The following is a 72089-nucleotide window of genomic DNA, read 5'->3' as shown; positions in this document are numbered from 1 at the left end:
ATTTTTGATGAAAAACAATCCATTTATTCTACAATTTCATCACCTGAAATTCTCCATGTTGTTGCTGAAGATATAGTAGCACAACAGTTCATTCATAAAAATCTATCCACTACAGAGTCACCACAGCACTCCACAAGTACGGAGCACTCCACATGTACTGAGGTTCTGGAAGTAAATCCTGAAGCTCTAGTTCATTTATCTACAATTCTTGAATATGTGGAACTAAATGTTGATATTATAGAAGCTTCTGAAGCTGTTGGATCACATACAGCACCAATTTCTGATTCTATCTTACATGCTGAAGCTGGAGATGAAGTTCAACAGGTACTTCAAGATCCAGTTGCAAATGAAGAATCTAATGATGGTGAAGCAGCTGATATTTTAAATGCTCTTATAGATCCTGAAGATGATCCATTCTTCCCTGAAGATATGTCTAAACATGTGAGGCAACGGAAGCTGAAGGAGTTAGATGCTTAAAAGAAGCAGGATTATTTTGATGATATCTGGAATGCTAAATGGAAAGATGTTGCAGATCCTATTTCCAGAACAAATATTGTTGAACATCTGGAGATAGCTGAATAGAGAATTCAAAATCCTGACATTATGAATCATCTAAAAGCATCTACTCTGGTGGTAAGGTCCTTGCATACAGCTCAAGAAGCAACTACTTCTCAAATAAATCAGATCAAAGAATCTTTGATTGCTTCAAGGCTGACTACTCATCAGGAAATTCAGAAGCAGATTGCACCAATTATTTCCAGATAGACTACAATTGAAGCCAGTCAAGCTAGATCAGAAGTTAAGCAAGTTTAAATGTCTGAACAACTTACAGAGGTACAGAACTCAATGTAGTTGATTCTTTCTCTACTTCTTGGTGATGATGCCAAAAAGGGGGAGAAGATTGTTAAGTCTAAATGCAAGAAGATGACATTGACAAATACTGATGATGAAAATCCTGATGGAGGTAATAAGGGGGGACATGAGGATAGTGTAAGGAGAAGAGGTGAAAAGCTAGTTAGGATTAGTGGCTCATCAAAAGCTGTCACTAGGTCTCAATCTAGAAAAGGTGGAGAAAGTAAGACAAGTGGAAAAAGAGTTAAATATAAAGAACTGACTGTGACTACAACAACTCAACAGACTTTAAAAGTCACAACTACTGATGAAGACCAAGGTATTCTGGAGATAGAAGCAAGTCAGTATCTTCAAACTCTGAGAGTAAAAGGTAGAAAGACAAATATATTCTACAAGGATCCAAAGATTCAAGCATTTGACTCTGAGGTGAGTAAAAGAATTTTTGAGAAAAAAAATCCTGGAGTTGATCTAGAACAGCTAAGGCAAATGGAGGAAGATTTTAAGAATTCCATAAAGACAGCAAATACTAATATTGTTGTTATCTCTCAAGATCCATATGAAGATGATCCTTCTAACAGACCAACCAAAGGGTCATATGGGAGGTGAGTCAGGAAGATGCTGAAAGACCTCTTAGGTCTCAAGCTATCTTAAATACTGACAGGAGTCAGAAAGGGAAAGAGATGATAGGAGAGAAGTCCAAGCTTCAAAGCCTAAAACCAAAGCTGTTTCTAAGAAGAAATCAGTATCTAAGGCAACTAAATCTCAAACAGTGATAGATCCAGTCTATATAGTAGCTCAAGCATTTGATACTGAAGAATTTGTTGAAAATGAAGAAGTCAGTCAAGCTCATCAAAGAAGAAAGATACATGGAGCTGACTGGGATGAAAAACTGAAGTTAACCTCTGACATTGTTCAAGTTAATGAACAAGCAAATGCTATTATTCAACCAATCATAACCTCTGATACTACTCATGTTATTGATTCTTCAAACCCAATTCAAGCTGAGTTATTAAATCTTGATTCTGAAAACATAGTCTCTGATAAGCTAGAACTTACTCTTGAAGAGAAGAAGATGCTGCAATGGGGAAGCAAGAAACCTACCCCTAGAAGAGATTCCTTTGAAATATTAAAGAAGATTTATAGTGAAAGTTCTCATGCTAGAAAACCTGGAATCACAAGCGGTTTGGGAAGATTAAATGATGATCCATCTGTAGAAGATGCTTTGATTTTAAGGAAGCATGTTAATCCGACAGAAATTGGAGACAATGTGATGTTTGAAGACTTACAAAAGATCATATCAGCACAAATTGTTATTGATCTTGTTGGAGAGAAAATGATTTATTTTCTGGAGTCTGGGAGAAAACTAAGGTTGACTCAAGAACAGTTGAGAGAAAAAGCATGGCAGGAATTGGAACTTGTTGCTACAATTCTCAAGGTAATCAATCATGTAACTGTCAGATGGTCTGCATTTATAAATAACCTGATACAGTTAAAGCAGAGAAGAATGCCTTAAAAATCCAACTACATCCCAAAGTACATTGATCAAACTAAATATGTTATTGATATGACTATTGGAGGAGCTAAGATAGAAATGAGTCTAGGAAGACAAGTCTTAACTTTTAAACCTAATGGAAAGAAAATTGGGTTTCTGGAATTGGATGATCTATCTCTTGGAAATTCAAAGTTACATGACCTCAGGGCTGCCATCTATCAAAATGATGAATCAACATATGAACTGAAAGAACACAAACAGAGGATGCAATGGTATTTGGATGTAATGGAAGAAAATCTGTTGAGGAAGTTTCTTGAAGATTTTTTAGATTATGTTAGAGTTCAGAATGAAGAGTAAAGTATGTTATTCACCTAAGTAAGAATGAATATGTTTACTTGATTTCCACATTTAGATAGTTTTGACATCATCAATTGGAACTTGTACATATTTTATAATGCACAAGTTAGGGGAGATTGTTAGATATATTTGATGATATCAGGATATACACTATCAGGAGTTCTTATCAGGACTTAATATCAGTATTTATTGAAGAGTAATGTCATCAGTACTTATATCAGTACTTGATGATCAGCAGATGATGTCATCAAGATTTGTCACTTTAGTAGATATTCGAGGAGGAAAGGAAAGCATAAATTCAAGGCGGTGAAGGACTTTATCTCAGAAGCAATCTTATATGGATATGTAATAGGTTTCCTTATTATAATAGAATAAGATTCCTTATTGATTGTGTAACTGTGCTCTATATAAAGCACAGATTAGGTTTATGTTATACGAGTTGTTTGCATTGATATATCATTCGCATAACCTAGCAGCTCTCAAGGATTATTGTTCATCCTTTGAGAGAGTATATCATTTTTTATCTTTTAGTATAAAAACTGTTTATTTTATTAAAGCTTTATCGATTTATTTGCATAAACGGTATCCACCCCCTCTACAGTTGATTGCGGACCTAACATGACGTACCAATTATCAGCTAACACATACTTATGCTTTGACTCTATCTTAAAGTCAAACTATTTTAAACACAATATTCTATAAACCAATGCTTGTATAATTCATATCGAATATCTGACATTATCTCGTCTAGTTATTAGACTATCCCCTTGTTATTCTATTTGGATCCATAATCAATCAATCTGTACACTACATTATGTTACTCAATTCACTTATCTTGTTCTTAACACAAGAAATAAATATTTACTTCACATAATCATCCATTAATACATCATTAGATCATATATAATCACATTATGCATATCCAATGACATGTACTCACATTTCCAAATCAATCATTTTATTACAAAATATTAAAATAGACAATATAAGCTTCTAATCACTTTTTGTTTTGTCTGAATCTGAATTACAAATCAGAAGATACGATTAAACCACTATTCTGACACTCAAATTAGCACATAAATCATAACACATGTAAACACTTATTCCACATATCACATAATTCATATAACATATAACTCAGTTTATCAAAACATTCGACTCGGTACGTTTAAAACTGAAATCGAGTCGAAATACAACTTTTTGATATTTATGCGACTCAGAAATGTTTACAAAATCAAGCGACCTTTCGAAACAAAAGATTTTATGTCTCAAAAGTATTTTTCATAGAAATAGAATATTTTTCTGAGTCTAAACGCGTTTGTTTCGTATTAAACGGATGAGCTGTGACGGCCTCAATGCCGGGGTCAAGAGTTGACGTCACTAAAAATGACTAATATAAATATAAACAACAAGATTATTATTATTATATACTAACACGAACCCATACCAAGATCCGATCCAGGTTCAAGTATGATTTAAGTTAAGCAGTACCAATATATGAATATCAAGATAAAAACAGTAATGTAAACAGTTTAGGAACAGAACTATAAATCAACATGAAATCCATAATATGTAAATCATTTCGAACAACAGTAAATAAAGAAACTGGGTATCTCTAACTCGCATGCTTTTAATAAAACATATGTAGTTGTGTGTTGTGTAAGTACCATAGTCTAATTTTAGCATGTTATTCATATTTATTAATCAACTCTATCAATCACTTATTACCTTACGAAAATCACAAAGCCAAATCAGATACATAACGGATATATGAAGACAGTTGATCATGCTATCAACACCAGACGGCTCCAACTGCCATCCCATACACTTGTTCTGCAACTCAGACACTAGCTAGGTCTCTGACCTGCTTGACTAATCGGTTATGAATTGCGTGTAACCGAATTAGCCTCTTACGCCAACTCAATAGTCCTACTCTGGCCCCTATGTATCCCATATCTGATCGTTTTATCCAGTTTTTAAAACACTTGTACCTATCTCATTTCAAAACCATTCATTTTAATAGCACACGTAAAATTGGTTCACAAATCATTTTCATTCGAGATAGGTACCTTTCGAAGTTACTTTTCCCTAAAATAGGTTTAAAACAGTGATTTATAACTACAGGGGATACGTAACTTAAAACGTTTATGTTCCTTTACGAGAATAAAATAACAGTCGATTCATACGCACTGAACCATAAAAGAATGGTCGGGGTATTTGCCTTGCAACGCTTTACAAAACCCTAGGTAGCTTTCACGCTGACTTTAGTCCTTCTGAAACTTTATCGGGATCTGCAATAACAGAATACCCTAATCAGTTATATCGACATGCTTGATATCCTCGAATCCTAATAACCCAATTCGATAACCCGACTTCTATAATAATTATACACATAATCACGTAATTCATATTAACATAAGGGTAAAAAAATTTGTAATATAAAGTACGTTTCTCGTATTCAAAATAAATTTTTAGAAAATTTTGACAGCAACTTTTTTGTTTATAAGCCTACCCGTCGATCATAATCGACGTCCAAATTTCACAACAATTCACAATCCACCACTTGCAACAAAATTTCCATAATTCCAAAATCATTTACGTACGAACCTGATTATACGAATAATTTTATTTATTTATAAAATTTAGGAATCAGATAACGATCATCGCGGTCCACCGTTGACTCACCGAAGTTCATCGTCATGGCGGTACAATTTATTGGTGCCCGATTAAATACGAATTTCCAATTAAATTACCCTGATTAATAACATTTCCCGCATAACAATTCTTTTATTTCACAAAGTTTACTCACATAATTAATCTGTAGAAAATTAATTAATAATAATCGAACCAAAATCACATAATCAGGCAACCAAGGAACAACAACAAAACACAGCTACACACGCGCTGCCACAAGCACACACAATCACAGTCGCACACCCAAACACACACACACACACTAGTACACACACACACTGATACACACACACAATCGAACACATACACGAACACATACATAATCATATGCATATATATATATCAGCAATATAGAAATCGAACCAGCCAAGTTACAAATAAGCGGCGGCTCACCGTAGAAATAGCCGGAAAATGAGTGGAAGATGATCGGAGTTCAGGGAAGCAAAAATGAAAGGAAGAAATAAGAGAGCCGAGAGAGAAAATGAGAGATTGTGAGGGAGAGACGCGCGAGAGAGATGAAGAGAGGAGGGAGAGAGGCGAGTGCAGGGGGTGGGGGTATTGTTTGTTTATTTTTTTGCAATTCTTAAGCATCTAACACCTATCAACAAATGAACGAGAAGTGTTCACGTGTCCTGTAATAATAGTTCTTCCCAACAATTTACGATTTATGGACCCAAGCCACGGTGAAAATAAACACGAAAAAATATAAACATAGTTTTAAAGTGTTATAAATATCGCGAAGTTAATAAAAACGTAAATTTCATAATTTTTAAACAAATTTTGGAGCACAATAAATACCGCTTTTAACAATTAAACGAATCAATGCACGGGTGAAATTAATCCCAAAAATTTCCAAAATAATTTTAAAATTCTCAGAATATTATAAACTTCTTAAAATATGAGCTTCATAATTTTTGAAGAATTCTGGAATTAAATACCGATTTTATAAATAAATAGAATCAGAAAATCATTTAAAGATAAATAATTACTGAAATAGTGATTTCTCAATTTTATAAAAACCCAAAAATAATTATTGAAATTATAAAATCATAAAAATTTTAAAAACAACCCAATTATTTATGAAAATAAAAATGCAATAAAATTACTTTTAAAAGTGAGACAATATAATACAACTCCATAATTAATTACGCAATTCAACCCTAAACACCAATAAATCACACATATATAATAGAGAACAAAACACAGCTGTCAAAACCAATACACGTATTTTATTTAATTATTTATTCAATAATTACACCTTTAAAATAATATAAAATACACGAGTCGTTATATGAACGTTCTATTTATTACAAATGAAATAAGAATAATTCAATTAATAATTATATTAATGGAATTTTAAATACCATTATAAATTTTTTAAAAGCTCAAAATGATTTTTAAATCATTATTTGGCTTAATTATAAATAATTACATTTTATTTAACTATTTATAGATAAAATTAATTGATTAAATTAATTAATTAATTAATTAAATCAATAAATATTTAATTAAAATAAATTATAAATAATTAATTCAAATTTTGAATTTTGAAAATAATAAAGAAAATAATTTTCTGGAATTAAAACAATTCAGTTAACTATTAAAATAATTAACTAAATTAATTTAAGAATTAAATATGAATTTTAGAATTTAAAATAAGAAATTTGAATTATTTTTAAAAAGAAATCCGAGAAATAGTTTTTGAAAAAAGGTCATCGTCCCCAGCAGATTAGGAATCACATTTCTCTATAACGATAAACACTCAACTTAAAATACTATTGATCCAATTTGATCCACTAACTAGATACTGGAATATCTAGAAACAGGAATCACACTCTCTATAGTGATAGACACTCAACTTAAGCGCCTAACATTCACAATTTCATTATCTAACATTCGCAACTTAATCTTCTCACATTCTCAGTTTGACCATCTAACTTCTTAACTTAATCGTCTAACACTCTCAACTTAATCATTTAACATTTTTAACTTAACTGTCCAACTTGATTTTATTACTCTCACAACTATAGACTATCCCCAAATAGTCTTATTATACCTCTATGTGAGGTTACACAATATTATTCTTTTCTATTAAGCTTATTACTATAACTTATATTCTAATTTCAATAACTTATAACCCGTAGCTCTGATACCAACTGTGACGTCCCTCAAATTCGGGAGTCTGGATTTCACATCATCACCTGAAAAACATTTTTTAAAACACTTTTGAAAACCTGTATTTATGCAAGGATAATAAAAATCAAAGAATTTAAAAAAAAACTGAACATTTAAAACGAATTTAAAAGGAAATGGTTTAACCCCCTGAAAAAAGGATCGCATACAGGTTACAGTATTGAAATTAGAATCAACCACTATTATTAATAAACATCTTTTATCATAACCAGCCATTTTCGATAAGCAAAATCAATACTACTTTATTTACAAACCTGATTTACAACTGAATCTCAATAAATATTTCTAACGCGAACCTTCTTTATCAATTTCCCTGGATACCTTTTTTGACCTCTGGATAACTTAACCACTCATACTGTTTGCACGGGCTTAGCCTTAAATACTATCAAACTCGAGCAACTCAACTTTAAGCCTTTCTGAAATGGTTATAAGAAAAGCAAGGGTGAGCAACAAGGCTCAGCAAGTACCATTATAATAACAACAATTTGAAATAGTTTATCAAGAGTTCAAAAACTCAGGGTATTAAACCAAAGATTCATCGACCTTTGAATCAATTGAAAACTAAGAGAATTCAATCTTTTGAAAAAATTATAGAACTGGACTTATCTCATTTTAACTAAAAGGAAAGGTTAGGCTGCTGATTAATCACGTACTAACCCCAAAAATGGCACACAGTCGTGTACTCTATACTGGATCCAAGGAACATTTTGGCCTACAATTGACCACGAATCTGGTCCAAATATTTTATAAAAACAATCCAGTTTTAATAATTCAGTTTAAATAAAACATTCATATTCCTAAACTGAATCATTATCAAAAGTTGTAAAAATATTTAAATAAAATAACATTACATTTGGTAATCAAATCATATACGGCAAGAGTTTCGACCTTGTAATAACAAAGGTTTGGTATTCATAAAACGGAATCAGGTATACAAGGGTGTGTATTGTTGAATGAAAGGTATCTGATGATTTTGAAGTGGTATCATATCGTAGGGTATGTGTTCATAGGATATGATAAGATGTTTGGCTTTTCAGAATTTGAAGGTAGAAAGGAATCATGGGTTTCATTCTCAGAAGTAAAGGTTTACCAAATGTATTTCATAATATAAACATGTACCATAATTTTGAAAGAAATATCATAATTTATGAAACATTTATGAGAAAGGAATTTAAGAAACTTGCCTTATATTCAATTCTCAACTCACATCTCATACTTCATACTTCACAATCTATGCATATCAATTCCCCGATAACATCTGACTATCATCTATTTATAGCACATCATTGCTTTCTCGACTTGTTCCTTATTCACTTTGCGACATCATTTAACCTTATGTACGTCATCGATATTGCACTTCTCATCCATATCTTTAGGAGAATAAGACAATACTATAATCATTAAACAACCTACCGACTATAACCTATAACTATCATCTATACCCCCTTCGCATATACATATCATGTATCTCGATAAACACTTAACACGTAATCAAACCTCAACTCATATAATTTTTTTGACATACCAATTATCAGCTAACACATACTCATGCTTTGACTCTATCTTATAGTCAAACCATTTTAAACACAATATTCTATAAACCAACGCTTGTATAATTCATATCGAAAATCTGACATTATCTCGTCTAGTTATTAGACTATCCCCTTATTATTCTATTTCAATCTACAATCAATCAATATGGACACTACATTATGTTACTCAATTCACTTATCATGTTCTTAACACAAGAAATAAATATCTACTTCATATAATCATCAATTAATACATCATTAGATCATATATAATCACATTATGTATATCGAATGACATGTACTCACATTTTCAACTCAATCATTTTATAATAAAAAATTAAAATACATAATATTAGCTTCTAATCACTTTTTGTTTCATTTGAATCTGAATTACGGATTAGAAAATATGATTAAACCAGTTTTCTGGCACTCTTATCAGCACATAATTCATACCACATGTAAACACATATTCCACATATCACATAATTCATATAACATATAACTCAGTTTATTACAACATTCGACTCGGTACATTTAAAACTGAAATCGAGTCGAAATACAACTTTTTAATATTTATGTGACTCAGCATTGTTTACAAAATCAAGCGACCTTTTGAAACGAAATATTTTATGTCTCGAAAGTATTTTTAATAGAAGTAAAATATTTTTCTGAGTCTAGACGCGTTCGTTTCATATTAAACGGATGAACGGTCTATTTATTACAAATAAAATAAGAATAATTTAATTAATAATAATATTTATTGAATTTTAAATACCTTTGTAAACAATTTAAAAGCTCAAAATAATTTTAAATCATTATTTGGCTTAATTATAAATAATTACATTTTATTTAACTATTTACAGAAAAAAATAATTGATTAAATGAATTAGTCAATTAATTAAATCAAAATAAATTTTAAATAATTAAATCAAATTTGAAAATTTGAAAATAATAAAGAAAATATTTTTTTGGAATTAAAACAATTCAGTTAATTATTAAAATAATTAACCAAATTAATTTAAGAATTAAATATGAATTTTAGAATTTAAAATAAGAATTTTGAATTATGTTTAAAAAGAAATCCGACAAACAGTTCTTGAAAGGAGTCATCGTCCCCTGCAGATCAAACGGTGGCAAGCTGAAGAACAAGGTCGGAAAATCAAGAACACGGCCGCCGGAATCTGGAAATTCCAGAAATCGGTGCCAGATTCAGGTTAACTCCGGCCAGCCCTTGATCAAGCAAAACGGAACCGTTTTGTACAGTTCTTAACACCAAAACACCCCAAATTCTTCCTGGAATGCGATTCCACCATTATCAACATCATTTAAACCCGGGAATTCCTTTCCCGACCAAAATCAAACCAACTCCGGTCGAACTTCATTTTTCTTCGTTTCCTAACCAAATCAGATGTTTTATATATTAAATTAAAGCTTAGAATACGTACAATCTATTCATTTAATCAAACACAATGACAAAATAATCCTAAAAATCGATTTGAAACTTTTACAAAAACTAAGAACTCGACTTTAATAAAATTTTAACCAAAATTAAGAAATTTATACATGAATTTGATCCTTATGAACACAGGAATCGTAATCAACCATCAAAACATTCAAACAGTTCCTCATGTTCAAAAACGAATCATAAAGAAAAATATGAAAAATACAAAATCGAAAAATAATTAACCTTATTCGAAGATTTTGATACGCATATGATCGTATCGTCGAGAGCGTCGATTTGACTATTCATACGCCTCCATCGGATTCCAATAACGTCTTCAAATCCTCGTTCGATTGCGAAGAACACGAAGAACAATGTTCGTTTATCTGGATAATTATAAAATTTTACTATATAATTATGTTTATCTGTATAAAATAAGACCCGATGAAGGCTATTTATATTTACGAGAAATAAGGACTCTATTGGATCATGTCGGATATAAAAATCCAATACTTAATAGCTAAGAATAAATAAAAACTTATCTAAACGGTCCCCGTTCTAGGATAAACATCAAAACCGGACTTTTAAATACAGCTTTGGGGCTCCGCGCTTTTGGTTGCACGTACTACAAGAAAATAATATAGTATTTTAATCAAATTTTCTCGGATAACGATACTATCCACATTGCACTTATATCGAGATGATAAAATAATATTTTAATACCAGCAAAACTGATCCAGAATCTTTGCAAATAAAACCGTGCTCCGGATCGAAAAAGTTCAAACATGAAAAGTGCTCAGAATTACCAAATTAGTCTAGAAATAATTTTTTGAAAATATTTTCGGTTTGTAATTCCCCACACCGTTAAAGTTGCGGGTTTCCGAATAATTAATAATTAATAATTAATTAGAATTATTAATTAGAAAAATCATTAAATAATTCGCCAAATCATTTATCATATCATATAACAATCAATATTTTACTTGTAAAATATCTAAATAATATATGACCCATTTTGAGAATATTAATAATTAAAACTCACTATTTTGGCAGATATAAACCGCAAATACAAAAAATCATTAACATATAATTTCACAAAAAAATCGCATATACTTACATAATATTTATAAATTATCCCAACTAGTCATTCGATCGAAACCACGCGTACCACTTAATCACTTAACACTTATACTCGCATAACCAACAAATCCAGATTTTAGAAATAATATATGAACTTTAGTTTAGAAAGAAATTTGCACATCAGCAATACAACAACCTGGAATTTAATATAAAATTTTGAAAATTATTTAAACTGGAATAAAATATTAAATTTTATTTTTTTCCTTTTAAGAAAAATACTTTTATAATAATAAATAAATTTTGAAAAGTCCGGGTCATTATATTAGGTATGAAATGTAACACAGATGGGGTGTGAATGTGTTTTCTTGATCTTTATTTGACTGTGAAAATTTGTGGTTTTTGGAAGTAAACAGTTGAATGAATCTGTAGTGATAAAATGGTCAATGCAAACACACAAACAATTTATCAAAAATCACTTGATTAGTATTAAATCAAATTTTTCTTGCTACAAATCTGTGTTCTTAAAAATAAGAACTCAGCTACTTCTCTTAAGAGAATTACAAGATTTTCTAGATCTGTTTGTTACTTTTAAAACAAAGGACCCGTGACATGTTTTATAGATCAACATGCACGGTTTACAAAACTTACACTATAATGGACCAACACACTTTCTAAAGCTTTTGTGTCTATTTCCATTTCTAGTGTGGAATCTATTAGGTCTGTGACCCTTCTTTGTCCAGTTCATCTTGGCCCGTGATCTTGTATTCTTCAAACTGCATTTGGAGGTTTTTCAATTCAATGATAAAATCATTTGTTGACTGATAATCTTGGATCTTCAAGTTGTCTATATTATGAGTTCTGAAGTTATTTGTCGAGATCTCTTTGTTGTGTAGAGATGTCACATATCTAGAAGTAAATATGACTTATCGATATCTCCAGTTCTCTACATAGGCTTTTAACTTGTCGAGATCTCTAATTCTCTACATGAGTATTTGACTTGTCGATATCTTTAGTTCTCTACATGAAGATTTGACTTGTCGATATCTCCAGTTCACTACATGAGGATTTGATTTGTCGAAATCTCAAGTTCTTTACATGAGGATTTAACTTGTCGATATCTCCAATTCTGAACTTTTTGACTTGTCGATATTTTTAGTTCTCTACATGCAGATTGACTTGTCGATATCTCTTGGGACTTCTTTACAAGTCATTTTAGACTTCTCGGCATACTTTTCTATATTCCTTGATCTGTGACTTGTCGATATCTGATTTGGAACATTTTTTTCTAGAACAACATTATTCAACTCCAAACTTCTACACTTTTCTATGAGGCATGATCATGATTGATCTTTTCTAGAGTTTATTTCTTAACTTGATGATTGTTCATAGAAAAATCCCCCGATCTAATCTACTTAGTATTTTTATAAAATCAAGAAATATAATTAAAGAATACAATTAAATTATCATACAATTTATCCTTAGGATTGTTAAGATAACTTAATCTTGTTATATACATGTCTTGCACAACAACTATGTGAAGTGATCCGGAAACAAAACAGCTAATTATTTACCTCATTTTTTCAACATGATTGCATAGTCAGGGTGTGGACTGAATTTTTTGAAGTTAATAAAAATTGTTTTAATCTTGTCAAAACAAAATTGTGAGGCTATAAATGATACATAGTCATAGAGAAGGTTTCAAAAACTTTTAGATGAACTAAAATAGTATAACAGGGTTTACTCTGCTGATGTCCAATAATATAAACTTAAATTATTAAGGTGTCTATCTTCTTGAATGTGTTAGATTAATTTAAGTTGCTCATCAAAATAAAAAAACAGAGAGAAGTATATTCTGGGATTTTCTAGATAGATTGAGAGACGATGAGATTCATGTACTCACCTTGAGAATACAGGAGCTCAGTTTAATTTGGTCTAAGATAATTATTGTAAACATTGTATGTGGGTAGAAGATTTGGCTATAAATTGTTACTACTTTCACTTGTAATTTGTAAATGATCAAGGAAAATTATCAATATAAAAACTTTCATAATCTTTTTCTTCTTCCATTTAATATTTAAACAGAAAGACTGTAACAATGTCTTGAAATATATTATGAGTCCAAAGACCCTTTGTTGACGGAGGAATCTGGTAACAAAAAAGATTGAGGTTTCTCGCCGGAACTAAGATCTGTGACGTTGGTTCTTTGCCGGAAACTTAAGCGGTGTGTAATTGATTGTGGTTGTATTAGGCTGAGATTGATTAGAGTAAGTGGTGGCTCTCTTATCAGCTCTCAACTTCTTATCCTCTCAATGTGCCTACGTACCCTTTATATAGGGATCAAGCCTGACGTAGTTCTCGTAGAACAAGAAGCCTGATGAGTTTAGACTTCTTATTCCTAAGTCCAGTAGAAGCCCATCCAATATCCGTCTTCCGCTAGCTTTAGGAATGTCCAACTATGAGGCCCAACCGCGAAGGCCCAAGGCTCGTCCGTAATCGCAGGACTTCACGGATAGTGCATCTCCCTGCGCAAGGATAACACTCCGCTACAGCTATCTCCCTTGATTTACGAACGCAGGTATAGCCACGGTTCACCCCAAGTGCCAGACGCGTCCCTGTCCCCCGAATGAGGATAACCCACCAGATAACAGGACAGGTGATCCCAAGCTCTTGGGTGCAAAGTGCAGGATGACTCCAAAGTTCTCCAACGAGGACACCCGTTGAATACAAGAACAGAGCTCCCAAAGCACACACCAAAGTAAACCCCGCATCCCCAACAAGGACACCCGTTGAATACCGGAGGAGGCCTTCAATCATCATGCATACCCCTGGAGGCCTTCAAGCTTTTCACGGACATCCCCCTCCTTGACCGTCTCAAGGAGGGAATTCTTCAAAGAGTACCTGCAACAAATACATTAGTAAAAATAACCTCCATTACTCCTCTCCATGCAAGCTTTGTCCTGAACTCAACATCAAAAGTATATAGACCAAACACAGGACGCGTCCTAAACCTTTGGGCGCGTCCTAACCTTTATAAATCCAAACATGTTTCCTTATCAATCGTTCCTTATAGCATTCAAAACCACAGGATACGTCCTAGAATCTAGGGCGCGTCCTTAACCTCATTAGACTTGCACCATCTCCTCTAAACCATCACGCAGAGCATCTCACTCCTTATGACACGTCATCGTTAAAGTTGACGCGCCCTACAGCTTCCATCGCTATAAGATTTCATCTGCTACGCATTTTCAAAGATATCGACGCGTCCATATTTCACGGGTGCGTCCTTTCTTGACCATGCACTCATCTTGCCTCGTAATATATTCTTCCCAAAACAGGCGCGTCCTCTTCAATGTGACACCGATTTTGACTTATAACCAGCCCGCATTTGACCCAAGTCAATCCAGTGCCAAATTTTGGGTATAACAACTACCCCCCAAATTCCATTTGCAGTTAAAAAAAATTGGAATTTCTTTCCAAAAAAAAATGAAATATGGCTCACAAGACGCGTCAATGACAGAGGACGCGCCTTGCCTTCACACCATATCCGTGGTGTACAGCTGTCGCCCACATAAGCCGACTATCCTCTATAAATATCTTCCTCCAACCCACAATTGCACCTTACTCTTTTTCTCTCCGAAAACCGCCATTACCGCCGCTCTCAAGCTTTTGGCTCAAAATACCGACGATTTAACCTCCCATTACTTGATTTCTCTTGCTCAATCAACTCTCCAACTCAAAAGGTACACAAATCTCCTCTTATTTCTTTATTTAGCCAAGTACATTAGTTTTAATGGGCAAGAAACCGTTCATATACTTTGAGTTTCCATGTACTGTTCTTCATGCTCTTTTGTATGTATATATGTATGTATAGGCAAATATCACATACTTAGCTTCCCTGACCTCCCAGCTACATGTTTCTGGGATTTTATTATATTTCCCCAAAATTGCTAACAGTCGATTAACATTCCACCATTGTAACCATGTAGGACGCGTTTTCCCGTCAAGGCGCGTCTTATCTCCTTCGTTTTAGGCATATGTTTAAACTGTTTTAACTAAAGGTCATATTAGGGCAACACCTTACTAGGACGCGTGTCGATGATGATTTTCACACGATAAATTCTTAAGACGCGTCTTCAAATATTTATGGCATCTTCCTTGTGATTCGTTCATTCAACATCTTCTTTTTTCCATTTTTTTTTTGGACGCGTCCTCAAATATTTATTCCTTATTTTGCAGCTGGAGGACGCATCTTCTTCTTCACCATTTCACCCGTTTAAGACCCTCAACAAACGTATTGGAATCTATTCCCCGCACCTGATCTCTTTTAAACCCGACTTTCCCGAGATCCACAGGACGAATTCATTCCTTAGAGCAGAAAGACGCGTCTTTGGTTCCCTTAAATCAAGAAGCTCTATAATGTCTGATTCCAGCTCCGATTCCATGGACCATATTCCCATAGGCTCAAGAATGAAGAAGAAGAAGGGAGTCAAAAGGCAAAGAACTCCAGTTCTCCATACTAGGGCCGTCATTGAAGATTGGACGGACGATGAAATTGTTCCTACCACAAGCCAAAAACCCCGAGGAATGGCTGTTTCAGACGAGGACGCGTCCCTTTCCCAGGACGCGTCAGTTTCCCAAGGCGCAGCTTCTTCTCAGGACGCGTCCCCTCTTAGTGTAAGCGAATTTGAAAAGAGGGTTCCTGATCCCGAGGCATATCCTGTTTCCCCTCAGAAATCTGACTCTCCCCTGGAACATTGGGAACCTTCAGACGTTGAAGTGGATTGTGACTGGGCCAGGCTTGGCGCCCTAACTGAGATAGAGAAAAATGCCAGAAGGAAGAAAGAAGGTAAGCTAGCATGTGTTTCCCTTGACTCGACTGCGACTGACTGGGAAATCCAATGGCATATGAAATACTATGACATGGAGGGCATCTGGGCGCGCCCTCTTCGAACCATGAGGCCGCACATCTTCAACGTTGGGAACCAAAGGATCCCAAGAATGGTGCTTACTCCAAAGTTAATTTCCCTGGGTGTGGGCGCGCCCTTGCATCCATACATTAAAAGAATTTTGAAATGGTACGACGTGGCTCCAGTCCAACTATCACCAAATTCATACAAGCTAGCCTGGGCTTTGTACATTATGTACCATAACTTGAGGTTGGGCGCGCCCTCAATGAAAGAATTCAGCTTCTTTTACAGCATTAGGAAATCAATTCTCGGGTACCATTTTCTGGTTGTCAACAAATGGTTGAACAACAAGGGATTTAATGAAGGTAAAATCATCCATGAGAGAGACTGGAAGGAGCCATTTTCTACATTTATGACGTCAAAAGGACACGCATTCGCTTCAACTTGGAACCAAGTGAGTTCACCGTTTTGGACGCGTCCTCTCTGTCAGGGCGCGCCTTTTCTTTTATAACCTTTTCTTTTTCCCTTGTTGTAACCTATTCTCCCTTCTCTAGACAAAAGAACTCAGAAAGAGCTAACAGGAAAGAAGAAGAAGAGAGCAGAGAAGGTTTTACAGTATGCTGAGAAACATTTCAACCTCAAGGACATGATTATCGAAGAGAATTTGAAGAAAATAGGAGTTTTGTCCCCACGGGTGGGCTCTCTCTGCAAATTTCGAGATTTCCATAATGGGAAACCCATCCTCACCGCTTCCGAAAAATCCAAAGGGCTCCAAGCCACAGAAATTATTCAGCCAGACGTTAACAAAAAGGTGGATTTAGAGCAAGGTAAGAAATTACTATACTTAAGACGCGTCAATGCTTTAGGACGCGTCATATTTATGCTCACCTATGTCCTTTAATTTTAGCCTGATTTATAAACGTTATTTTACATATACGCTATCACCTTGGACGCGCCCTACCCCTCGGGCGTGTCTCTTTATAAAACTCTCTGATGACTGTTATTTATGCCTTCACAAAAAGCGTCTTAGGTAAGACGCGTCACTTCTTTAGGACGTGTCATTCTCACACACACTTATACATCTTTGCATTCGTCTATATATGTCATGCATATAGAATCTTATATCATGGTATGGGTGCGTCTTGTTACCAGGACGCGTCTTCTTGTACTTAACTAATACCTTTTCATTTTTATATCGCATATATGGCCTCTCTTCCCAAAGGGTTCGCAATTGGGGCCTCCAAAAAGCTAAGGGCCAAAAAACAGGCCCCTACCAAGGTTGATCTAAAGGCAAAACCCCCCCCCCCCTCCTGTTGCAACTCCTTCTCCTCCACCCAAGATAATCGACACCACTGAGCTAGACATTCCCGAAAGGGTGGAGGACGCGCCCTCAAAGCGTCAAAAGACTGTTCCTGATGACCAGTCTTTCATTCTCAGATACCTGGGCGCGTCTTCGGTTGGTGACTTTTTCGAGGATGAAGTGAGAGGTTGGACCTTCAGGACTGAGCAACAAACAGAGGAGGCTATGGTCAGGGCTGCAGCCAAGCTTCACCTGCATGCCAGGCAGAGTGCTAAAATGGCTGCCAGGCTTAGGGCGCGTCTTGCTGTTACAGACACTGTAAAGAGCCAGGCCGAAGACAAAGTTAAATCCCTGGAGAAATACATTACCCTGCTTGTCCAAGAGAAAGATGCTGAAATCAAACGCCTGAAGGGGGAGAGGACGCGTCTTGAGGCAGACAAAGCTGTGCTAGAAGGGAATTTCTCCTCAATGGAGAAGCAAATGGACAGTGTCATTGCCCTGAATTCCACCATGCAACTGGAGCTTGACACCCTGAATGATGATAGGCTGCATGGATGGATGGAGGAGAAAAAGCTAGTTTACCAGCACGGCTTCCAGGCTGGGTTTGAAGAATGGTGCTCTGGGTTCATTGCCAACGACCCAGAATATACATTTTCAAAGTTTGATGTAGATACCCAGATATGGGTAAATGATTTCAGGGTCAGGGCCGCAAACTCCATCAAGAACAAAAGGATTTTTCTAGGCTTAGAGGAAGAGGACGCGTCCCCTGATCCTGCTCCACTTCAGACTCAGCCTCCCCCTGCGGAAGACCAAGACAAGCTACAGGACGCGCCTCCTGCTTAGGACGCATCCTTTATCTTTTATGTACTTGAACTATTTAAAGGGTGCGGGCCCCTCGAAGCCTTACAAGTTGTAGTATCTATGTTTGAACTTCATTTGCCTGCACTTTTTATAAAAACCTCTTTACCTTATCCATGCATATTTTTACTTAGCATCCTATTTTGCCATTCACATGGACGCGTCCTAGTCTTAGGACACGTCAATTTTAACTATCATCAGTTAAGCAAATAATCATCCTGGGCGCGTCCTCCTTGACTGGATGCGTCTTTATTTATTTAACGAATATTTTTGTTTGCAAAAACATATGAGCATAGCACAATGTTATACCTGCGTATTTAATCAAGGCACAAGGCCCAATTGGGCGCGTTTTATGGTTTTGACGTGCCTCACCTTCGATCCAAAAACACACCATCCTTCAAGCAGGACGCGTCCTTAGCGAGGACTTTTTTTTTTATTCAATTATGTTGTCAAAATTACAGTAACATTCAATCTAAAGGAGCATCAACCAAGATAACTTGGGTGCATCCTTAAAAATAGTACACTCCCTAGTTCCATTTTACTTGAGTTTCATTGTTCCTTTTGACAACCACTACTTCAGTTATCATTCATATAAAGCTCTTACTTAGGGCGCGCCCTATGCTCAGGACGCGTCATGAAACCAAGCAAACCAAGCAAATATCCTTTTGGAAAGTTTCAAAATTTTATTTATAATGCGCTCTGGTGTCAAAAGTGCACCAGTCCCACGGCTACTATACTCTGTAGGGAAATTATTTCTAAAAAATGACCATTCAACTAGTTCCAAGATAAGTAGTACATGCACTACCCCCTTAGGCTAGGAGGAATTTTTTTAATTCTAGCCTATAATCCGGGCATAACCCAAAATAACAAAAGAAATACGTAAGGGGCCAAAGTCGCGCCTTACTGGTAATACTTTCGGAGATGTTCCGCATTCCAAGCTCGCGGAACCAGCTTCCCTTCCATATCTTTAAGGTGATAAGTCCCCTTCCACAGGATGGACTTTATTCTGTATGGTCCTTCCCAATTAGCTCCAAATACTCCATGTTGGGGGTTCTTTGTATTGGGCATCACTTTCCTAAGTACCAAATCTCCCACCTTCAGCAATTGTCCTTTTACCTTCTTGTTATAATACCTTGCGACGCGTTGCTGATACGCCGCTAGCCTTAGCTGAGAATTTTCCCTCGTCTCCTCTAAGAGATCTAAATGAAGCCTTTGATTAACCTCAGCATCTTCTTTCCTGTATCAATCTCTGCGAAGTGAACCCGATCCAACTTCCACGGGGACCATAGCTTCGTAGCCGTAAGTCAGCATAAACGGCGTTTCTCCCGTAGTAGATCGTGGTGTAGTGTTGTATGACCACATCACCTTCGGGAGTTCTTCAGGCCAATTCCCTTTGCGTTCCTCCAGTTTGGTTTTGAGGGTATGCTTTATTATTTTGTTAACAGCTTCTGTCTGTCCATTGCTTTGAGGATGATAGACCGCTGCAAACTCCTTCTTGATTTTCAACTCCTCACATAGTTGTCGCAACTCCTTGCTATCAAACTACTTTCCATTGTCGGAGACAAGCTTGTAAGGGATTCCAAACCTACATACGATGGAGTTGAAAACAAAATCTCTGATTTTCTTTGCGGTGATAGTTGCAAGTGGCATAGCTTCCGCCCATTTAGTAAAGTAATCGACCGCAACCACTGCATACTTGACGTCTCCTTTAGCTTTCGGCAATTCTCCGATAAGATCAATTCCTCACATGGCGAACGGCCACGGGCTTGCCATAGGCGTCAAGAGTGTCGCTGGCATAGACGAGTAGTTTGCAAAGCGCTGGCAGCGATCACATGCCTTGACAAAATTCATAGCATCTTCTTTCATTGTGGGCCAATAATATCCCTGGCGCAAAACGTTCATTGCCAACGAGCTACCCCCCGAGTGATTGCCACAGATTCCTTTATGTACTTCTCTTAGGATGTAATTTCCTTCTTCTTCTTCAACACACCTAAGCAGAGGTTGGTTGAACCCTCTCTTGTATAGGACTTCGTCGTATATCACATATCTTGCAGCCTGATAGCGGAGTCGGCGAGCTTTAAACTTATCCTCAAGGAGTATTCCCTTGCGAATGTAAGCTAGAATGGGCGTCATCCATGTTTCCTTGGGAGCCTCATCCACTTGCATTGTGTCTATCTCTGGGATACTAGGAACCTCCTGGATTTCAAGGGGGATGGATCCTAACAACACAGCCTCTTGTTGCGACCCCATTTTTGCCAGAGCATCCGCATTACTGTTCTTCTCCCACGGAACACATTCCAATCTAACTTCTTTGAACATTCCAATCAGGCGTTGTGTACATCTCAAGTATAATTCTGTTCGCGGGCCTCGCGCTTGAAATCCCCCGTTCACCTGATTCACTACCAACTCTGAGTCACTTCTCGCAATTAAATTTCGCACCCCCATTTCCAAAGCGATTTTTAGGCCATTAATCAGTGCTTCATACTCCGCATCATTATTGGTTGCATAAAACTTGAAATGAATTGCGCTCATCAGATGGTGGCCTTCTGGAGACACAAGTACTATACCCACACCTGCTCCTCCATTGTTAACCGCCCCATCCACATGCAAGATCCACCAAGGATGTGGAAGCTCCTCTAAAGACTCCTCGGCATGAGGTGGACGTAACATTACCAAAGCTTTATCATCAATTTCAGAATCAAATTCCAACAAGAAGTCGGCTAAGGCTTGCCCTTTTATCGCTGTTTGGGGCGCATATTCCAAATCAAACTGTCTCAACTCCACAGCCCATTTCAGCATTCTGCCCGATGACTCTGGTTTATACAAGACCTGTCGCAGCGGGTACGCTGTACGAACTTCAATTCTATGGGCCTGAAAATATGGCCGCAATTTTCTTGATGCAAGAATCAGGGCGTAGACCAGTTTCTCCATGCTTGTGTAGCGAGTTTCAGCGTCGTGTAACCGCTTGCTCACGTAGTACACTGTTGATTGCTGCCCATCTTCTTCTCTTACTAGAACTGCACTGATCGAATATTCAGACACTGCGAGGTACAGTATTAGAGATTCCCCATCCAACGGCTTTGACAACATGGGAGGGTTTTCCAGTTGCTCCTTGATTCTTTTGAAAGCCTCTTCACATTCAGATGTCCATACAAAGTCTTTCCCAGCTAATTTAATCGCCTTAAAAAATTCCTTGCATCTATCGGACGACTTGGAAACAAATCGATTTAACGCGGCGATTTTCCCAGTCAAACTCTGCACTTGTTTCACATTGGTGGGTGACTTCATATCCATCAATGCCTTGATCTTTGCGGGGTTGGCCTCAATTCCCCTGTGGTTGACAATGAACCCGAGAAACTTGCCCGACTCCATGCCGAACACACATTTCTGCGAATTTAATTTCATACGAAACCTCCTTAGAATGTTAAACATCTCCATTAGGTGCTTGATGTGGTCACTCGCCACTTCGGACTTTACCATCATATCATCCACATACACTTCCATAGTTCTCCCGATTTGATCCTTGAACATCATGTTTACTAACCGCCGGTAGGTCGCGCCAGCATTAATCAATCCAAACGGCATTCCTATATAATAGTATAACCCCCTTTCAGTAATGAAGGATGTATGTTCCTGATCGGGGCCATACATCGGAATTTGATTGTAACTGGAGTATGCATCCTGTTAGGTCACACACACACTGTAGAGAGGTGAATACAGTGTATAGTACACTCAAATCGAACTTTAAGAACTTAAGTAACAGAAAACAAACTTTATTGAAACAATAAACTCTATTACAGTATGGAACTGTTACCTCTCAGTGATGAACAAATATCACGAGAGCTGCTAGGGTTACAATGAATAATAACTTCGATTAAGATAACACTTATAGTGTAAACCCTATGTCTGTGTTTATATACTACACAGTTACAAGATAATCGCTAATTGATATGGAATATAATTCTGCTTCCTAAAATATATCAATCAGATATCTTTTCTTCCAAGTATTCCATTCTTCACGGAATTCCTTCTTCATGCATATCTCTTCTTATGTTTATCTCGATCTTCTTTCCTTTAATCAGCTAATGTCCTTTTCTGATTATCCTTCAGCACTTAAGTTCTGATATCTATCTTCTGATGATTATCTTCTGATAACATACGTACCGATATCCTTAAGTCCTGACTTCCAGTATAAGTACTGATCAACAGTTAAGTACTGATTTATCCTGTTCAGTAAGATTCTGAAAGCTAAACATAAAACATATTAGCCATGACATTATCAAATATATCTAACAATCTCCCCCAACTTGTAAATTAACATAATATACAAGTTTAACATATATTGGATGATGTCAAAAACATTAAGTACAAATGTATGAGAATTAGACTAGATAACTACAACTTACAGTCCTTAAAGTTTTTACCAATTTCAACTTCTGATAACAACTTCAGTCTGTATAAATATCAGAATTTAAGCAGTTGTAGATCTTCGACTTGGCTTCTTCATTTTCTGATCTCTCTGATGTCAGGAGTTGTTCTGAGATAGTTCTTTAACAAACATTTCTCAGCATATTTGAGTTCATCAATCATTCTCCTTTTAACAACTTTAAGCTCTGCAGTATCTTCACCAGTTTGAAAGATTGCAGCTCTGAGATCATTGATCTTTGCTTTTCTCAACTCCTGATCTAGTCTTATAACATAAGCTTTGTCAGACTCTAGATTGAATTCGAGTCCCTTAATACCAAGATATGTTCTGATCTGTGCAGTATTAGGCTTCATATCAACAATATCACCATTGTGATCTCTGTACTTTGGAACATATATGCTGTCAGACTTAACAGAATAAAGCCTTTTCTGTCTCTGAATCTGTTCTTTTAAGTAGTTTGCAGCAGTCCCTGTTATTCTGTCATACACTTGAAGTAAGAAAAGTACATGCTCCAATTCTTCAAAATACTTCAATGGAATGGCATTTTGTCTTATATGATAAACCCTACCATCTGTCATGAAATACAACATGATGTATTCTTTCAAGTAGGTATGGTAAACCATCTGTACAGATTCCAGTTGATTCAATCTCTCAGGAGTTGCTCCAATACCTAGTTCACTCAAGGAAGTTGGATCATTGGTAGTGTTGTGTACTCTTCTTTCATCAGCACTTCCCAATCCAGTTTTATCTCTAGCTTCCTTTCCAGTAACTACTCTTGCTTCAAAACCACTTGCAGTAGTCTTCAAAGATTGAGTCTGTTTTGCTTTAGTGAATCCTGGTAGGAGTGTCTTTGATCTATTTTCTGATATCAAGTTAACTTGAGCTCTGTCAGAGGTTACTTGCTTCTTTTGAATATCAGAACTTACAATTTCTTGACTCTGAACAACTTGAGCCATGTCAGAGGTTGTTTTAAGAACTTTTCTTGAAGTCAGAGCAAGATCATCTTTTTCATCAACAATTTCTTCTTCCTCAGGAGGTACATAAACCTTGATAGGTTCACCAACCTTTTCTTTACCCTTGGATCTTGGATCTATCTGTGGTTGTGATCTAGCCAATGTTGCTTCAGTATGTGTCCTTTCTTTGATCACAATGCCTTTAAGTTTTGGAAGTGACTTTTTACCAGAAGCTTCAGATTTAGATGTGACTTTCTCTGATTTAAGTCTGGCTTCTTCTTCCTTTAAACTTTCCAAGTCCATTCCTGGATTTTCTTGAAGAAATAACTGTCTTGACATTTCTTCATCAAGATCTAGAAGTTCATCAGAACTTATCATTTTACCAGCAGCAGAACTTATTCTTTTCCCAGTATCAGAACTTGTCCTGTGACTAGCTTGTCTTGATGTGAATCTTCTACCTTGACTATGACCACTACCCATTCCAGAGTTTCCTTGGTCATCTTTTCCATCATCCTTTCCTTGCAGTGTCTTGTTAGTTTTGCATTTGGACTTAATTACCTTCTCCCTCTTTTTGGCATCAGCAGGTAGTAAAAGAGAGATAAGTAATTCCACTGAGGATTGGATTTCAGTAAGTTGAGATTGCTGAGAAGCTTGATTTGTCAGAATTTCATTAATTTGAGCTTGTTGTTTCTCTTGAGTTTTCTCAATATAAGCAATCCTGTCAATGGTAGGTTGAAAGAACTTTTTCTTATCAATTTTCCAAACTTGTTCTTGTTCGATAAAGTTCTCCTGAATCTTGTGTAGCTCTGCATGAGTAGTTGAATGAAGACCTTGTAGATGTTTATTACTCAATGCAGTGACTCTAAGCTGGGTTTTAAAATCATCAGAATTTAACATTTCATCAGCTTTAGTCAAGTGCTCAGCAAGATGTAATGCATTTGGAACACAGGAAACTGAGTTCCATTCCTTAGTCCACTCCTGACCTGCAGGAGTTTCACTCCAAGGTACTGGTGCATCCCTGATAACAAACTCCTTTACCAGTTCAGACTTAGGAAGAGTCGGTTGAGGAGTATGTCCTGAAGGACCTGCTTCATCAGCATCTACAGTTGGAGCAGCTTCACCAGTATCTCCAGCATTTGCAGCATCGGAACTTAAAGAATCAGTATCTTCTGATAAGACAACAGTGTGAGTAGCAATGGAGGCTTCAGCATCCTCTAATTGCTGATCTGATACTAAGTTCTGATCAACAGCCATATCCTGATGCTCACCTAAAGTCTGATCATCAGCATCTTGATGCAAAGAAGGTGTTGTTGATAACTCTGGAGTTTGAACAGCATCAGTAACAGGTGTTGTGAAAGGATTATTTGCTGTTGGAGCTTCTAATAAAAGTATTTCAGGCAACCAGGTTCTGAATATCAATTTCAGCACTTATGCCTGGATCAACAAGAGACACAGATGGTGTGTTAGCCTTGTCAGATACAGCTTCCTGAGATGGAGTTGATGGAGAAGAAGTGACTGGAGCAAATTCCTTGTCTTGTGAGATCAGAGATTCCTGATCCCCTTCCTTAGCTGCTTCCTCTTCATCATCTGAAACTGGCCTTTGTGCCCTCTGTTTCTTGTACTTCTTGGTTGATTTGGATTCTTTGGGAGTTTCAGGAACAGTCATTCGTCTAAGCCTTTTGAGAAGCTTAGAACCCCCAATATCAGAATCCTTCTGAGAAGTTGCTTTCTCAGCTTCATTTACCACAGGTTCTGAAGAAGGAATCTGTTCCTCAGAATCTGATTCATCTCTCAAAGTAATCCTCCTCCTCTTTTGAGGTGTTTGAGGAACAGTCTTTGTTCTCTTTGGCTTAGAGGATGTAGGCTTCACAGCAGGTGCTGAAGAAGAAGGTTGAGCAGTCTGTGAAGTGGAGAGATAGGATTTGAGATAAGTTCTGACGGTAGGCTGAGATATACCCTGAGTGGTAGGGACTGAAAATGATGAATTTTGGTCATGGTGAGTTGGTTGAACATTAGAGTAAACAGATTGGTAAGTAGCAGGATCAGCATTTACCAGAATCTGTTTCACAGACTGAGGAATCTGTAATGGTCTCACCATTGATTTCTTTGTGTCAGCATTTATTAGGTCGTTAAAGTACCTTTTTGCAACCTTAAAAGGTGGGGTTTGAGTGCTGACTAACTGGGGTTCATCAGTACAATATGTATAAATAAGTTGACAGAATCGAGCAAAGTAAACAACAGTTCAATCCTCTGTTATCCTATCCCCAATAAAACCAATTAAAGCAGTTGTAAAATCAAAGTGAGTTTGATTGATAAGTGCATACCCGATGTGCTGACTCATTATTGGGATAGCATCAAAGTATGAACACTTGTTGCCAAAAGCCTTGGTGATGCAATCGAAGAAGAAACTCCATTCTCTTCTGATATGAGCCCGTTTCAATTGTCCTAGTTTCATCAGACTCTTTTCATATCCCAAATCAGTCATTAACTCCCGAAGTTCTGATTCCTCTAGTATAGAGAAAGTACAATCTTCTGGAAGATGTAATGCTCTTCGTATTGTACCAGGAGTGACTACATAGGATGAATCACCCACTTGGAAGATAATACGGGGAGTTCCTCGTTTACCACCATCATCAAAAACTCCAGTCCTCCAGAACCTCAGAACTAGTTGACTTGAAAATAATTCAGGCTGAGTTAGGGCGTACCCAACCTCACTATGTGCAAGAAGATCTTGCACAAAGTGCAATTCAGATGGAGCTTCAGTATGATCAAGAACTGCAGCATAGTTGTTAGGGACAAACTTAGCTCCATCAATGATTAAATCCTTTGGTGCCATGTGAAAAAATTGAGAATTAAGTATGCCTGTTAGGTGTTTGATATAATGTCTGTATGAAAACAACGGAAAAAGTAAAGTGAAGGAGAGTAAAAGTAAGAAGAGAGATAAAAGATGAAGAAATTAAAAAGATTAAAGAAATCTTCTCTCTGCTGTACTTATACAAAAAAATATTACCGTTGGACACCTGTCAGACATGCACTAATAACGGATAGTTACTGGGCTCGAGAAAACAGTAATCATTACTTACCCATTTGCCGAGTTTCAAGGAAAAACTGTTCCATTTATCAAAGGAAACAGTTTTAATTCAAAATTTAAACCGTTAGCACTGATTGAATTATTTTTCACTGCATCATTGAAATTCTGAAAATACATCACATGAAAATGACCAAGATAAATTAGATATGTAAGTGCTGAAAATGAATCAGAACTTAATATAAAACAAAATTTATATGGTCATCAGAATATCAATCAGGATTTATCAACACAAGATAAAATAACTCAGAGACAAAATCTTGAAGTAAAAATAATTTTCATTAATATATCAAGACAATACATTTCTGAAATGGAAATTACATCAATACTTATACAAGATTTTCCCTAAGCTTCTAATCCTAACATCAACAGCTTTAGTCCTAGCTAAGAAGCCTGACAAAGCTGAGGATGAAGAAGAATAGGAAAAAGACAAGATTAAGTCATCTTCCTCTTCCTATCTTCGACAAACAAGATGGCGAGTCGTATGATTCGCTCTTGCTGACGGATACGACGAAGGTGAAGGTCTCTTCGAACGGCCACCAGATCACGTTTGATAACCTCTGGAAATTGAATCCAGAGATTGTGAGGGATGTTGGTGATAGGGTAGGGAGTTGGAATTCCATTCAAAAAGACATGCACAGTCTCATCACCGTAATTGTAGAACCAGCCAAAGTCAGCCATTTGTGATAGTAAGTGAAAAACAAGATTGAATTTGTGATAAAAGTGTGATGAGAAGACTAATGTGAAGTGGCTGTTTATATAGGCAAGAGAATGCCAGGAGACGCAAAGATATTTAATGCTGACAGGTAGAATTAATTCTACCTCGTCTCCCTAGACTTTGAAAAAGAATAACAGTCATTGGAAAGAGGAATCATGGTTTAGACCGCACAAGACACAAGAAACAGTGGACTGTTCAAGGACGAATACCATTAATCCTAATCATAGTGACTATTAATCTTCCACTTCAACATATTCTAGTTCGAACTGAGACTGTTATCAAATTTTATTCACAGATAAGCCAAGTAAAGGATTAGACTGAGAAATCAAAACTTAGACCTATACCAGAACTTAACAGTCATCAGAACATAATTTCTTAACTCGAAAAAGGAATGCCCATCTTAGTAAATACTCATACAAGTTCTGAGTTATAGACTTCAGAACTTAATCATCAGAACATGTAACTAGAACTTGTCCTCAGAATTAGTGCAAAGTGACACAATGACTGTTTATCTAAAATAACATAGACCATCACAGAAATTTTCATCATTCAGATGGAGTGATTAGTGTGTGCATTAAGCTAAATAACAGACAAAGAGTAAAGTCTGATTCACTTCAGTACATCTTAGAAATAAGGCATAACTAAAATTTTGCTAAAGATCTGTCATTGTCCTGAAACCTACTGATGAATGAGTTCATGCTTGAGTCCACCTCAACTGTTTTGTGCTAATTTTATGCATCTTTTGCAATTCTATTTTACAGTGGCTTCTCAGTGTAAGTGAGTCACGACTATTTATCAGAATTTATGCTATTATCAGAGTATTTCTCCAGTAATCATAGATTGTGAAAAGTCACCAAGAAAATATTTTGCTTTTCTAATGCATATTTACTTAATACCAGCAATGCACTTGGGTCGTCCCTTCCACATTTTTACTCTAGATCTCAAAGGAGTACCTAATTTAATTCTTTGATCTTTTTTTTTTTTGCTTTTTCTTTTGATAAGTGAGGTTTATCAGCACTTAGTACATTCAGCAGTTTTACTAGTATCAGAACTTAACAGATGAGTAGCATTATTCTAATTTGTGACTTAGTAATAAGATATACAAAGTATACTTAACTAAGCTCAATTATCAGAATTTGCTAGTGTCATAAGATTTCCACTGAAATAATTACTTCTTACATGGAATCATTTGTTTATTGAAGACTACTAGGTTAGTATCTAGCACAGTTATCCTCATAGGATTGAATAGGTACTAGAACAGACATATCACTTATCAGAGTTTAGAAACATATATCAGACAACAGTCAGTACTTAAAGACATTTATCAATTAAGCACAGAATATACAATGAGATTAATTCTGTAAATACTGAGCATAAAGTCTGATAACACAGAACAAGTCTAAGCAGATTTAGAGAAAGAACCTGAAACCATTCCAAGTTCATTTACCAATCTTGTAAAAGTAGCTTCACACAGTGGTTTTGTGAAGATATCTGCCAGTTGTTGATCTGTGGGAACAAAATGCAATTCCACTGTACCTTCATCCACATGTTCCCTGATGAAGTGGTACCTGATGCTGATGTGCTTTGTCATAGAGTGTTGAACTGGATTACCTGTCATAGCAATAGCACTTTGATTATCACAGTAAATAGGGATTTTGAAATATGTTAACCCATAATCCAGTAACTGATTCTTCATCCAAAGAATCTGTGCACAACAGCTTCCTGCAGCAATATACTCTGCTTCTGCAGTTGATGTGGAAATTGACTTTTGTTTCTTGCTGTACCAAGAAACCAATCTGCCTCCAAGAAATTGGCAGCTTTCACTTGTGCTTTTCCTGTCAATTTTGCACCCTGCAAAATCTGCATCTGAGTAACCTATTAGTTTAAAATCTGATTCTCTAGGATACCATAATCCCAGAGCAGCTGTTCCTTTAAGATACTTAAAGATTCTTTTTACAGCTGTTAAGTGAGGTTCTCTTGGATCTGCTTGAAATCTTGCACAAAGACAGGTAGCATACATGATATCAGGTCTACTAGCAGTTAGATAGAGTAGAGAGCCAATCATACCTCTGTAGTCAGTAATATCTACTGATTTACCGGTATCCTTATCCAGTTTTGTAGCAGTGGCCATTGGAGTGGATGCACTTGAACAATCTTGCATTCCAAATTTCTTCAGCAAGTTTCTGGTGTACTTGGTTTGACAAATAAAAGTGCCTTCCTCATTCTACTTGACTTGAAGGCCCAGAAAATAGCTAAGTTCCCCCATCATACTCATCTGATATCTTGACTGCATTAGTTTGGCAAACTTCTTGCAAAGTTTGTCATTTGTAGATCCAAAAATGATATCATCAACATAAATCTGGACCAGAAGTAAGTCCTTTCCATGGTTGTGGTAGAACAGTGTTTTGTCTATTGTCCCTCTGTTAAATCCACTTTCCAGAAGAAATTGAGCTAAAGTCTCATACCATGCTCTAGGAGCTTGCTTAAGTCCATAAAGTGCTTTATCAAGCCTGTAGACATAATCTGGATGTTTGGTATCTACAAAACCTGGAGGTTGTTCAACATATACCTCTTCCTCCAATTCTCCATTGAGAAAAGCACTTTTCACATCCATTTGAAAAACAGTAAACTTTTTGTGAGCAGCATAAGCCAAAAATATCCTTATGGCTTCTCACCTAGCAACTGGTGCAAATGTTTCATCATAATCAATTCCCTCCTGTTGAGAAGATCCTTTTGCAACCAGCCTTGCCTTATTCCTTGTAATTATGCCATCACTGTCAGTTTTGATTCTGAATACCCACTTTGTACCAACAACAGATCTATTCTTTGGTCTTGGCACTAAGGTCCAGACTTTGTTTCTTTCAAATTCATTCAACTCTTCCTGCATTGCTTGCACCCAATCAACATCTTGAAGAGCTTCTTCCACTTTCTTTGGCTCAGTCTGAGAGAGAAAAGAATTGTAAAGACATTCATTTGAAGTACCTGTTCTAGTTCTGACACCTGCATCAGGATTTCCAATTATCAAATCAGGTGTATGTGATTTTGTCCACTTCCTTGCAGATGGAAAGTTTTCTCTAGAACTGGATGCTCCCCCATGATCCATGCTATCTTCATTTTCTGATGCTCCCCCTGAAACTGTGCTCTCTGAGTTGGATTCTTCAGTATTTAGATTTTCAGCACTATCAGAACTTGGCTTATCAGAACTTGACGAATCAGAACTTGAAGAGCCAGATGTATGTTCTGATGTTTCTTGAGCTGTGGTAGGATCTTGAGTATGCTCCCCCTGCATAGGTGCATCTTCCTTTGACGTAGTTACCACAGTTTCAATGACATCAGAGTTTAATCCATCAGAGTTTATAGTATCAGGACTTAGACTGTCAGGATTTTCAGTATCAGAATTTGAGCCTTCATTTTCAAATCTCAGCTGATCATGGTCAATGAAATCTTCAAGACTAGTAATCTTCTTGTCATCAAAAGAGACATTGATAGATTCCATGACCACTTTTGTTCTCAAATTACAGACTCTGAAGGCTTTTGTGGAAAGTGGATATCCAACAAAGATTCCTTCATCAGCTTTTAGATCAAACTTTAAAAGCTGTTCAGGATGAGTCTTGAGAACAAAACACTTGCATCCAAATACATGAAAATATTTCAGATTTGGCTTCTTTTTCTTCACCATCTCATATGGTGTTTTTCCATGCTTGTTAATGAGTGTTGCATTTTGAGTAAAACAAGCAGTCTGTACAGCTTCAGCCCAGAAATAGGTTGGAAGCTTTGCTTCTTCAAGCATTGTACGTGCAGCTTCAATGAGAGTTCTATTCTTCCTTTCAACAACTTCATTTTGCTGTGGAGTTCCAGGAGCAGAGAATTCCTGCTTTATTCCATGGCTTTTGCAGAACTCTTCCATTATCAAATTCTTGAACTCAGTGCCATTATCACTCCTTAAAATTTTCACAGAATCTTTGACCATTTTATCCAGCTGTTTGACATGATCAATCAAGATAGATGCAGTTTCACTTTTTGTGTACAAGAAATACACCCATGTGTATCTGGTGAACTCATCCACTATGACCAACGCATACTTCTTCTTTGCAATTGACATGACATTTACTGGACCAAATAGATCAACATGTATTAGATGATAAGGCTCAAGAATTGATGATTCAGTCTTGCTCTTGAATGAAGATTTTCTTTGTTTGGCTTTCTGACATGAATCACAAAGACCATCAGGAGCAAATACTGTGTTTGGCAATCCTCTCACAAGATCTTTCTTGACCAGTTCATTTATATTGTTGAAATTTAAATAAGAGAGTTTCTTATGCCAATTCCAGCTTTCTTCAATTGATGCTCTACTCATCAGACAGATTGCAGAACCATCAGTACTTGTTGAAAGCTTAGCTTCATAAATGTTACCACGCCTGTATCATTTCAGAACAACTTTGCCTTTAGATTTACTCATAATTTCACAGTGTTCTTCAAAGAAATCAACATGATAACCTCTGTCACAGATTTGACTTATACTCAGCAGGTTGTGTTTAAGTCCTGAGACCAGAGCTACTTGTTTAATTATGACATTTCCAAGATTGATATTGCCATATCCAAATGTTTTTCCAATGTTGCCATCTCCATAAGAAACACTTGGGCCAGCTTTCTCCACAAAGTCTGATAGCAGGGCCTTATTTCCAGTCATATGTCCTGAACATCCACTGTCCAGAACTGGAATATTTTTCCTGTTGCCCTGCAATCACAAAGACCACTAATTATTAGTTTTAAGGACCCAGACTTGCTTGGATCCTTTGGCCTTATTAAGTTTGTTAACATTTGCAGCGGATTTAGCATCAGAGTTTATGTTAACATTTTTCTTATCAGAACTTACACTATCAGACTTTGAATCAGAATTTACACTAGAAGGAACAATGGAAACTTTCTTCAAAGAAGGTTTTATTTGATAATAATCATAGTACAAACTATGATATTCCTTACAAGTATAAATGGAATGCCATAAACTACCACAATGAAAACAAGGATTTTGTGGTTTGTATCTAACAGACTGACTCTTAACTCCTGATTTTGAAGGTAAGGAGTTAATATTCTTATTCTTCCTGCAAAAAAAAGCCAGATGGTTAGAACTTCCATAGTTATGACATGTTTTCCTAGGAGCATCAGGAACAGGTTTATAATCATTGCTTTTATTCACACCTTCCTTTCCATTCCTATTTTTCCTAGGTGATTTAACCTTGTTTGCATTCTTAACATCTTTCAGCTTATGTTTAAGCTGCTTCTTTGTCATTAAGCCTATGTTCACTTCAGCTGTCTTTTCCTATTTTAGTTTGTCAGAAGTTAATTCCTCTTTAACTTCTGATTTCTCATTTTCAGACTTTACAGTTACAAACTTAACAGGTTTAAACTTTGGCTTTTGCTTAACAACAGGCTTAATTTCTTCAGTTCCTTTATCATTCTTATCTTCTCCATAACCTAAGCCCTCTTTCCAGTTTCCACTACTTAGCAAATTTTGAGTTGTTTAGCCAGAGTTAGTCCAAGTCCTGATAATCTCTCTTTCCTTTTCTAACTCAGTTTTTAGAGATTCATTTAATTTTAGCACTTCATTCCTAACATAAAAGGCATCATCTCTATCCTTCTGAGTTTGATGGAACATGACTAACTCTTTTTCTAAGAAATCATTCCTTTTCTTAAATGCAAGATTTTCAGAAGTTAATCTTTCACATGTTAAAGTTTGATCTCTATAGCTAACAAACATGGTTTTAAGATATCTTCTCAACTCATTAATATCATCAGTATGAAAAGCATAAGTAGTCTGAGGTACCTTTGTTTCAGCAGCTTCAGAACTGCTCTCAGCACTTTCTTTATCAGCATTTGCCATCAGTGCATAGTTCTCCTCACTTTCAGAGTCTGAGGTGTCTGTCCAGCTTTTCTGCTTTGTGACAAGAGCCTTGCCTTTGTCACCCTTTACCTTCTTGCAGTCAGGAGATATGTGGCCTTTCTCACCACAGTTATAGCATTTAACATTGGTGTAATCTCCTCTGTCAGACTTTCCTCCTCTGCCTTCGGATCTTCTGAAATTCTTCTTATCAGAACTTATGCCTTTCCTGGAAAACTTCTTTCCCTTCCTGAACTTCCTGTATGCAATCTTTGTGATTCCTTTCACTATAAGAGCACACAGCTTCATCACCTCCTCATCAGCATCAGTCTCAGGCAAGCTTTCAGAATCTGAGTCATCATAACTCTCAGAACTTGATGACTCAGTATCAGACTTTATGAAAAGAGCTTTACCCTTGTCTTTCTTTGAGGAAGCTGCTTTGGGGAATTCTTCTTCAGCCTTAAGAGCAACTGTCCTTGACTTTCCTCCTTTCCTCTTGCTTCTTTGTTCCATCTCCAGCTCATGAGTCTTGAGCATTCCATAGATTTCGTCAAGAGTTGTTTCATCAAGATTGTAGTTGTCTCTTATTGTCGTTGCCTTCAAATCCCAGCATTCAGGAAGAGCTAACAGGAACTTAAGGTTTGAATCTTCAAGATCATACTCTTTATCAACCAATGACAAATCATTCAAAAGTTTGACAAATCTATCATATAAATCATTCAATGACTCATTAGCCTTTGAGTCAAAGTGTTCATACTCCTGAGTGAGTATTGTCTTCCTGTTCTTCTTAATTGTGTCAGTTCCCTGACACCTTATTTCCAGAGCATCCCATATCTCCTTAGCAGTCTTGCAGTTGATTACCCTGTTTGACATTACATTATCAATGGCACTATGCAGTAAGTGTCGTACCTTAGCATCCTTAGCAATTGATGCTATGTCTTCAGCAGTATAATCACTCTTCTCCTTTGGTACGGTCTTTGCTGCTTCACCTGCAACTGCAACTGCGAGCTTGGTTGGTTTATGAGGGCCTTCCTTGATTCTATCAAGGTATTCTGGATCTGTTGCTTTCAGGAACATGGTCATCCTTACCTTCCATATGGGATATTCAGATGGTCTCAGTATGGGGACTCTGATGGTCTCATACCGACTCTGAATTTGTGTCTTTGGTGGTTCCTCAGTTGTGGTAGGCTTAGTTGGAGTTTCTGTGTCCGACATGATTGTGTTTGGATCTTTAACTGTATGTATGTTAACAGATAGGCTCTGATACCAATTGTTAGGTCACACACACACTGTAGAGGGGGTAAATACAGTGTATAGTACACTCAAATCGAACTTTAAGAACTTAAGTAACAGAAAACAAACTTTATTGAAACAATAAACTCTGTTACAGTATGGAACTGTTACCTCTCAGTGATGAACAAATATCACGAGAGCTGCTAGGGTTACAATGAATAATAACTTCGATTAAGATAACACTTATAGTGTAAACCCTATGTCTGTGTTTATATACTACACAGTTATAAGATAATCGCTAATTGATATGGAATATAATTCTGCTTCCTAAAATATATCAATCAGATATCTTTTCTTCCAAGTATTCCATTCTTCACGGAATTCCTTCTTCATGCATATCTCTTCTTATATTTATCTCGATCTTCTTTCCTTTAATCAGCTACTGTCCTTTTCTGATTATCCTTCAGCACTTAAGTTCTGATATCTATCTTCTGATGATTATCTTCTGATAACATACGTACTGATATCCTTAAGTCCTGACTTCCAGTATAAGTACTGATCAACAGTTAAGTACTGATTTATCCTGTTCAGTAAGATTCTGAAAGCTAAACATAAAACATATTAGCCATGACATTATCAAATATATCTAACACATCCATAAAACTCAGCAACGCTTGCCCCGCCGTTGCGTCAACCAGCTGATCGATTATTGGCAGCGGGAAGCTGTCCTTTGGACAGGCCTTATTTAAATCTGTGAAATCCACACATGTCCTCCACTTCCCATTCGGTTTCTTCACCAGTACCGGATTTGCAAGCCATTCGGGGTAGAAAGACTCTTTGATCAACCCCACCTCCAACAACCGATCTACTTCTTCTTTTAATGCTATTGCCCTTTCTCCACTTACTGGGCGGCGTTTCTGACGTATGCCCTTACAATTCGGGAAGATATTCAAACGGTGACACATTACTTCTGGGTTGATTCCTATCATATCTGAATGACTCCATGCGAGGACATCAAGATTTGCAATTAGAAAGCGGGCAAGACTTCCTCTCATCTCATCATCCAACTGGGATCCCACTTTCAAAACCCTGCTCGAATCATTTTTATCAACTGGAATAGATATTGTGTCCTCGGTCGGTCCCGTCTTTTCAGCGGGCATAGGGATCCTGGGATCCAAATCGAAATCAAAGTCTCGGGGGTCTTCGACTTCCACTTTTACATCTGAGGGCGCATCCTCGTTTGGAGGAGCATCAACCTCAATTTTATTCAAGGGCGCGTCCTTCTTTTGAGGAGCATCCACCTTGAAGTTATTCCCGAGACCTTGCAAAATCTCACTTCTTCCTTCCAACTTTTCCCCGTTAACTTCTTTCTGTATGATCGCCTCGGTATGGTTCACCACCACTTCCTCCACGCTACGGATCCTCGAAACACGTCCCCGCGTCAAAAAAGAGTTCCCAGAGATATTGGTTTCTTCCTTTCCGGGGCTTTCAACGAAATAGTGGGCATGGACCTCTCCACTTGGTTTTGTATGAATATCTTCTACATCTTCAAATGGGAGACATTTCCCTTCATACCTTCTTCTACGAAATTCCTTGACAGCCTTGTGATAGCAGTCGCGTGACTCATACTGTGACCCTCTCAGACTGCCAACCCTGTTTGGCGTTGGGAACTTTATCATCAAGTGGTGTATCGAGGTTATCACCCTGAACGCTCGCAACCAAGGTCTGCCGACCAGCACATTGTGCGTGGAATCCTGATCTAGCACCTTTAAATCTATCATTTGGGTAACCGACAAAGCTCCTTCCCCGAGCATGACGGGAAGCCTGACAGAACCCATAACTCTCACTGCTTCCCCAGTAAAGCCATAGACGTGCGCATCTTCGAAATACATGTCACTATCTGGGAAACCCAGCTTTTTGTAGGTGCTGTAGTACAAGATGTTTGTAGAACTCCCATTATCCAAGAAGACTCGATGTACGTTCATTGCCCCAATAAGCTTGGTAATCACCAGCGCATCGTTGTGAGGAAGATGCACCACCTAGATTATTTTTCCTTGAACGTAATATCAGCGGACTCTCCCTTAAAGACCTTCGGGGGTCTATCTTCCAAGTTGTGGATGTTGGTGAGCGGTGGATGTCGCGCTTCTCTCGCATTTTTCTCCAGTGCTCGATTGCTATCACCAACAAAAGGGTGTCCTCCAAAAATTGCCCTGATACTGCCAGCCCTCTGAAACTTGACCTCTGCTGTTTTTTCAACATCCTCCGCCCGCGGGGGCTGTTATTCATCCTTACCCTTGTCATCAAGTCCCCTGCGTCGCTTCACCTTGTCAATCCACTCTCCTAGGTATCCTGCCTTGATCAATTCCTCAATCTCATCCCGCAAGTGACGACACTCATGGGTGTCATGGCTAGTAGACTCATGGTAGTCACATTACTTCTTCTTGTCTCTGCTCTGCCATGAAGTTAGACGGTCGGGCTTCTTGAAGATTCCTCTATCCTTATTTACCTCGAAGATATGATCAATGGACGCTGCCAGCGGTGTATAATTGTTGACTCTTCTCTCGTAGTTCGATGGTGGGCTCCATTCTCTCCGCGAGCTCACAGCATTTACCTTGTTAGGGCTTCTGGCGTTTCGCCGATAATCTGGGCTCAAGGATCTGTCCCTTCTCTTGGATCGCCCCTTGGAGTTATGGGTATTGTCATTCTTTTTTGTTTCTGCAAGCGACTGCTCGATCGCTTTGAACGACTCCGCCTGCGCAAGCACATCAGCTAGCGACACTGGGTCCTTCCCTTGTAGGTGCTTCCAAAAATCCGTCCCCACACGCAACCCAGCTATAAGCAATATTTTCAATGTTTCATCAGTTGCACCCCTCACTAAAGTAGATTCTGCATTAAACCTCTTGAAATACGAAGTCAAACTTTCTCCTTCCTTTTGTTTCACATTAGCCAGCGTGGTAACAGGTGGTATGTACTTCACCGCGGCTTGGAATTGTGTCAAAAACAAAGTTTTCATCGGTTCCCAGGATGTAATTACACCTGGACCAAGTTTTTGGAACCACTGCTGAGCGCCTTCTCTGAAAGTGGCTGCCAAGAGACGGCATCGAGCCAAATCAGGTACTTGATATACGTCCATTTCAATGTTAAAACGCCCCAAGAACTCCACAGGATCAGAGTTCCTGTGGAAACGCAAGTCATTGGTTGTGTTCCTGTATCCCGCGGGCAATTGCGCCTCCCTCACAACAGCAGCAAAAGGAGAAGGAGCTTGCGCAGTCGTCGTTACTCTTCCTCCCTCAAGATGGTTGAGCAACCTCTTGAGGTCATTCACATTAAACGTCCCTACCCCAAGAATGGTTTGAACATTAGGCTGCTGGGGTTGCTCTGCGACTTGCTGAAATTCCCCTTAATTACCCCCCGGGTGTGGCGGAGGATCTCGCCGCCCCTCGCCCTGAGGCTGCGGCGGTGGCATGTTACCATTTTGGTTCTGAATATTTTCCCGTACGCGAGGTTCATCTTGACCGCGTCGCGGAATTTCGTCATTGTTCTGCATTATTACTTGAATTCGCCCGTCGTCCTAATCATGAGGACGCGCCCCAGACCTATTACCAGTAACGCTGTGGGAAGCTACGGGAATAACGACGAGGGCTTCCCCAGTGGAGTGTGCTCCACCTCTCCTACCATTGTAAGGGGCTCTTCCGTATTGATATCCCATTCTTCCTCGTCCATTCCTCTGATATCCCCGGTAGTAATTCCCTGGCCTTCCTCACGGAGGGGCACGCTCGTGCTCGCGGTGCCGGGCCCCGTCATCCCTTTGGAATGCGGGGGGCACACGCGTCGTGTCACGGGGACTCGCTTCTCCGGCGTTTCCTTCCTTTTGCCATTCTACCAGCAATATCCTCAAATCGTCGTCCTCCAACCTTATGCCAAGCCTCCTTTTCAAGGCTGAAAGATCCCTTCCTTCCTCGTCTTTGTTTTGAGTGTTCTCCGCACGACGACGCTCGTCCATCGTACGCCCAGACCTATGTGGGTGTGGCACTACCTGGTTACCCAGGCGAGGCCTTTCTCTGCCATCAGTGTCTTCATCCGCAAGCTCCACAATAGGTTCTACATCATCAGAGTACTTCAAGCGTCGTGGAGTGATTCGCGGGTTTTCCCCGCTCCCCTGGGTATCTCCTTCAACTACAGGGGCTTTTCCCAAGGCATTACCGTGACGGGGGAAACGACGACCTCTCCTCGTCTTTCGATGCTCCACCGTGTTCAGCCTTGAGTTAAAACTGTTAAGAGTATCCCCCATGCGATATAATTGCTCCAATATATCAGCGTTGCTGATGAGAACTGGAGGTGTCCCCCCCACATCCGGAGCCCTTGGTGGATCCGCCATGGTTTTGGGAACGTAAGGTTCGTGGCGAGTATAGCGTCCCCCGCCTTCTCCTTCTGACCTGTTGTCACTTCCATCATAAGAACTTCCATCACGATTGTAAGATATCTTTTCCTCCTAAGATTGCGACCTTAATTAGCACCCCTCCTTCTAGCGCCAATTTGTTGACGGAGGAATCTGGTAACAACAAAGATTGAGGTTTCTCGCCGGAACTAAGATCTGTGACGGTGGTTCTTTGCCGGAAACTTAAGCGGTGTGTAATTGATTGTGGTTGTTTTAGGCTGAGATTGATCAGAGTAAGTGGTGGCTCTCTTATCAACTCTCAACTTCTTATCCTCTCAATGTGCCTACGTACCCTTTATATAGGGATCAAGCCTGACGTAGTTCTCGTAGAACAAGAAGCCTGATGAGTTTAGACTTCTTATTCCTAAGTCCAGTAGAAGCCCATCCAATATCCGTCTTCCGCTAGCTTTAGGAATGTCCAACTATGAGGCCCAACCGCGAAGGCCCAAGGCTCGTCCGTAATCGCAGGACTTCACGGATAGTGCATCTCCCTGCGCAAGGATAACACTCCGCTACAGCTATCTCCCTTGATTTACGAACGCAGGTATAGCCACGGTTCACCCCAAGTGCCAGACGCGTCCCTGTCCCCCGAATGAGGATAACCCACCAGATAACTGGACATGTGATCCCAAGCTCTTGGGTGCAAAGTGCAGGATGACTCCAAAGTTCTCCAACGAGGACACCCATTGAATACAAGAACAGAGCTCCCAAAGCACACACCAAAGTAAACCCCGCATTCCCAACGAGGACACCCGTTGAATACAGGAGGAGGCCTTCAATCATCATGCATACCCCTGGAGGCCTTCAAGCTTTTCACGGACATCCCCCTCCTTGACCGTCTCAATGAGGGAATTCTTCAAAGAGTACCTGCAACAAATACATTAGTAAAAATAACCTCCATTACTCCTCTCCATGCAAGCTTTGTCCTGAACTCAATATCAAAAGTATATTGACCAAACACAGGACGCGTCCTAAACCTTTGGGCGCGTCCTAACCTTCATAAATCCAAACCTGTTTCCTCATCAATCGTTCCTTATAGCATTCAAAACCACAGGACACGTCTTAGAATCTAGGACGCGTCCTTAACCTTATTAGACTTGCACCATCTCCTCTAAACCATCACGCACAGCATCTCACTCCTTAAGACGCGTCATCGTTAAAGTTGACGCGCCCTACAGCTTCCATCGCTATAAGATTTCATCTGCTAAGCATTTTCAAAGATATCGACGCGTCCATATTTCACGGGCGTCCTTTCTTGACCATGCACTCATCTTGCCTCGTAACATATTCTTCCCAAAACAGGCGCATCTTCTTCAATGTGACACCGATTTTGACTTGTAACCAGCCCGCGTTTGACCCAAGTCAATCCAGTGCCAAATTTTGGGTATAACACCCTTGATAAAGTATATGGTGTATTAACTGTATATGAGTTCAAAATACAGAAGAAGAAAAAAATAACGAGAGAAATTAAAAAGGAGGACAAATCAGCTGTCTTGTAAGATGTTACACATTCAACGGTCAAGAAAATGGTAAAAGTAATTAGCCAAAAAAATGATAAAAGTGATGTAAAAGAACTACAAAGGCTGAACCACACAAATCTGTTTGTGGGAAAAAAAAAAGCGAATCAAGTAAAATCACTGTTGCTTGTGAAGAATGTGATTGACATACTCAAGATAAGTTTGATGAGATTGATGAATATTTGAGCATTTTTATCATGAAAATTTTTCAAAGCTCAAATTTAAAAGGAATTTAAAATTGTCTAAGCATGGATCATAGTTTATAGAAGAAAGCCGAACAAGCAAAATGTTATGTTGAAAGGTAAAGTTTAAATGCCATAGCCGTGGTATAACTCATCATTTTCTAAAGAGGATAGAAAACCTATTTATGAGAAGTCGAATTATAATGAAAATTTGGATTACGAGAAAAACATCTATTGAGCTTCTTAAATAGAGAAACAGGAATTATGCTAGAAAGAAAAGGCTGAGCTGCAGATGGGGTAGTTATGGTGAAGAGGAGTGTATCAATCTTACTCAGTTGCTCTAATGGCTTATGATCATGAACATGAAGCTAGATTTTCAAATTCTCAGTTATTATCAACAAACATATGTGATTTACTCGGAGATGAATATAATTATCTTGTTACTAAATGTCTAATGAATTGTGTAATTTGCATGTATCTCTTAAATAACTAACAAGAAAGAACTGACCTGTTAGAAATTGAATTGATGTCCATGGAAATTACAGGGAAGGGATGTCTATATAACAGTGTACAGACTGATATTTTGAAAGAACAAGTTGCCAAGGAGTAAGAATTGGATTAATATTGCCAAGGAAATAACTAGATAACAAAGTGTGTGCAATGGCTTTACAGATAGTAAAGAGTAAAGACACGGCAAAGCAAGATAATACAACAGGACTGATAGGGTAGTATCAAGTATCACTTGTACGGAGTGGGGGAAAGTAAAATGAGTAGTTTTAGAAAAATGATTCAACTAACCAAAACCACAGAATGAGAAAAAAGGCTTATCACAGAATATGTAATCATTTTTTTCTCTCCTGAGTTCTCAACCAAAACCACTACAAAAGAAGGTTTTCCTCTACGCAATTAATCACTGTTATATATCCTGAAATAGATATGCCCTGAAATAGTTCATGACCTCAAGAAAGGGGAGGGGAACTGCTACCATGATCAATGGTTTCACAGTTCACACCATTAACTTTATGTAAAAAAAACAGCAGAAATATCAAATCCATATTTTCATTGTTTTGAATCTCCATAAACTGCACAAGAGTTTAGGCACTTCAAATAGTCTGTTCCAGAAGAATCCTTCTATGTATTATCACAGATCCAAACGCAACTTCCGGACCAGACCAGATATTTTTAAACCAGAACGTTCTACAAACAAACTTTTACAAGGTTTAAAGCTTGAAGCTAAAACCTGAAAGAATTTCTGCAATATGGGAGGACTTGGACAACAAGGAAAATTTCTGCCAATTTAAATTGCCTAGACGGAATCCCCGTTGACTACTATATTTCATTTGTACACAATTTTCGTCTCCCACCTCTAACGGGAAAAGACCTACCTTCAAATCTTTTAAATGCCATAATAATCAATTGCTATCTTTTGCCAAATTCTAGAAAAAGCTACTGATGTCTTGTATTTGAACTGCGAATAGTCACGCCATGCAAAAATTTGGTATATCCAAGCAAACTGAGCTTCCCATCTCCTCTGATCCACTCTTTAAGAATATAATGAGCAGTAGGACCCAAATTCAGCTCCTGCATTAGGAGTTTCACAAAGTCAAACAAATGAACATTTCTTAAGAACAGCTATAAATATGTAAAGATTATACTGGACAAAGAATCTCAAGTCATATATACATACCCGTGCTAATTCTTCTACTGAGATTGCCCGGTTACCCTCCTGTTCAAAATGCTCAAATGCTGTAGATGCAATATGCTGCCACTCTTCACGAGCTTCAAGTTGGTATGTGCTGATTGCAGCTGCACAGAATTCCTCAAAGTCCATCTTTCGATAAGAAAGAGGAGCCATCTACAAAAAACAATAGACATAGAAATTATTTTTCTAAAGAGCTAATACATTTTCATCAATTTATAGGACACTAATCTCTGTGATCAACAGGAGTGAAAGAATGCAGTTAAATTCTATAAAAAAATAAAGCAATTTATAACCTTATATCCATTTCTTAAGCTGGTGATTGACCTCAAAAAAACCAACCATGCGAGAATCCAACTTTTGCTTGGATTGACATGATCAAGTATTTAGAACAATTTATTACTATTCAACGTGAAATAAGTATTTTTTAGTCAATTATTTTGCTGGATGTCAACTTCAATTAGGGGCACTCATGGAAGGACAGACAGGTATAGACACATTAAATACAACCACAACATATATCAAATTCAAAGATCATGTACAGATTGCAGGTAACTTGGGCCCCTTACCGAATTAAGGATGTCAGGAACCCGCGATTCCTTCATTGCATCAGTCGCATTTCGTAGGAGAGCCTGCATATACATTTTCAATATACATCATCCTATGTTTTTGTAGCTTAAAACGATGAAAGAACCAACATATGATGTACTTTTTCTGATTATTCACCTTTGACTTTTGCACGTATTTTATCATGCATAAGATACTAATAAAGCACGCACTTTATGATTCTTCCGTTGAAGGAATTTTACTGATTAGAATTCCTTCAACAGAAGAATCATAAAAAAATAGTAGTACTATATTCTTTATGAACCTTTAAAAATGCAAAAAGTCTAATTATTAGTCAGGGACAAAGGGAGTACAGTGTCAGGGCATCATTTACATCTAATACATAAGAAAGAAGATACACAACATAGGATATGAGTGAATTACCGTTCTGAAGTTATCAAGGGAGATGCGACCATCTTTATTAGGTTCCATGAGCATAAATTGAGCTCTAAGGTAAATCAAATCATCCTCAGTTAATGCTTTTGATAAAGCCTGTATAAATTTAATAAACAAAAAGTGAACATCAAATTTTAGAAAAAGAGACTAAAATCATTTTCAAAATTTATGAGAAAATAATTTAACCAGACTCGATATTTCTTGTCATGCATATGCATTGATTTAAGCAGATAAATAAGAAACAATAAAAAATTGATACATTACTCTCTTTAAGGTCCCAAATCACCTAATTCTCCTTAAATCCCTCTTGGGTGCTATAAATTACTCCTAGTCTTAAATAGGTTTCCAGTCTATGAACACCTAAACATCTTTAGGATACATCCTCATCAATCAAAGAGGCTTTCAGTTTCTGGGGTTCTCATTTGAGTTTTTTGAGCCTTTGTGTTCTCTTTCTTTTTTGAGTATTTTCTGCAATATTCGGCATATTTAGGACAACTGTATTGGGTGCTTTCCGCGCTGTGCTTCTACCTGATCTAAATTCGTCTAGCAGATACTAAACCACTGGTTCCCAAGTAGTCAGTCATGCCATAATCAAAACATCTGGTTAGAGTAATTCTACTCCCAGAATCAAAAAACTCGAAACGATGAGCTATATAGCCAGATACAGAACGGGTGTCCTTTCTCTATAGATGCTTCAAAGTTCACATCTTTTCATTTTTTTTGCTAAATACACATCTTTTCATTAAAGCATCAAAAATAAGTGAGTTATACAGCCAGATACAGAACAGGGTGTACTTTCTCTTTAGACTCCAAGTTCACATCTTTTCATTAAAGCATAAGAAATAGGATTATGCTTCAAGTACTTTAAATAAGGAGAGTGACAAAATATGCATCTGAATGTCAGACTTGATATTTCTAGAAACTGGCAACATGGTCCATGTTTTAAACACTGAATAGGCAAATGACATTATAATTTATAAACAAGTACAAAATCAAATCATCAGACTAAAAATTAAACATAATACTAAATTAGACGTGCCTGGCAAATTACAATATTAATCTTATGATAAGTATATTAGATTACATTTAAAATGATATCTTAAACTAATAATACAGAACCAAACAAGCATTATGTTCAATTTAAGATATTAAGATTAATCCAAAAGCACAAAAAGTTAATTATATTCTTTTAAAAAACTATTTTTAGCATAGAATATGGATAAGATTGGTGATTAAAAGAAACAGGAGATATTAGTACCTTCAATGCCGCGCGTTTGAAAGGAGTGGCATGAAGATACGACTTCACCAACTTATACACTAATATATCTAGAGGAATAGGATGGCTTTCACTTCGCAACCAGGGATGAGCTGCAAAAAAATGCATCAGAGGTACAGAGGTGATTATTATCATTATTACATGTTACTCGTGTGTTCTAGCCAGAAAATCTGCACTTACAGGTAAGATAATATCATCTATTATCAATTTACATGTTTCTAACTAATAAATCTAAAAACCATACTTTTCATAAAAATAAAATGGTGTAGGCAACATGATCAACTAGTGATAACTGTTTTTGTTAATAACAGCTGGTGAATATTACCAACATCGATCATACATAGAATTCATAAAAATAATACTTGCGAGAAGACATGTTATTTTTATCTGTAACTTTCCTTTTTTTAAAATATTGATTATACTTTTAGTACACCCTAGTCGCAAATGACTTGGGAAAGGAAATTTCCATATATAATTATATAAAGGTGTATTTGCTGACAATATCCTGGAGAAACACTAAAGGTAGTTTAACAACTTACTTAGAGCTTGTGCAGCACTCATCCTTTTTCTGTAGTCTTTGTTTAGAAGCCTTTTAACGAAGTCTTTTGCTTCTACAGATACAGAAGGCCAAGGCATATCATCAAAGTTAGGATCAGCTCTGAGTACAGCACGGAAAATTCCTGATTCTGTTCTTGCCCAGAATGGCCTGCTTCCACATAACAAAATATAGGTAATAACACCAATACTCCAGATATCTGCTTCCACGCTATATGACCTATGCAGGACTTCCGGTGCCACATAGTATGCACTTCCAACAATGTCGTTAAGCCTTTCATCTGCAGAAACATGCAACAGACTTAAGTGAGTAATGGAGTATACCTATCCTTTATTTTCTGGACTCTTCACTTTTTATGTAATACTCATTTTAGATACTACATGACATGGGAGTGGGAAGGGGTGGAAGTGGAAATGTGAGATTGAGTCTGATCCTTCATTCTGCAACCGGACACTTACCCCGGTTACCCCTCTAGAAATTTAAAGAAAAATATATGTAGGTCACAGTTTATTGATTGTGTCTTAAATGAAACAAGATTAAAAAAAATGAATATCACATACTGTATGGAAAGACATTAAAATCATAATGTTAAACTGTAAATATATATATATAGCGTGTGTGTGCGCGCACGCGTGTGTTGTGCACTTTGTGAATAGTTTTAGTAAAGCTTGAATGTCTAGAAAAAGCTGAAATAAAAAAATCTGACATTAAGGACGATTAGTTATAAGTCTTGACTCTTGCACGAATAAGAACATAATAGAGGAATTAATGATATTTTCATATTAAACTGAAGTTCTAGATTGATGATAAGCTGAACATTATTTTCTGATATATTTGTTCTCTTCTTGCCAAACACTGAATAATAACTTACTACTGAGTAATTACTCATTATCTGGTCCTGGTAGATGATCAAACTAAACATATTTAATAGCACAAAGCACACATTCACTAAACTACCATTGTTATTGTATAAATGATATTTAAACATTCACTAAAGATGATAGTAATCATATGCAGACAGTTCAAATGAATCTATGCTACTGATTTACAGATGACTCAAGCAGACAAGCTCTGTAACTACCTTCACTTTGTCCACAAAGTAAATATAATTTTTGAGCACATGAATTGGAATTGATACAGAATAAAGTATAGAAAGTGCTTGTTGTAACGCCTGAGTGAGTCTCACATTAACTTCAGAATGGAAATGCTCCTAGAAGATATAATAAAACGTAACATATATGAAGTTGAGAAAATATTGTATATACATAGAACCGCACTTAAAGGAGTCATCTGTTTTCACAATTCTATATTATAAGATTGTTGTAAGTGTGATTCTAATTTCCAACCTCATTCAACATTAATAAGCGAGGAAAGTTACATCAGTAGTAATTCTTAACATAATTTCATGACAATAAATGTGTGCATGGTGATGTATAATATGCGTATACGATCAGACACACCATCTCAATAGCATAAGAGATAGACTCCAGGTAGATATATTAATGGTACAACTCAGTGAATCTGCAATAAGTACCTGGTCTGATAAAATCAGAAAGACCAAAATCAATAAGCTTCATATCGGCATCTTCATTTCTTGAGCTAAACAGGAAATTCTGTAATGCGCAAACCAGAAAACATATCTTAATAAAAAAATTATTAAGAAAAAAAACATTAGTAGTTCCGTCATGAGATGACCAATTAATTAAAGATATCAATTTGGAAACGGTTAGCAACCTCTGGCTTTAAGTCACGGTGCACAACTCCTTGCAGATGACAGAAAGCAACCACACTCAAAATTTGAACAACGATAAGCTTTGCATCCTCTTCTGTGTACTTTCCACCTCTGCTTGAATGGTAAGCAATGTAAGTACATAAACAGAAGCTGTGGTAATAGTACGAAAATAAAAGAATGTCTAGTGTACCGGGACAATATCCTGTCAAGTAGTTCTCCACCTTCACACAATCTGTATGATGGGAAGAAACACACAATCACAACATGGTACATCAAAAAATTTCACTAAATTCTTTGACATTTAATTTACTTAAATAAAGACAACCAGTCAACTTCAACACGGTTAAACTAGAGCCAAGAAAACAGTTCTATCCGGTTTGCTACTTGGTTTCTGATTAAAGAAGCTACTTGATTAGTTAAAGTAAAGCAAAAACATTTGTGAACCCGATAGTTGACAAATGATAGTCAGACTAGATAACGAAAAACAAAGCCAGATCAATTCTTTAAGGTTTGTTCAGTGAGAAACGACAATATATCATAAATCGTTATAATGGTTCGTGCAAGGAACTAGAAAATACATACTCCATGACTATGTAAACATTGTTGGTATCTTCGCAGGCATCATGATATTTGACCAGATTCTTATGCCCAGATAAAGCTTTCAATATTTTCACTTCTCTGCGAACATCTTCAATTGATATTGCTGTAGTCATCTGTAAAACCAGAGATTGTTAAGGTAGGGGCACAACCGAAAATCAATTATTACAAATTTAGCTCTGTTATAAAGTGCGGAAAATGGATTGCACAATGAACATGGGTTTGTATCATGTTGTTTTGGCTGTGAAATATAGCAATAGAAGCTCATATACATGTAAAGAAGTAAGAGAATAAGCCTTGTTGGTAATTTAATTAACTTCAACACCTCAACTGGTGTAGACCTCAGTGAACATGCTACTTGAGCTTACAATCGTTAAACAAACAGTTTAAGGCATTAGCATCCAGAAGAAAGTGAAATGACAGCGACTTGATTCACATATCTAGAAGTTTGGCGGGTTAATGAAGAATAGGTATAGAACCAAGTGTTAACTTTTAGATGAAACCGAAATTTGCGGTGGAATCAAGGGCTGACGATAGCAGCGCAAATGCCATAAGGTTATGAACATATAGAATACAATTAAATGCTTGATCCAAAAACGGAAACTTAATGTGCACATGAAATTACTGCTAACGTAAGAACAAAGTTAAGTATAAGAATTAAAATACGTGATCTTTCTTATTATTAACATTTAATATCAAAGATTAGACCCTGACAAAAAAAATATCAAAGATTAGACAAATTTTCTCATCCACCTTCAGTTTAATAATCTTTATGATTCCATGTTACAGTGAACAAGTGTCGAAAAAGCCCTACTCATATAAGAGAGTAATCAAGACACCATTGACAGACCGGTATTTCTTTCATGAAATTAAATAATCTTTCTTATCTTGCAACTGTCTAACATGTGTCAGTTTAAACATAAGTAGCACATTGATAGTAAAGGAAATGTTAGCCATTCATGTAGACATTTAATAACAAGCTCATTAGGTTTCATTCGCACTTTTTTCATGCAATCCTGGCATATCATCAAATCATTTTATCTTTGCACAGCACACACATCTCATCCAACATATCTTAGTATTCAAAAGGAATCCATACTCTGCACTGTTAATTAATAGTAAAATATTTCCACAACTAAATCACATTTCATTCAACTGTACTGGGACTGGAATCACTAAACGAGAAAACTCGAAAGCTTCAAAATATACAACTCAATTAGCTAAAACGTGCATCATAATTCACAAATAAACATAACACACATATACCAAGACTTTAACCACCTACACCACATAAATACATCACAACCGTCACCCACAACCTATCTAACAAAGTATTTGTTTACGTACGGACATAGTTCTCTCCTAAATTAAAACCAACTCCTAAACAAACATATCACATAAGGCACATTACATAAAAATGTAGAAGCAGTCGTAACCATTACGGAAACAGCCTCTACACCCCAAAACAACAATCAAAGATAATATCTTAACACATTCTACCCTCCTCATTACAAGAACACCAATTAAATTCACAAACATAACACATAAGGCACATTACATAAAAATTTAGAAGCAGGCGTAACCATTACGAAAACAAGCACTACACCCAAAACAACGATCAAACATAAAATCTAATCACATTCTGCCCTCCTCATTACACAATAACAATTAAAATCAGAAAATACCTTTGACTTGGAAATAATCTTAACAGCAAGAGGATGATCTCTGAGATCACCTTTCTTTCCTTTAGCATGACAGGTATGACCAAAATGGCCTCGACCAATCTCCTTACCCAAATCATACTTGGCACCAAAAGTCTTATTAAACCCAAAATTCTTATCCAATTGGTGATCATTATCAGAAACAACAACACCGCCATCTTCAGGAATGGGGCCTTCCTTGGGCTTACCAAACCTCTTATCAATCAAAGCCTTAATATGTTTAGCCGGAGAAGGCGGAGGAAAGGGGCGTTTAAAGAACCTTCTAGGAGTTGATCTTGCAGGCGATGGAGAAACCCCAACAGGAAGTGGGCTTGGCCCATCTTGAGGATATGGGCTCGGCCAAAGATTAGTGTTTGATGATCTTGCTGGTGTTGCTCTTGCTGGTGTGGTTTTCGAGGTGGCTGAAGAAGGGAGTGGAGAGTGAGTTATAGTGGTGGGTGTGGGCTCCTCTGAAGGTATGGTCTTGCCGTAACACTGCCCCATTGATTGATGAGGATTCAAAACTGAGAGTTTTGCTTTGCTTGAGAGGGGTGTTGTGTTTTTGTGTATGTATAGGTTGGGTTTGTGTATGTATATTGTAATTGTATAGCCTGGGTTTTAGTATAGAAGGAGTCAAAGAGAGGTATGAATTAAAGTCAACTTATTGGAGGGTCATGATTGTGACACGTGTATCATCTTAAGGGGAGACAATGAAGCCTACTGGACGAGGAGGACGAGAGATCTACGAGAATGGAGGAAACTTGTAATAAATTATAGAATTTTCTAAGATTTATATATTGTTTTGTAATAATATTATATTAATAATAAGGTAAAGGTAATTATTCATCTCGGGCCTAGCCCTCGTCCTGAAATTTATGTTAGGTTTTCCATAAATATATATTCTAATTTTATTTCAGTCAAAGTTACTTTATTGAATAAAAAGTAATTTAATATATTATGGTAGATATCACATTTTTCTTATGTAAATTTATTCATCCTTCTTTTTTTTCATTTCAATAAAAATTATTGGAAGCAAACGGCTTGGAAAAAATAAATAAGTACAGCTTTTTTCCTTATTGTCTCGAAATTGTTTGAAATTTTTTATTATTACAAAAATAATAAATAAAGTTTATACAAATGTACAAGATAATCGACGCCGCTATGGCTGAGCATTCGGTCAGTGCGGTTCAAAATCGGACCGAACGAAATAGACCGAAAAACCAAATAGTCATTTTTTCTTGGATCAAACCGGACAGAACTGAACAGAAATAATTCGGTTCGGTCTGGTTTTGGATCGAATAGACCGAAAAAAATTTCAAAAAGAAAATTGCATTAAAAATTAAATCACAAATTATAAAATTTAAAATAAAATAAAGTAATGTGATATGTAGAGTTTTAATACACCATAAATATAACAAATTAAAAATTTTGATTATAATTTTTAAAATATATGTAAAATATATATAACACGAAATTATAGTATTTATGATTTGGTCTATTCGATCCGGACCGATATATTTGTTAAAAGAACCGAATCAAACCGAATTTTATAGACCGAATTTCTGAAAAATTTAGGACCGTACCGAACCGAATTTTTCGGTTTCGGTTCGGTTTTGCTCAGCCTTAGACGCCGCAATATATCCTTTAATAGCAAATTTTATTTTACGAAAATTATATTCAGTCAAGATTGTAGTCATAATAATTTTATTCATAATTTTCTGTACTCTCCTAATAAACTCAACAGTATTAGATATCAGGAATCCAAATATGTTAAAAATAAAAACAAGAAAACGGGTTGACTAAAAATTAAACAAAAATAAGAATTAAGAAATAAATTTAACATTAAATAATATTTTTATGTCAAAAGGAAGAGGCATGAACTCGGACATAAGTTTTTACACAAAATAAGATTTGAATTAAAAAGTTAAGGAGAGGTGACTTTGTCAAACAAACTAAGAATAAATAAAGTTTCAGTTTAACGACATTTAGTATTAATCTATATATTATAAATTGTTGGATAACACTTTCATAAGATTTGGTATTCATATTTTGGTTCGAATTTAATTTTTAACTTTAATTTGACCCAGTGGACTATCCATTTTTAGGTTTGGTATCCATATTAGGTTTATAAAAGATCTATATATTTATTATGACCCATTTTAATTATTGAAACTTTGCAATACAATTTTAAATATGAATTGTGTTATTATGATAAATTTTTAATACAAATTTGAAGTAAACTTTAAATTTTGACAGATCTATTTATAAAAATAATCTCATAAAATATATAACATAAAAATAACTTATGTAACGAAAATAATTCTTAAATAAATTTATCGTAATATGTAGATGCAATACACTTATTATATAAATAATTTAATCTTTCAAAATTATATTATTTAATTTTAATTATAAATTTATTTATTTATTTTACTAAATAATTTTTGAAATACTCACAGGCTATAAACTAGTTAAATTTAAAAAGGTGGATGGTTACGTACGTAAAATTGAGAAGCTCTGATCTGTGTTTAGCCAACTACTCCGTTGGTTGAGAGAGACTTGTTTAGGGAAAATGTCGGCGGCAGATGAACCAAGTCCAGGCACTGCCTGACACTTTTATATTAAGAAAAACTTCTAAAACATCCGCTAATTCCGGAAAAAAAACATCCGCTAATCAAATCGGTATAAATTGGTATTGGTTTGCGTTACGAATTCTTCGCTTCTATAATTGTTTACGAACTAGGGACTTTTTGTCCGTATTACGCGTGTTCTAAATTTCTTCAATTTTGAATTTTTTTTCTCAAAATTTTTAATTTTTATAACATAAACGGTTATCTTCTAGTATTATTTAATTTATTTATTACAGTTATTTAGGTTTCGTTTATTTTGAAATATAAAATTGATATTATAGTTTAACGTTAAATCTCACTATTTTATTTTAGTTTTCTTTCTCTCACATTTTAATCAATTAAAAGTCTCTTAACTCATATTTTAACATTTCTTTTTTATGTTTTTAGTAGTCAATATTTTAATAATTTGTACAACAAAACTGAATTTATATATTTTTTTAAATTAAATACTTTTTAAAAAAACCCAGTAAATATTTTTGTCCGCTAACACAAAAATTCGTCCATAACTTATATAATTTTAACTATATTACAAAAAATGCCAAAGTCTTACAGAGCATAAATTTGAGATCCACAAAACTAAAAATAATCAACTACCATTTCATACTGCATCACCGTACACATACATTACTACCCTATATAGCTAATGGAGCCAAGCCGCTCACCGATTTTAAGAATACGGGGAAATGCTTGTTTCCAGACTTGAAATTAATCATCACATGTGAAAACATTACCACCTTCAAGAAAAATCACTCTCCTATTAAAAAAGTACTGCCTTCAAGAAAAATGACTCTCCCATGAAAAAATCTTCCTCGATATCTACCCCTGCAGAACATCAACATTGAGAGCAACTATCAAGTTCAATATATATTCTCATCTGGAGCACCCATTTGACCTAACTGAAGTCTTAAATCTAGTACAAAATAAAATTAACACCATAAACTGACTTACACTACTTTCTGACAAACATGACAAACATACTTACCCTTGAGGTAGCCATTCATAATTATTCAGACTCGAACTAAATGTACACCAAACAAAAAGCCAAAAGAATAGAATTTACAGTACTAGCTGAGAACATGAGCTCGAATTATTTGACCACGATTCACTTCCGCCATCTTATCCCACATCTTGTAGCCGCTTATCCTCAGCACTGTCAAACATTAGTATAGCAGGTGTCTCTTCTATGGTCTTGATGATTGTCGTCGTGTTTTTATTATCATTTGAGTCGAGTAATATAGTGTCTTCCGTTTAATTATAAGAGTGTCGAAAATAGCCTTGTCACTTGCACAAATCAATCAGAATAAATATTTTGTCCGAAAGATATCTAAAAAGCAAATAGTGTGTAAAATATTGAAAACAAAGGACAGACAAATAAATTTTAGTAAACGTGTTCCCACTGTTGAAATATTTAATTTTAGATCTTCAAAGCAAACATGAAGTCTTCCTTTGTCAACACATCCAGATTGTCAGTTGTTGGTTGCACCTTGGCCACCTTGGCGATAGCCTTGTTCTTTGACAACCACCCTCCTGAAATACACCTACTATCTTTCCATCCTTGATCCACTATGAACCAAACTTAGGATTCTCTGTTGCATTAAAGATTACTGCATCACCAACATTGTCACCATAGAGTTACCATGACAGGTTGAAAGAATTGAACATGAATAGAATAATAAAAGATAGTCATATTCATCAATTGTTTTTCCCTATTTACTTGCAAAAATTGCACGTAGTTCACTTGTTTTTTAATCTTTGTTTACTTTGAAATTGTACTATTTGAAATTAATAATTTTGTTAAAAAACTGTTGCTCAGGACACAGAGATCAAAATAACAGTCACTTATCATGAAATATCATATATGAAAAAATTTGAATTTTTATGAAAAAGAATTGAACTTTTTTTTAATTCCATAAACAACCTGGGCAGCCAAATTTTCTAATAGAAGTCCTTTATTCCATAAATCATGTTGATATGTGTCACTAAGGGTTGTGTCTTTCCTGCATGTAGTAGTAAATCACTTTCCCTCACAAACTCTAATGTATCATCCTCGTTTTAATTAGTCATCAGAAGTCAAAGAAAAGTATGTAATCCATAAACTATTTTTATGACATTATATTTTTGTACAGTCTAATATAGTGAAAGAGATTTTCTCTACATGAATATCTTTTTGTAGTAGACTAACATTGTATCAAGGCGGGTCTGGAGATACTTCAGTCATTATAACCATAAGCTAGGAAATCATCCAATCCTTCTGCAGGAAAATCTAAATGACGCAATACTTATCTACATCTTAATTCATTTCTTAAATTTTTTGTGCTTAAATGAGGTCAAATTATTAAAATATAATCATACTAACAATGGCAAGGTGAAGTCATCTTTTTAATTATATCCTCCTGAACATAGAAACCAAGTACATTTCATAGTATGAAGGCTACTGAGCAACCAACTTACTAATCTAGCACTGCAACCAACTAACTGATTAGTTATTTAAGGACATCACATTAAAAATTCTTAGAATGGCCAAGACTCTTTCCCATAAACCTTTTCCACCATTTGTAAGGTTTCACTCAATTTTTTTTATAAATTTTATTTGTATAGGAAGTAGTATATATGATTTGTTGAATATTCCCATAAGTATATTAATATCACTGCATATTCAGAAAAAGTAGATTTAAGCTAACCATTATCCGTTACCTTCATTACTATATCACAACCTGCCATCAGTTCACCTTTGAAGTAAAGCTCTGGAATATTGAAAATGGAGCTTTTAATTAAAAAGAAGAATCAGGGTCGTAGACAACATATGTAAAGTTGTGTAGTTATGAGAGAAGCATGTGGACCTCGACATGAGATTCTGTTATGAGAAGACCTACCAGACAACAGCCTAAAATCCAAAATTTTATAAAATCTAGAATTTGAACTCAAAAATAGCAAATCAACCTAAAATCTAAAATTTGAACTCAAAAAAAGCTCAACAACAAATAAATGCATACCAACCTTAAATCTAAAATTGGACTAAAAAATAGCTCAAACATCACGTCTTTAAATAGAAGACACATTTATAATTATGTAACGGATATCAAAGAATAGATATAAAAAACTGAGTTTAGCTTCTTACCTATATGGACCAATTTGAACCATTGACAGCCGGTTTTAAGCCATTCACAACCTGTTTTGATCCATTTACTGTCCTTGCATGTTCAACTGATATTGAATTTTTTTCCATTATAAAAATTAACTGCACTGGAAGATGGAGCAAACAAATATACCTCGAACTTGAGCTTCAATACGATTCTCTCCAATCTGTTCCTCCTTGAATTGTTTAAGGAAGGGCAAGGATCATTCTTGGCAAGGATCATTGCAACTGGACCTGCTAAAAGAGTTTAGGTGGGTTCAATCATCCTTGTTTAGAAATACTATAGGGTTGATGTTCAAGTTCGATACCCGCATTATCTACTCTGGACCGTTACTTTAGAACACTCACACAATGCATATTATGTGCAGTGGCAGTACGTGCAAAGAAGGATTTTTCTTTAATATTTATCATCCAGATAGATAGAATTGGAAGTACTTTAGAATCTATCCTGTATCATTATCTCTTCTCACAACATTGTGTTATAATGTGATTCTTAGCTGCAGAATGTAGATTTTTTTAACTTGCAAGCGGTAATGGACTTTTACTATACTGCAGTAACCCTTTTTATATCTCCATATACTATATATGTAGGCATATGCATCAAGAGAAGGTGGCGGAAACATTCAGGAACTTATCGAATTGTGTAGCTACTTTGCTCATAATTTAGAGCAACGGATTAAAAAGCTTACTACAAAATTTAAACAACAGGATTCATTTAACGTTGAGTTTGTCATTGTTAGTTGATTTAATTCATTACACATATAGTATTTGTAAAGATATATTAGTAGCTTATGTGTTTTCTTACGCATCTTGTAGAGTGGCATTTGCAGCTTTAGCACCTTTAGAGCTAATAAATGGATAAAATTGTTTGGCAATGCTTTAGATAAGCTTTGTCCCTGAAAACAGAAAGTTATATTTATGAGATACATCTTCAAAGAAAATTCAAGCCGGGTTAATTAAGGGTGTCATACATACATACCTTATGTTCTATAAAAATATGCACCTATTCAGTTTTAACTACAATACTTATATCCAGAAAAATAGTTACGTTGTTATGAGTGAAACATATGAGGTTAGTTCAAAAACTAACCTTGAAGTGGATTTTGTTGCCAAGAGTAGCATAAGTAGGAAACTCGTGATCTACAGTGCGGGCTCCAATGGTGAATTTCCAGGGAGCTATGGTAGTTATTGCACCTACCTGAGAACCTGAATTTCCAGGTGATAAAACAACTGGTATGTTTAACAGCATGAAAAGAGCCAATGGGTTTTCTTTTAAGTTGGAGCCTTCTTAGAACAAATTTTGAGGTTTTGATTCTATATCTTCATGATTATTCACTTCAAACTCATATATTTGCCATTGGAGGCTTCTTTTTAAATTTAGCGAAATCCCCAAGCAAAATATCTAGCAAAATAGCCAGTAATATGTTCAATAGTTGCAGTAACTGGACTATTAGAATGATAAAACAGTCTCAATACCTAACTGACAGTCCAACAGAAGTTTATAAATGTTACTTGCCTCCAATGAAGTTACCCATTTTCTAGCATTTTTGCTCAGAGAACACTTTTTCTTTAAATTCTTCAATAAGGTTTCATAAAGCACAAACTGTAAGAAAGGATTGGTCTGCATGTCCTGGTGAGAGCAATCATCAATCATTGAGTAATATGTATTAGTGATACTTTTTACCTACCATGATCAATGTAGGTTAAACACATTTCCATAATCCTCATAATTTAGATTCATCATAATTTTCCCGAATTTGTAAAAATTAAATATTTCACTTTAGGATATGGCGTACATATCTCAATACAATCTAGCTGTGATGGATCACCAACAGATAAACACTGCAGAACATGATATTTATTACTAATGTTCTACTTATAAACAGTGTAAACCTGCTGCCTTCTTAGTAGCAACAATTCTTCTGTAATGAGACTAATGAGCTTCAAAAAAGGCTTTCTTTTGTGCAACAAACCCTGGTTGTGCATTTCTCTCCGCCTCTTCGACATGGCTTCGTTGGGTACACCAGAAGTGTAAGAGAAAGCAGGAGGATCAAGCAAGCTGAATCTCCCGTAGATTTTTAGTTTTGGAATTCAAATTGAATTTAAAAATATGCAAATATAATGTTAATGAAATTATTGAAAAGTAGATAAAATTGTCCTAACTCTGTGCCGTCAATCTAATTTAATGAAATTTTGAGTCCACATGACCGGACATTAATAAAATTAGGACGAATAACTCGTACAACTAACAATAAACATTTTTAGTTAGGATTTTTTTTAATAAATCTTTCACGCTTTCACGCATAAAATTATATGCTATTGTAGCAAAAACATGAGCTGGAATGGAACCATAATAAAATAACAAAATCAAAATCCATAATTGCTAATAATAATTAACTATTTAAATTAAGATCAAACTAAAAAACTCACGATTGAGATATATAAGTGCTGACGTGTAACCGATGTTAAGTATGAGAATAAATCGAATAAATGCCTCTGCCGCTATCCAATACCAGTATGAATAAGAAACCTCGAGACTTTAAGATTGCAACTCCAATGGTCTCAGCTTCATATGTATTTAACTGTTTCAAGAATAAATATTTCCAAAATGAGTCACTTCTTTCGAGAAAGTTTTCAATTCATCTCTGTTTCAATCACAATGCATTACAATAACTATCCTACAATTGCAAAAATTATCCCCAAATCAACAACCAAAATCTATATCAAATCTAATATGCCTAATATATATACACATATGTATATCACTACGTATGTGCATATACACTGAAAGTGATTAGAACGGTGCTTTTTTTTCATTGCTAAATTAAAATACCGCTTTCTGTTTTTACCTCTTTTCAGATGCAGCTGCTTAGATTTTGTTGCGTTCAAATTGCTTGACAATGCCATACAAAATCGAGGTATTCCATCTTATCATCTACATTCGTTCCATAAGATATAGATTTACATTAGAAAACAAAAAGGGCTATCTTAATTATTTCTTAAAGCTTTCTCAAGTAGAGGGAAACGTTAAATTGTTATCTTTGAACAGGCAATCCTTGAGTCTGAGAAACCACCTCAGAACGGGTATGATCATCATTTCCATGTGTAAGTTCTTCGGTTGGAACAATATCTTTAGTTGTATTCTTTGCTCAAAATTCACCCATAAAGTTAACATCCACACCCTAAGCAATTCAGTCCAGATTCAATGTATAGTGCCAAGAAACACCATAAACACAAACCATTAATTACTTCTTAAAACTAAATCCAAAATGATTAGCATTAATTGACAACACTTTACTTGAAAAATAAAAAATAACACAATTCAACATAGGACCATAATGATTAAACGGAAAAATTCAAATATAGATTAAAAATAATTACAACACTAACCCGAACCATCGATTAGTAGATGGAATTGGACAAATGTAGAGGCTGCAAATAACACAATTGAACAGAAAATAATGGGTAATCTTAATAATTTGCTATTAAGATTGTTTATTAATGTATTTTGTAGTTTTATATTTAAAGTTACTTGCTACAAAAGAGTGCGTTGGTTAAACCTGAACAATATCACATAGAGGGATTAGGATAAATCATAAATTATAAATTTAAAATTACATACTCACTACTAAATTTAAGTCTAATTGCAACTCTAGAACATACCAGACATAATAAAGGAACTAAGTCATCTCTGCGATTGTGTGAGATAGCTTTGTTGGTCATCATAACAAACATGATCACAGCAAGTCGGTACATAATGTCAGTGTACACATGTGTATATGCTTGATATATTTACCATTTTTATAGTTCTTAACACAAAATCACACATAAAATGGATAGACGGTAATCATAGAATTTGTTAATTAATTTTAAGTGACATAAACATATTATAATTTTTTTATTGTAGCTCAATAGCATACCAGACAGATTAACGACACTAAGTCTCCTTTTGCGGTGGTGTGAGATAGCTTTGTTGGTTACCATCAATGCTATTTTTTCCTGGATACAAAGACCATCAAAATTATACAATATGAGAGGGGTTTCACATATGGTTAGTTTCTTCATTCGATATAAATTATAGCCAACTGTGCATCAATTTAGTTACAAACCTGTATTGCACTATTGGTGTCTGGACATAGAACTACATAAGAGAGGAATTGTACATATAAGACTCTAATGTAATACAGCATGAGAGGAAGCCTCTAATGTACTATATTGCTATTTGTTTTTTGGTATCTGCCCATGCTTGCTTATATATAGAGTACTAAACGTGAATTGAAAGATGAGAATAGTTTAAATATCTGAAATTATATGAATTTTCTGTTCAATCTACAAAAGTTAATAAACCAGAGTAGTAAATTATAAAATTAGAGAGTCACAGTCGAAAGAAAAATAATAAGGAATAAAAATAAATATAGGATGCTATAAAAGTTAAAATACTGTTAAGTGCTAAAGAACATATATGTATTAGATTTAGCAAATAAATGATACTTCATCATCAATATAGTACCTGTATCCATCATCTGAATAAGGATACTTTCATTTTCAAGAAGTGGACTCCACATTCTCGAACTTCTTCACCTGTATTACGCAAGTAGTAATGTAAATACAATATGTATATACATATCGCAATCTAGTCATATGATGAAAATCGAAATGTGAGCATACTGAGATTAGAATTAAGCTAAACTTTATGTCAAGTATATGACTTATAATTCGCATATACCAGCAATAATTTATCTAAATCGAGCATACTTTATGGGAGTATAATATTTGTCTGTACTCAAAAAAATAAATCCAAATCAAAACTCAATATATGAGGTGTGATAGGTCCATTATATACTTGAGAAGCTCGAATGCTGAAAATAATCTAAGAAGATAATATTGGATTCACATATATGTTATGGAAATACGGATTTTAGAAGCAAGAAATACCCACAATTCGTTAGAAACTGTATCTAGTAAATTGTCTCCATCAGAAATCTTTGTAAGGCATCCTCGTTTCACATCCTGTAAATTCAATCAAACAAACAAACAAACATTTGTAGACAACAAATATCTTATACACATACACATATATGAACACATAAATAACAAAAATTCGTTGAAAGAATATGAAAGAAAAAAGAAGGAAAAAAATGACACGATTGTATGAATAAAGAATCATTCAAAAATTAGGTTTTATCTGATAAGAAGCATAATAGACACAGATGAATCAACATGTGATGGTTACCGTGTTTGTGCAGATAACTGATGTCTAGTAATTCAAATCTGTGTGATGAGCGTGATAAAAGCCTATCGGCTGCAAAAATGAGTTCAAATTTTGGTAGTTAAGATGGGTTGCTAAAATTACGTTAAAGATTGGTGTATAAGATCCATAAATTTTGTGGATAGTCCATATTATACCGGGTAAAAAAATCCATAACCCTTTTATAAAATGGATAGTCCATGTTTACATGTAAAAATAGTGGTAAAAGTGAATGGATAGTATTCATGAGTTTGGATAGTATCCAGAATTTGAAAAAATAAAAAAGCTAGTTCTAGTACACATTAAGAATATATTGATGAGAGAGAATAAGGAAATCAATAATTATCATTGAATTAGTGTTGTAACAGATGTGAGAAAATCATGCAAATCTTTCCTTAGATAAGATGTTTAAATTTTAAAATTCAAAATATCTCCATGTTTAGTGTTTTGATGGGTAAAAAATGGTTAAACTTATATGGATATATCCATGGATATATAGATTTTATACTTAGTATGGGTCATGGGTAAATTTATTTACCCATTGGGTAAATTTTATGGATATATCCATGGATCTAGTAATTTTATACTTAATATGGGTTATGGGTACCCATTTGGAAAATGGGTAAATTAAGGAGTAGTCATTAAGAATATATAGATTATTCGCTTCTAATTCTAGGAGCTGTTATTTATACATAAACCATTCTTTAACTTTTCCCTGAATTTCAACATAATTTAACATATTTTAAATACAGTATACCAAGTTTTGGAAATCCGAGATTCGTGAGGAACATATTTAATATAAATAAAAAATTAAAGAAATTGTCCGGCGACCAAGTTTTCAAAATCAAAAATAAGATTTAGGTTGTGTTTGATATTACTTTTATAAATAGAAATAACAGTTTTTTACTGAAAATTAGCAGAAAAATTATTTGATATATTTTAAAAGTTATTTTTCTAAAGAATGCATTTGTCCTAAAATCTATGGTTACAAAAGCAAGTCCTTACATTTTTTGGAAAAGCTGTTTTCAGCTTTTGTAAAAGCAATTACTGACTTCACTATCAAAACTCACGAAAAATATTATTTTTTTAAATTTTTTACATCAAAATATATTAATATCAAAAATATTACCAAATAACTATCTGATTTTTTCGACGACGCTTTTTTAACCGACACTTTTTCTAAGTGTACAACTATTTTTAACGATAATTTCAAATAGAGAGTTTTATAAAATTAGCTCATATCCCGTGCGTTGTATCGTATTTTATAATTTACTTATTTTATTTGTAAAATTTTATAAAATTATTTTTATAATTTTTTAATGTACATATTGTTAGATTTAATCGCAATATTTTTTTCGTTTTGATTGTTTGGTGCAATATTATTGCAGCAAACATGTTGATGTCGATCAAATATACGAATGTTAAGTTAAATTACTCTTTGGATGATGTAATATTATATCACTGTTGTATATAGTAGAACATCCATATTCAATACACGGTGTATCATCATTTTATAATATTCTAGTATTTGAATATTAGTATAACACGTAATACTTTATAGTTATCATTATGTGAGCATCCAATTATATTCTATGTACAATTATATTAAAATAATGAATCGTGCTATGATGTTTCAACAGTAGTAGAACACTGCAATTTTCTATTTAATTGTATTAAGAAATATTTTTTCAATTCATTTTTAAGTTCTTAATATTATCTTATTCAAGTACAGAAAATTAAACAATCAAGTTATAAATATGTGAGGTGAACGGACAACAAATTACGTCGCTAAACCTCGTCGGAAAACTAATTGTTGAAACACGTATGTAGCTGACCCTGCTGTCATGACATTTTTGTTGATGACTTCTTGTACTCTTTTCAGAAATTCAACTACATAAGAAGCCAATAATCCAAATATATCAAAAGCAAACGTAAAAAGCTGTGTTGATTATCCTTACGCCTGATCATGCTTATTAACCTTTGTTTCAGTTGCCTGCCCAACTATAAACACCTCATTACCATGACCGATGAGCGAAGAAACTCCTATAAAATCAATACAAGTATGTTTTCCTGCATTTCAACTGTATACCAAAATATTCGTCGGTCTAAGAGTCAATCTAACTTCCCCTGAGCGGGTAAAAAATTCACAGGTGCCTCTTTCTTAGCTAGAATCGATGCTCTCCAAATAATATCATACAACCTGTTTGGCAAATCTTATAAGCCAGTTTATTGGCTTATAAGCCTGTAACAGGTTATTGACGAGTGTTTGTCGACCTAACTTATAAGTTGAATTTACAACTTATAAGTTGATAAGTTGAATGTTGGTAACGACGTACTTTTTTCAACTTATTTTTTCTTTTTTATTTTTTTTTCAATTTTAGTTTTAAAATTTTTTTTAATGTTATTATAACTTAATATAAGAATTAATTTAACAATTATTTTTTTAGTTCAATTAAATAAAAAAAATTATGACTTATAAGTTAAATTATTCAAACACTTACATAACTTATAAGCATTTATCAACTTATTACTTATCAGTCACTTATTCGATTTAAGTCATAAGTTACTTATTTTAAGATTTCCCAAACGGACACTATACATCTCTGAACATGTCATGATGATGCTTAAAACCTGGTTATTTTTGGCAGTGAATATCATGTTCTTTAAATATATCTATGCGGGATAAGCATAAAGGATACACCCTCTGCAGATAAAGGGATCATAAGTCTCTAGCGCAAAATCATCTAAGATTCAGCTAGCGTCATATGATGTCATAAACCTTCTGTAGGAGTAGCCAGTAGAAATTCATGCACATGTTTAGCCTCTGAGCACTTAAATATTGATGCTTGTCACTTTGAAAAGTCAAACACGGTATATAGATTCTTATAAACACCTCTAAAGTAACATTATGTCAAATAGTGCATTGGTTATGGGGGGACAGACCTTTAGTAGTTATGTTTGTCAAACCTATGTCCGTGAGTATAAACTGTAGAGAGTCTTCTGCAGAAGCAAACTGTTCCCTAATGGGAAAGTCATCACATTTTCACTATATATGATTCTGCAAATTAATAGACCGTATTCGAGAGGCAACAAATACAAATTGACTAGCATCACATGCAACATAAAAAACTAACCCACGTACACAAATCGGTAAGGTAGCTAACCTCCGCCGAAGAGCACCAAAACCAGGTCCCTGAGATGTCACTTTTAGGTATGAAATGTACACAGAGGGGGAGTGAATGTGTGTTTCTTGATTTTTATTTAAAAAAATTTTATGAATTGTTTTCAAGAAATAAAGTTTAGTATTTAGGCTTGCTTGAACTTAACAGCTAAATTATTTTGTAGTGATAATCTATTAACTGTAAAAAGTCACTAGAAAAATAATTATTAAAACTCACTTGATCAATATTCAAAATCAGTTGGGTTATGCTATAGATCTAATGTATTGATATTAAAGAACTTAGTTTCTACTCAAGTGAATACAAGAAAATATAGAATATTTAGTTAATCTCGAACAAAGGACCCGTGACATGCTTTATAGAACAATATGCACATTTTACAGAGATTACACTAAAATAGACTAACATTTTTTCCAAAGCTCTTTTGTCTATTTTAATTTTAAGTGTTGTATATCTGCATACAATCTTCCAAATCTGATGCACTCCTTTGTCTAGCTCATCTCAGCCCTTGACCTTGCAATCCTCAAACTACATTTGTAGACTTTCCATTTTAATGATAAATTATTAACTGGTAATTTAAAATCTTCATGATAGATGTATTCTGTAGATAAAACTATTACCGATATCTTTTAAGTACAATCAGCATTGTCGATATCTTCACATATTTACATGTATTTGACTTGTCGACATCTCCACATCTCTACATGTATTTGACTTGTTGACATCTCCACATCTCTACATGCATTTAACTTGTCGACATCTCTACATTATTTGACTTGTCAACATCTCCACATCTCTACATGTATTTGACTTATCGACATCTCTACATCTCTACATGCATTTGACTTGTCGATAGGCAAATTGTATTCTCTATAGAAAAATGACTTCTATGCAGGCCAAATGACTTCTCTATAAAAAAATGACTTCTCTACAGGCCAAATGACTTCTCTATAGAAAAATGACTTCTCTATAGGTTTTGATAGTTCTTGATATACTTCTTGATATTCTTTGATTTGTGACTTCTCGACATTTGACTTTGAATATTTTTCAATCTACATCATTATTCTTCTCCAAGCTATGTATCTTCATTCCGAGGCATGATTATGCTTGATCTTCTTCCAGAGACTTATTCCTTAATTTGTTGGTTGTTCATTGAAAAATTTCCCAGTTTAGTCTCTCAATTAATTTTACATACTTAGGAAATATATTTACAGCTTACATAACTATTATAAGTTGTGACACCCTCACAATCAGGGGCCTAGATTGTGGAGTCACCATGCTACAAATTACAATAATATAAAACAGAATCATAAACATAATGCCATGGCCCCTTGCACTGCTACAGGATCTAATACAGGTTAAGGTATGAAACAAGTTACATCTAACTACACAACATGATGCTATTACAATCTTTTCTAAATACAAAAGATAACTTCATATAGAAGCTGCCACTGATCTACCCCCTTTCTAGCTACCTGCGATGTCATAGTGAATCTAACTGTGTGCGAAGGTCCAAAGTTAGCATTCTTCCTAGCTGACCTTTTAAATCCAACCATACTCGAGCTTAACTGTAAAATTTAGATAACAAAGTAACGTGAGCTACAAAAGCTCAGCAAGTAACAATAACATTAAAACAGTTAAGCTATCAGGGATCAATAGGTATCAAGGCCAACTATGATATTCAAATGGAAGTCCAAAATAAGGAATAAGGAAAAGAATTATAGAAAAATTCTTTATCGTCAGTTCGAAATTCAAGTTTTCTTTCAAAACTCTTCATAAAATTCTTTCTAACATCTTTTCAAAAACCCTTTTCAAGCAAACATTTTCTAAGGAAATCTTTATTTCAAAACATATCTTTTGATTAGAGTTTTCCTACAACGTCATAGACAATACGGGTGATCAGCCACGTAATGCCTCCCATCAGGACATAATCGTCCTTCTGAGCTTCCATGTATATAGGGTCCCCTAAGACTAGTTCCAAAACTAGTCAGCTAGACTTATTGCCATTGCTAGCGCTATACTTATTGCCATTGCTAGCTTACCATCACAACCAAAAATGCTAGACCGGCGTCACTCGGCCACTTACGCCTCCAATCTATAGGAATCCGTAGAAAACATTTTTGACGGAATTCCTATATCATTTATGAAAATATCTTTCAATTTTAAGCTTTACCAACCTTTTGATGAAATAAGACCTTATTGGAAAGTCTGAAATCATATTTGAGTTCATTTTTGAAACTCAGGGATATCATGTCAAGTATCAGGTATCAAAAAGAACGCAATGGGTTCAAGTATAGGTATTATCAACAATAAACCAAAAGGTTCTCATAATGAATGAAATTGTGAGCATTTGAAAATATAAAAGAAACAGGCTTATTTATCAATGACTGAGATATGGTATTCAAAATTTAAATCAACATGCAGGAATATAAGTAAGAGAGAGAGAGCAGTTGAGGTTTCGTTACTTGCCTCTCACAAGTACAATAGCTAGATGTCCTGCCTAAGGATTAACACTTCACTGAATCTCAGCGTTTGCATTGCCTTTCCCTAAAGATGCGTCCTCACTCTTTATATCTACACGGGTAAGAACTCTATTTCAGAATCATTCTAAATACAGTTCGACGTTCACTTTAAACGTCTACCTTAACTACCCCTTTCGCGATACCTACATTATACTTATATATGTACTATTATTTCATATATATATACAACACACATATCATAAACAGGTCACATAGCACATAACACATATTGCACATATAGTCACTATCTGATCTTCAATTTCAAACTTAGGAAATAATTCCTTATTTGAAACAAAATTTTAAATTTAAAACTCTCTTGCAAATTATTTGATCATGTTTAGAAAACAAACTTTAAGTTTAAAAGAATTTGAAATCCATATTATAGTTTGACGAATTAATTGTAAGTCAAACTAAGTTAATTCGAATAACTGATCGTCATTTGATAACTTAATTCGACTAGCAACTAACCTAGTGAAACTATAATAGTATTTAAGTATCTTGAAAATGTAATCGCTTTTCGAAGATAGTCTAGTTACTCGACAAGTGAAACTACATTGGATAGCTAGCCAAACTACGTTAGATCTTTAAAAGATTTAAACGAAATTTCGGAAGCATATCCTCTGTATTTCTAACATACCAGTCGACCATTGTCGACACCCAAACACAAGCAATCAGCCTCATATACAATCACAATACTATATTATGGTAGTATAATACTACTATACAAACTTCATCACAAACATACCATTCAACTTACTTGCTCTTTATACTATTTCAAGAATAAACAAGTAAATAATTAACCATTCTATAAAAACTAAGTACATTGACTTATAAACACTTTACACAACTAGTACATTATTATGGATACTAGTTTACAATCAAAACAGACCAATTAGCCAAACACATTTAACAACCAAGGACATAAACCAATTTTAATAAGGCACACACTAGCACACGCCATCACACAAACACACATATTCTATTGTATTTACCATATTAAAGCTAGATACAAGATTACTCATCAAAATGTCTTATACATAGACTATTAAGAGTTTAAAGTATAACCCGACCATCTCGAAAGAATGCCAATTTACTCTATTATATTAAAGTCAAATGAAAAATCATAAAACATGAAAGTTGTAGATACTTCTGAGATCTTTCCAAAAGGGCAAGGCTCATTAAAAACATATAAAAAACGAATTCAGAAATTGGATAAATGTGGGCTGCCTGAACAGAGTCAGGCCCTGATCGCAGAAGTAATTTGACATTTAAGACTCCTAAATCCCAGAATATGACTCTGAGTTGTGAACACAAAATGTAGAGTTTGAAAAGATCTTTTTAGAATGGTATTCTTCAAAATTTTCTGATAAATATTTAATTTACTATAAATTTTCAAAATCTGCCTCTCAGTTTTGAAAATTTTCTGGCAGGTTAAAAAACTGCAGAAATCACCTCCTTATAAGCAGAATTTCGAAAAACTTAAAGAATCAAAGTTGTAGAGAATTGAATTATCTTTCTAGAGACTCTGAAATCATAATATTCCAACCTGCAATGAATTTTATACGAATTTAGCAAGAAAACAGAACTGAATACTTTGAAATCAAACCTTATATCTTTATAACTATATTAACAATCAATTTCATACAAAAAAGCCATTTAAACACATGTTTCTCTCAGCAACAACAAAACAATGACATGCATATATCAAAACTAATATACATCAAGATATCTTAGCATGCATTACTAATTTATTATCATAATTATGTTTAGAACTTAAATTCATAAAAGAACACAACATGCAAAGGAGATTAATTACATACAACACTTTTTAAATAATTAGATTCACTTAAACACTCTTATCACCATCAACTATATCACATAAGTCAAAAAATCCATTCTCTCATATATACATATACACAAGACGCATATATATATATATACTTCCATGATACAAAACTTTAGTACTTTAAACCACTAAATTAACAACTATTTTCACCAAGAAACACCATATACATACACATTCCTCACATATACATACACCCGCATGTATACAACACACATAAGACACCAATTTCCAACATGCAACTATAATCCATGACATGCAATTCAAATTAACTAACACTAACACTCTATTACTCAATAAACTCAAGTGAAATCACATGAAACTCTAGTTTCTCCCACAACAACACCAAACTCAAATATACACACACCTATACATACACACGGATACCAGCATGCAAAGTACAAGTTTAATGTAAAAGAAGAGAAAAGATTAGATCCTTATCTAGCAACAAAGGAAGAAGAAAAAGTTGTGTGCTTGTGTGTGTGGTTTTTGGCCGGGGGGAAAGAAATTTGAGAGGAAGAGATGGGGAGGATGATGTCTCGGGTAAAATGAGGAAAGAAAGAGGGAGGCTGATGTTTTATTTAATAAAACAAGGGTATTTTGGTACTTTCACGGATAAAAGTTTTTGTTTTAATAGTTTTCTTTTGATAAATGAATGCAAAAACGTTTCTTTAATAAAATACAAACTGTTCTGAAAGTTCTGAAAGTTATAAATTTTATAATTTTAAAATGTAGAGCATGAAATTACCTTCGCGTGCATATTTTTAAAATATTTTTCTGATTCACGGTTATTTTTGTATGAATTTTACAAGTTTGACTATGAAAAGTGCAAAAATAGTTCTTAATTCAAATTAAAAATAGGAAATAGCCCAAAATAATCACTTTCACATTATTATAAAATTTTTAATACCAAAATAATGATTGTAGAACAATAATAAAATTTTATTGTTTTCCAACTATTTTTCAGAAATTTAAATAAACATTTATTCACACTTTATCTTTCAATATTCACTTAAAATTTCAAAAATAAATTTCCAAGCACTCTAATAATCACATAAATAAATTTCAAACATACTAATAATCACTTAAACCACACTTTAGCATATAAATATCATATATTTTATTTTTCTAACTAACTTCTCATATTTTCATAATTCCCACTTTTCCACTTTTCAATTTCCACTTTCACATTTCACTTTCACATTTAAATTTCCATATTTAAATTTTATAATGCTATTATAGCATCAATAAATCCATAATTCACTTTATCACAATTCCTCTGAAATACATCAGACTGGAATAAATATATAATTATATATATTTATTCTCTACTTTCACATAAATAGCACAGAAATAAATAATCATTATATTAAAATTTTACGGTCGTTACATAAGTCAACTAATTCTTAAGACTATCAAATGAATTAGTCTTGTTATATTAAGGCATACCTTGCAAAATAATCTCCCCAAATTTGTGAGAAAATTGTTTGTCACAAATTCATGCCTGATAACAAGACTAATTCCAAGCTAAAATGAGAAAAACACATATATAAAAAATAAATTCATTTATACATTAATGTCATCTAGCTGTTACAATTGAGAATTAGAATACAGAATTAACTAGAGTTTTCATATCTTGACTGAGATCTAATCAAGTCCTTCAACCTTATAAGGCACTCAAGTTCTTTGATGATCTCAGTGCCTCTCAATACTTCCACTAGCTTTAGCCATTATTTTAATGAGTAACTACCAAGATGTTCAACTCTGTATCTTGACAACCTGTGGGTTTTGATATATAGAATTACATCATCCTCAGAAACTCTGCACAATACTTGAGCTTTGAGTTCATTTGATCTTTTCTCCAATATGTCTAACTCTTCAGCCTTCCTAACATCTCTTTCTTTCATCTCCACCTTTTCTCCTGCCCTTCTTTCATTTATGTTTATCAGTATTTCAGCTAGTTGTACCTTCCTCATTCCTGTGAAATTGTAATTCTCAGTCATCATACTAGTCACCCTTTCAAGTTTTACTATTGAGAAGTTTTTTATTATTTTTTTCTTGAATATGTTGAATGGGCCATCCTTGAAGTAGATCTTTAATTCTCCTAGAACATCCATAGAGTATCTACATATGAGTTGATTGTATAAACACTGTATTCAACCCCCTTCTACAGTGTTGTGTGACCTAACAATGAAGATGTCCAGTTTTGAGGCTCTCCTTGATATTAGAAATGATAAGGAGACCGACATACGCCTATCAACCCCAGAATCTTTGAGGTTGACCACAGTACCCCTTTCCTTCATCATTTCCTTGGTGACTAGTACAACCCTCCAAAAGTTCACATTCCTCTCAATAGCTGTTCTGTAGGTATGGTAGTTATGATTTACTGAAACTCTCAAGCACTCTAGAAGTTCACCAAATTCCATATCTAATCAAGATCCTTCAGCTGCCATCTTAAGTCTCTCTCTCTCTCCATCTCCCCATTAGGCTTGGTAGTAGGCTGAATAGGGTGTGTAGAGATCTGAGCCGTGATATTCTGGAAAGTTTCCTGAGGTGGAATATTTAATGCTTCCATGATAGCTCCCAGTGATACATTAGTCTTTATTTGAAAAGAATGCTAAGAGTCTATCAATGACTTGATGTCATGTTGTTGGCTTTGGACTTGTAGAGTGAGCTGATTAACTGTGGAGACCAAACATGTGTTGGATGAGTGAAGTTCATTGATCTGATTTTGAAGGTTTTGGATTTGGGGAAGTGAAGATGTAGAAGCTGAACTAGAGGATACTCCACTACCAATGTTATCCTGGAACACTCTTCTTATTTCTTTAGCTATCAAAGCAGAAGGTTCATACCTAGCTTCGTGATATTGATCTAGATTGACCTTTGTATCATTACGCAAAGCTAGAAATTTCTTCCTCGGTTGCTTGATGCTTGCTTCTACGCCTGAGAGATTAAGAGTGGCCAGTTTGTCAGAAAATTTACTGAGTTTTTGTTTGACCTATAGCTTCTTGGGTAGGAGCTCATCTATCTCCTTTCTCACCATTTTCATCATGCTTTCTTGATGAACATCCAGAGTCTTTTTCCAGTGCTTTCCCAATATAGTTAAATGCTTTGAGTTGGGCCTTGTAGACTTCTGTGATGGCATCATACATTTCCCGGGGAGTAAGCACCTTGAATTTGCTACCTAAGATTGTTACTCCTCCCTAAACCTTGATAGAGCCTCCTCCATGTCTATTGAGAAATAGTTTGATAACCAGGCATCAACATTGCCATCCTGTTGAGCTTCATCCACTATCTGTCATGTTGGGCTTCAACATCATCTTTGTGAGCCAAGTGAATGGCTTGATAGTCTTGATTTGTCATTCTAGAAGTAAACAATTATTGAGCAATGTTGGCAATGCCATCTATTTTATCCATAAGCATATCATCTACAGAGGTTGGATGGGTTTGGGTATCTTGAAGCTAGTTGGTTAGGATACTCGGAGGTGGTTGTGGAGATAGAGGGTAGATCAGTGTTTGGATGTATAACATTTGGTGAGATAGGGACACCTGTGACTGAAGTCACAGTTTGACTCATAGTGTGAACTTAGGTTCTGAAAGTGTGTTGATCATTCTGAGAGTTATCCTTCATTTTAATTGGAGGGGAGTTATCCAGGTTATTTTCATGTACCATAGCCTCAAACCCTTGTTTTTCTTGCAACAAACTGGCACTTGAAGGTGCTTGTAATCCTGCCTCCTTAGTGGATGGATCATTGGAAATTGTACTCCTAGTTTCAATTGTTAAGACAATCTCATCTAGGGTTTTGAGAGAAATTAAACCTCCTAGAGAA

At 35.3% G+C, this 72089-nt stretch overlaps 2 protein-coding genes across 2 annotated transcripts; both read right to left on the bottom strand.

Annotated features, from left to right (window-relative positions):
- Positions 1 to 20449: 20449 nt before the first annotated feature.
- On the bottom strand, positions 20450 to 38711 carry LOC141674193 (uncharacterized). Its single transcript, XM_074480917.1, has 9 exons — positions 38606 to 38711; positions 37509 to 38086; positions 37092 to 37277; positions 36769 to 37041; positions 36324 to 36672; positions 35806 to 36224; positions 21860 to 22387; positions 21370 to 21817; positions 20450 to 21279 (listed from the first exon to the last, which is right to left on the bottom strand). The coding sequence occupies exons 1-9, from the start codon at positions 38709 to 38711 to the stop codon at positions 20450 to 20452; spliced, it is 3717 nt and encodes a 1238-aa protein (XP_074337018.1).
- Positions 38712 to 42182: 3471 nt separating this feature from the next.
- Positions 42183 to 50410, bottom strand: LOC141671839 (CDPK-related kinase 3). Its single transcript, XM_074478224.1, has 11 exons — positions 49687 to 50410; positions 47987 to 48117; positions 47595 to 47636; positions 47407 to 47515; positions 47207 to 47285; positions 45656 to 45952; positions 45099 to 45208; positions 43829 to 43936; positions 43408 to 43470; positions 42827 to 42994; positions 42183 to 42720 (listed from the first exon to the last, which is right to left on the bottom strand). The coding sequence occupies exons 1-11, from the start codon at positions 50203 to 50205 to the stop codon at positions 42586 to 42588; spliced, it is 1761 nt and encodes a 586-aa protein (XP_074334325.1). The 5' UTR covers positions 50206 to 50410; the 3' UTR covers positions 42183 to 42585.
- Positions 50411 to 72089: the final 21679 nt, after the last annotated feature.

The sequence above is a fragment of the Apium graveolens genome, chromosome 7, assembly GCF_009905375.1.
Source record: "Apium graveolens cultivar Ventura chromosome 7, ASM990537v1, whole genome shotgun sequence".
NCBI classification, from domain to species: Eukaryota; Viridiplantae; Streptophyta; class Magnoliopsida; order Apiales; family Apiaceae; genus Apium; species Apium graveolens.
The sequence above is the reverse complement of the archived record's forward strand: the minus strand, read 5'-3'. Positions and strand labels throughout refer to the sequence as shown.

Excerpts from the sequence above, each read along its gene's own strand:
- LOC141674193 (XM_074480917.1), bottom strand. The coding sequence starts at position 38,711 with ATGGGATATCAATACGGAAGAGCCCCTTACAATGGTAGGAGAGGTGGA. Across the intron at positions 22,388-35,805 it reads CCGAATGGCTTGCAAATCCG|GATGCATACTCCAGTTACAA; the intron begins GTACTGGTGAAG and ends GTGACCTAACAG. Across the intron at positions 21,280-21,369 it reads TAAAGCTTTGGTAATGTTAC|GTGTGGGTATAGTACTTGTG; the intron begins GTCCACCTCATG and ends ATGGAGGAGCAG.
- LOC141671839 (XM_074478224.1), bottom strand. The coding sequence starts at position 50,205 with ATGGGGCAGTGTTACGGCAAGACCATACCTTCAGAGGAGCCCACACCC. Across the intron at positions 45,953-47,206 it reads TTCTGATTTTATCAGACCAG|ATGAAAGGCTTAACGACATT; the intron begins GTACTTATTGCA and ends ATGTTTCTGCAG. Across the intron at positions 42,995-43,407 it reads TTCCTGACATCCTTAATTCG|ATGGCTCCTCTTTCTTATCG; the intron begins GTAAGGGGCCCA and ends TGTTTTTTGTAG.